The following is a 67905-nucleotide window of genomic DNA, read 5'->3' as shown; positions in this document are numbered from 1 at the left end:
ATGCCCTTAGTATGTCATTTTCTCGATTTTATTCGGTTTTCACGCGCAATTCCATAAAAGACACCTGGACAAGAGAAACACATAATTTATCAGAGTAACTGCTCGAAGTAGACTAACTAGTCCAAGTTAAGAGATCCAGATGAGACATTTTCATGTCTCATCAAATGACATTCTAACTGATCCTACTCCTTATAGAAGTCTTGTAGGAGCTTTACAATATCTAACATGGACAAGACCTGATATTAGTTTTGTTGTTAGCCAAGTGTGTCAATTCATGCACAAACCCACTAATGCTCATTACCAAGTAGCAAAGAGGATTTTAAGGTATCTCAAAGGTACAAATCAATTTGGCATTCGACTTTCTAAGTCTTCAACTTTCAACATGGATGTGTTCACTGATGCTGACTGGGCTGGGAGCTCATTTGATAGTCGCAGCACAGGTGGTTGGGTCATTTATCTAGCAGGACATCCAAAGATGAGATACTCAACTCTTTATCAGCTCTCTGTTTATATAGAAATAGGAAGAAGAATTAGAACCCTCCAAAAATAGTCGATCCTCCCTCTCTTTCCTTCTATGTATTCAGTCGAAATCTTCTTCCATCTTGATGTTGCCTCTCTTAGCCGAATCACCATAAATCTTTCTATCTCAGTTTTCATTCTCTATAATCTCTCAAAATCCATCTCTATCCAACTCGATTTCTTTCTAAATTTGCTACTATTTTCTCTACTGTTGGTTTTTAGAGAGGATAGAGATGAGATCAAGAGGAAAGAAAGAATCAGTAGAAAAAGCTCCAGCTCCCTCGAATCTCTGTGATCTTCAATCATCAAAACTTCTTTCTATCTTTAGAAAATACCCATTACTACTGTTTCCATATCCTATGTGTAGAGAGAAAAATAATAACCAGCTGGCTCTTCCTCTCTCTCTCTATAAACTTGTCCTTTGATCACTCTCTAAAATCAATCCAAAATCATCACTGATTCTTCTCGATTTATTTTCAGTAACAAGAATCATATCTTCAGCCCTTCAATAATCTTTCTCTCAATCTGATCTCTCTCCTTTATCAAAGAAAGCAAAGAAGATAACTTCCTCTCTCTCTCTCTATATACCTTTCTTTTCTCTCTCTCTATATACCTTCCTGTTTTGTAATTTCCAACCATAGAGAGAAGAGAGGAATAAAGATCATGTCCTTCTCTAATTGAAAATTAGTCTTTCCAAATTAATAAAATCCTCAACTCTCTAAAAATTGGAAATTGAGTTGGTTAGATAAAATAGGAATAAAATAGTTGGTAGGATTTCCCATAGATTTGGGAAATCAGCCAATTAGGTAACGTGTGCTGGCTAAAGGGTGGATGATAAGGTACTTCACGGACATTTAAAGGAATTTACAGCGGACGTCAATGATGAAACCACGTGTTTCTGGAACGAACTGGCTGGTGGATCACCGGGGACTATCAAATTACCGTGTTCCGCTTCACAAGGAATCACATCCAGAAGAAAGCCCGAGTAACACCCGCACGTAACCGAAATAAGCCCACTCACGTCCAGATTTGCGCCACATGTATCTGAATGTTCCATGATGCACTTTGGTCAAGTGACTTGACCAAAACTTTGACTTGCCACAACTTTCTCATCCGGACTCTGATTTGACTTCCGTTTTCGCCCACGAGTTCGTCATGAACTCTAGTTTCATCCGAATATCAAAATAGACCAAACTACCAGAGCATCATTAGCACCAAATTACCGAAATGCCACTAATGTGTCAATCTCCCGATTTTAACCTTTTTTCGCGCTCAATTCCATAGAAGACACCTGGACAAGAGAAACAAGTAATTCATGAGAGCAACTGCTCGAAATGAACTAACTAACCCGAGTTGAGAGATTCAGATGGGACATTTTCATGTCTCATCAACATCCCATTAGTTGGTCTGCCAAGAAGCAGCCAACTGTTTCTTGTTCTTCAACTGAGGCTGAGTATAGGGCATTAACTCAATCTGCTGCTGAAGCTATTTGGATTTGCTCTCTTTTAAAGGATCTTCATATTGGTCTCACAACTCCACCTCAGATTTGGTGTGATAATGTCTCAGCCCTTTCCTTAGCCTCTAATCCAGTCTTTCATTCGAAAATCAAGCACTTGGCATTAGATTTTCACTTCATTAGAAAACTTGTTTCTTCCAAACAGTTGTCTCTCAGATACATCTCCACCCACCAACAGCCAACTGATATTTTCACTAAAGCTTTGCCTGGCCTCGATTTGTTCTACTTAGAGACAAACTGCAGGTTCTATCCAAAGATACCTCCAGTTTGAAGGGAGGTAATAGAGCTTATCTAGCTGCGCGAAGTACTGTATCATGAAGACAAGCATAGAATCATAACCCTAGAGTTGTTAGGGTAGTTAGTTTCGGTTATAACAAACTCCAACTGTTTTCTAACAAACTATTTTCTTCTTTTGATTTCGTTTTTCCTTGATTAAACTTTTATATAAACTCATGTAATAAGTTTTGTTAGATTCAAGAGAAATAAAATCAATTAGTCTGAGTGTCTATTAGGATGTAGCGAGCACTTCGGGGTGTGCGGCCATATTCCCTACATCGAAATTCTGAATCTGTCCCTAACATTACGCCATCTTATTACACAGAAATTGATTGATACATAATCATGATAAATACGATAACAACCATAACTCAAACATTCTAAACTACTGGGCCTAAAGCCCAACAAACTAAATGCGTAAAGCCCATCAAGCCATTTTATTTATACCTTTATTAACCCTAGTTCAACAAATCATGGACTGCACCTCCACTGGGAATCGAATTTGAGACCTCTAGGGTTTCAGAGTATATGCCTTACCATCTGCCAATGTAGAGGGGTTGAACTCCCATTTCAGGAGCCTCTAATTTTTCAATTTTAAGACTCCTAAATGAGGGTCTCCTAACTTAAAATAAAACGTGTGTAATGTACGTAATTTAAATTTGATATAATTCTAAAGATAAATATTAAAAAGATGAATAAGAAAACTTAAAAAATAGAGTAAAACTAAAAAAAAAAAAATTAATTTTTTTTTTTTAAAAATACTCCATAGATTGTGGTGACTCCCCCATTTTAGGAGATCCGCCGCAATTATAGCCCTTGGGGCCCCAACAACTATAATATAAGGGTGGGAGCCGCAACCTCCGAGCTTCCAACCCCGAGATAGTCTTCCCAGTTGAAACCTTATACAAGGAGTTAGGCTCCCAATAATTTGAGTTGGGAGTCCAACCCCTCATACATTGAGTTTGTTTTAATCATGTTAGGGTTCGTGATGGTCGTGGGTGGCTGATGTGACATGAAAATGTCCCATCTGATTTGTTTAACTTTAGTAAGTTAGTCTATTTTGAAACGTTAGTCTAATAAATTAATTGGTTCTTGTGAGTCGTGTCCATGTGTCTTCAACGAACTTGGGTACGAAAAATGGATAAAAACAAGAGAAAGACATACATGAAGCCCATTATGGTCATTTGGTGTAAGGAGACCTGGAAATAAAAGTACAAAAGAGAGATCATAAAGCCTTAGGAAATTGGGGAGGTGCCAACCAAAGGTCCGATGGTCTAGGCTATATGTGAACGTTAAGCGAAATAACTAAAGTAAAGGAAAAAATCGACATCGTCAAAGTTAGGTTTCGTGAAGTTGTCTTGGTTCAACTCTACAAGATGGTTCGTTTTATAATTGGACATAACTCCGATCAAATGTTAATTGTGATCGAATGTTCCTCATATCTCCTTGTCAAATATGAGAATGAGTTATATTTCAGACACACTTAAAATATTGATTTGAGAAGAGAAGATAAGAGAAGAAGCGAGTGAATCCAGTGGGATGCTTCTTTCTTCGTAATTCTAGACCCATTAGAGTATTTCTGAAATCAGTATTCCAAGTGTGCCGAGAGTATAATTCTGATTTTAGAAGAAAAGAAAAGAAAAGAAGAGAATTAATTTGATTTTATTTATTTGGAATTCTAGACAAACTAGAATATTTTTGAAATCAGAATTATATTCCAAACACACTGGGGATACTGATTTCAGAAGAAAAGAGAAGAAGAGAATGAATTCACTCAGATGCTTCTTTCTTCGGAATTCGAAACACGCTAGGATATTTCTAAAATCATAATTATATTCTAGACACACTTGGAATACTGAGTTCAGAAGAGAAGAGAAATAAGAATGAATGGGCTTAAAAATGGGATGGATTTGAGTTCTTTAGATAGGAATCGAAGAGGCACATACTTTTGGGATCAAAGGACACAACCTTTGGAAAAGGACTCAACTTGATATAACCGTCTCTTTCATAGTCAACATCAATTTGGGACGTTAGATTTGGCTCAATCTCGCGAAGAGAACGTCTGACATTAGATCAAAATGTAATGGTGCCCTACAAAATAAGATATAAGTCGTTAGATGCATAATCCAGACTATCCCACTTCATGCCTGAAGCGGGTGACATGCGAGCCGCTGGATCCTCGCGGAGTCAACACTTCTTAGATTCGTCCCACCAAGATCCTGAAACCTATGACGTGCAACCGTACTAGATGTGGACCATTTCCGCGGATTGCATGCGAGTCGTCAAGATCTGGGCGTGATCTCTTCGCCCGAATGATCCCCAAACAGACTTGTCCATTTTTCCGTTTAATCCCTAGGTTAACCGGACTTCGTCTAAACTTTAAACTTGGATTCCTCATTCCTTCGGAATCGGATTTGAGTGATTCTTAGCTCTAAATTGAATAGCTTGGCGAGAGTAATGCAATGGTGTGTTTCATTTATCAATTTGATAAGTCAGGTCGGGCCAAAATTAACTTCGATACCAACAGAGGCAATGATATACTCAATTCCTTAGAACTTAGAGTGAGTAAAATTTTATCTCTAGTAAGAGTCTCAATTGAACCTTTATTGTGGTAATTATTGTAGAGGTCACAAAAAATTACTCTATTTTAAATTGACCATATAATTGTCCTTGTCATCATATTTTATTTTAACCAATATGAAATTTTTTTGTAATATCTAACTTTTTTCGTATGAAATTATCAAATGACATTAGAAAATTAAGGTATTAGATGTTTGAATTGAAGAGCTAAAGTAACTAAAAGGTCTTTATTTTGTCATGTAAAATGATGCAGTTGAAGATTATCAAATAAAACTTGACACAAGAAACTTTTTTTTTTTTGTTGAAAGGCAATACATTAACATAAAAAGTCTCTTACAATAAACCACGTAGAAAATAAAAACTACAGTAAGTAAAGCAGTAAAACAAAATAACATAACAGAAGTAGTGCTTCAAGTAACTTTGATTTGTAGATCCGTCTTCATTCTGTAGCTTGCGCATCTGGCAACTCTTCTTGATTATGATATGATATTTGAGCATGAGAGTCCGTCTATTTGATTTAAAGATGAAATTTTTATCTAACTTCCTGTAACACTTAATATGGATTAAACATACACCCAACATTTCAAGAAGAAACAAGGGTGTCTGCAAGATGGAATCAAATGAGGATTCCGGGTTATCCCGCCAGTATTCTCCATATAAAGAGATCATATCCGATCGAATTCTACAATGTAGAAACAGATCAGACACCTGGTAAATGGGATCGCCGTCATAGCCCGAGTATAAATACCCAGCTAATCCGACAAACGATCGCAATCAAATTGCGAAAAGGGGTGGAAGTGAACATGTTATGAAATTTAGATTAAGAGTTAAATCTATATGCAAATCAAAGACAAATATAATCAACAAAAAGTGAGCTGGGAGATAAGCAACTTTAACTGCACGACAGAGATGGCGTTTAATATTCAAAATAGATTGTCGACCGGGGTCGAAGGGAAAGTTGAGATGAATGCTTTTTCTTACTGGTCTGATTGATAGGCTGAAGTGGCCAGCAACTGGACAATTAGTGTTCCTATTCAGATAACGGTTCGAAACATTTGCAACTAAATTGAATAGCCGATGAAACTGATCACAATTAGGACGATAACATTTTAACACTATATAACGACAAAGAGAACTATGCTCGAAGAGGGCATAAAGTTTCAGCATGACTGGAAGACAAATAGAATCGAGGTCCGGTTGAACAATTGAGGTGTATGACATCCTATCGTAATATTTGTCGTTCCTAACTCTATCTAAGCCATTTCTATGGAAAGGAGAATTGAAACCAGATAATAGGTTTTTCTCAAGTATGATGCATACTATAAGGCACCTAAACAGAGTGAAATCAAGGTGATTTCTGATCATGATTTAGTGGACATGCAACTAAGTACGGAAAACTCAAAAATATGATGAGTATAATCCAAACCAGATATAAAGGAAATGAGATTAACTTCCCTGCTAGATGATATCTTTGGAGAATGAAGGTTTTTCCGATGTCCTCGTAGATTTAGCTTCTAATCGATGGAAGTTAGGGTTTTTGCTTGTTGCTACTTCTTCCTTGATGTACTAGCTTCTGCCGACTAGCTATAAGACCGGCTAAAATTTATGTGTATAGAGAGATTTTTCGTGAGAAGATCGGCCCTGCTGTCTCGATGGTACCTTGCTGATGTATGTAGCACACTGTGGTTGCTCAAATTAAGATTTGAGAGCGTTCATGCCTATTCGATTACCCCTCGACTCGTCTGTTGAGTCTAGACCCACATGCAGGTGATGATTAAACTGAGTACCACTCGTTTGTTGGTTTTTATGGTTTCCAAATTGCCAAAACCAGAATAGGTTGGATTGTCTCTGAGTTTTAATGGATTTAGGGTTTGTTTTGGGTGGTGATGAGACATGAAAATGTCTCATTTGAATCTCCTAACTCGGACTAGTTAGTCCATTTCGGGCAGTTACTCTGATGAATTTAGTGTTTCTCTTTCCCAGGTCTCATTTACGGAGTTCGATGCAAAAACATCGTGATAAAGACATTCTTGAGGGGCATTTTGGTCATTTTAATGACAAGGGTATTCTGGTAAATAGTAGTGTTCATGTGAAAGTAGAGTCCAATACGAATCTATCGGCGAAAGCGGAAGTGGAATCGGAGTCCGAATCAGGGAGACAGTCCAAGTCAAAGTTGAAGTCAAAATCATTTGACCAAGTCATTAAGTAAACACGTGGCAGCATTTGGGGTGGCATTGCAACTTAATTTCTCTACTGTGAAGCACCATACCTTTCTTATTTAATTGGGTCAAAACAATAACGTGTGGACAGCCAACATGCCAACCCACGATTGGTGGTAATTAAAGACTATTTCTCTTCTTAATCTTATCATTTTTTTCTTATAACCAGGCAGGGATAAGAAATTAAAATAAAGAGGGAAAGAGAGGAGATTTTATGGAGATAATATTTCAGAATCAAGAAGGAAAGAGCAGATTCCGTTGATAAAAGGAAAGAGAGAATAGAAGGCAAGATTTGAAATTCTAGAGAGAATGGAAAGAAGGATTCTACAGATATTCTTCTCTCTCTGGAAACAGAAATTTAAAGAGAAGATTGAAGAGGGAGGGCTGGAATTGGAGGTAAACCGAGATGGATAAAGAGATGTTAGAGAGACTTGACAGGAAACAAGATTTTGGATATTAATCATGGATAGCTGGAAAATTCTTATTCTTGATCTTATTGCTGAAAACAGAGAGAGAGGGAATCGGCCATAGGTGTATAAAAAGGAACAGAGCTTCATCAAGAAAAACATCTCGGATTTGGGGAGTCGGCCATTGTAGGAATATTTTCGAGAGCTAGAGAGAGAGAGAGATATATTCTCTCGGCTATAAGACACAGAGGCTTTTTCATCAATCAGGGGTGGAGCTCTCATTGGAACCGAATTGAAAAAGAGAGAACTCATCATCAGCTCTCGGTTAAGAAAGAGATAGCTCCTCACGGCCATTAAAGGATAAGACCGAGTTAGAGAGAGAGAGAGAGATTACTGTTTGTAGAGAGAGAAAGAGATTAAATTATTTAATCCATTGAAATCATCTTTTTCTTCTTCTTTCTTTCTTGTTTCTGTTAGAGATAAAAAGAGAGAGTTATAGTATTGTTAAAGAGAGAGAAAGAAAAAGGTTAGAGTGAGAAAGAAGGAGAAAACAGTAGAGAGACAGAAAAACCAGTCGAGGAAAATAATTTTCTCACCAGGAAACCGTTTCCGGGAAGACGAGAAAATTATTTTCTCTAAGGGTCTGTTTGGCTGCGCAGAGGGAAATTTAGTGAAAAAAAAGGTGTTTTCTTCTCCGAATCTTTTTCTTTCTTTAATGTTATTAATTTTTATCTCTCCCACCATGATTATGATCTCTTTAGTGATGAGTAGCTAATTTCTCTAATCTAGGGTTAGGATGAAGCCTTAATCTTGTATGATAGGATGACATTTTTCTCACGATAAATATATTCGATGTGATTTGATAGATAAATTTAATTTCTTTGCACTTATTTTATAGTATCTCCTTCATTATTTATGCTTACAATTTGATGTTACATGTTTAGACTTAGAGTCTTTAATGTATCATGCTTAGGGTTTGATATGTAATAGTTGGAGCATCTCTTGAATATTTGTCCTGAAATTAAGGTATTAGATGTTTATGTCGTTTTAAAAGATTATAATTTTCCGAGGTTTGGTACGAATGGTTGCCTTCCCTTGAGTTATAAGAAAAATATTTGATTGTGAAAAACTAGGTCATTTTACATACATAATAAGGTGGATTCTGAAACCCTAGGTTTCCTCCTCATAAGTTTCTTCATTAATTATATTTCCGTTGTTTTAATCAAGTTTGTTATTTTTATCGTCTCATCACAAAAATCAATTTCCAAAGTAAATCCAAATTAGTTATAGGAGTCAGAATAGATTGACTTAGTCTCTGAGGAACGAACCGGACTTACCGGAATTATCACTTGACGCCCGTGCACTTGCGGGTGGTGACCTATTTAGGAAACTTTCTAGGCCCATCAAGTTTTTGGCGCCGCTGCCGGGGACTAAGTTTAAATTTGTTTTATCTTATTTCTATATTTGGAAATTTTTATTTTTGGTAAGTTTTTATTTTTGGACACTTTGACTTGCTTTTCCATTTTTGGTGTGTAGAACGCTAAGGAGCGAAGGAAAAGGCGCAACAAGGAGAGGAGCTCAAGAAGGAAAATTTACATTTTATTTTTAGTATTTTTTTATTTTTGGTGAGAGAGAGACTTTTAGACTTTCTAGTTTTTATTTTTGGTATTAAAGTTTTGACCCTAAATTGGAGGGCTTTATAAATTGTAACCGAAAACCAAAACGAAGCCTCGGGTTCGAACACTCACGGGAGAGTGGCCCGGGTCGTCTGCAAGGGTCATCGCCCGTCTTGAACTGGAGGTAATTTCTCTAATCACCCACGAAGCCCCTGTCAGTGGGTAATTGTGTGTTTTGTGTGCCTAATTGCTTGATCGAATTGTTTAGTATAAGCATTCTAGTACGGGCAATAACCCAATTGAAAGATAGGAGACGGATTTCATCACCGATCTCTTGCCCAAATAGGTAACAACATTCACGATCCCAAACTTCACCTAAAAATCTAAAATCTGAATTAGACATCAGCCCCTAAGGTTTCGAGCTCATAGGATCTTTGAAACAATTCAGGGACTTAATTTTTATTTGGGCATTCCTCAAAGGAAAGTGTTAATCAATTCTTTAAAAGGTCACCTCGAGAAGAGGCAACGCTACCGAAGGTTGGACGGCTATCACAACGTTCATCGTTGGTCGTCACCAAGAATTGTTTGACCGTATTACTTTGACAGAGTAACCCTCATAACAACTATAGTTCAAGCTTTGCAACGAAGTAGGAGCTGTCTAGAATTTTAGGGTGAATCTGACCAACTTGTCTGTCTAGATTCTGTTTAGGTTGTTTGGTGGAGTCAGACTGATTGTGCTTGCTTTCCTCTAGGGTCTTCGTAGTGATTCCTCGGTTTTCGATTTAAAAAAAAAAAAAGTTTTGTTGAGAATATCCTTGGTCATTGGGCTCTAGTTTATGCTCGATAGATATCGTGATAAGAGAGGTTGTTTCATTAGTAGAGAAACTCATCTAAGTAATCTTCTAGCCAATCTCTCTTTGAGTGACACTATGGGTGAAAATCTAAACCAAGCCAGGGATGGAAATCCACCTATGACACTCAGGGATTACATGAACCCTACTAGAACATGTCAACCATCATGCATATAGTTACCCCACTCCACGGCTCACTTCGAGTTAAAGCCGAGCAATATCCAAATGCTCCCACTCTTTCGTGGAGTTGAGAACGAGAATCCCTACCACCATGTTAGGGATTTTGAAGAAATCTGTGGGACTATAAGATTCCCTAATATGTCTAATGAAATAGTGAAGCTTAGGTTGTTCCCTTTCTCTTTGAGAGAGAAAGCAAAATCTTGGTTGTATGCCTTACAACCTCATTCCATTACTAAATGGGAAGAATTAAGCAATTTGTTCCTTCTGAAATTCTTCCCTAAACACAAAACTATCACTTTAAGGCAAAGTCTTAACAGTTTTGTGCCACAAGAAGGAGAGTCTCTTTATAACTATCTTGAGAGGTTCAAAGAACTTGAACTACAGTGTCCACATCATGGTTTTGAGAAAATGAGACTAGTCCAGATTCTTTATGATGGACTAAATTATTCAACTACATCCATGGTAGAGTCATTCTGTAATGGCGGGTTTATCGGTAAGAGTGCTGATGATTGCATGGCCTTTTTAGAAGAATTAGCTGAGAAGTCCCACCAATGGGAAACTTCTAGAGGACCTCCTACTAGGGCAAATCCTACTCCAAGTAAAAGTGGCATCTTTAGAGTTGATGAGTCAGAACTTACACTCGCTGCCATGGCTAGAAGAATAGAAGCCCTAGAGCTTGGTCAGCCTAAAGCATTCAGGGAGGATCCCACTCAGGTCATGAGTGTTGGAAATGAATCCACCTCTTATCCGTGCTTCGTCTGTGGAGACCCTTCTCATATAGGGAACAAATGTACCCTATTTCTTGGTTCTGCTGAAAAAGAACAAGCTTATGTCCTTTACCAAAACTCTAGGCAAGACAATCATCAGAAGTATGACCCTTATTCTAACACGTATAATCCAGGTTGGAGAAATCATCCCAATTTCTCCTGGTCCAAGGGTCAAAATCAGGAACAGCCTAGTAGTTCCATGAACCCTCTTGGGTTTAATGCTCTTAGGAATCCTTATGCTCAGGGTCAATCTAGTACCCAATATCCTTCTCAAAACAGTGAGTCTTTAGAGGAAACCATGAAGCAACTAGCTAAAACCCATAAAGAGTCTATGCAACAGACCAACCAGGCTATACAACAGACCAACCAGGCTTTACAACAGACTAACCAGACTGTGCAAGAGACCAATGGGGCTGTAAATAGTTTAAGAACCGAGGTAGGTCAACTTAGAGAAGCCCTTAGGCAGAGAGTACAGGGTATGTTTCCTAGTCAAACTGAGCAAAACCCAAAAGGTACACTAGGTAAACAACCAATGGATCAGGCCAATGCAGTAACCACCCTTAGAAGTGGTAAGGTAATTGACAATAAGGTAAGAGTTCCCGAAGATAGTGAACTAAACTCTGAGCAACCCACCTTACCAACTAGTGTCCCTAGTAAAGAGCCTAAGAAGGCTCCTGAGTCTGAGGAACCACCTGTAGTGCTTGAGCCTTACATTCCTAGAGCCCCGTATCCTCAGCGTCTCGTAGAGCCAAAGAAAAAGTCTCAGTTCGAGGAGATAATGGAAATATTTAAACAAGTCAACATTAATATTCCATTACTAGATGCAATTAAACAGATCCCAGCTTACGCTAAGTTCCTTAAGGACCTATGCACTAGAAAGCGTAAGATGAATGTGCATAAGAAGGTCTTCTTAACTCAACAAGTGAGTTCTATCATCCAGCAAAACCTTCCACCTAAGTACAAAGATCCAGGAAGTCCTACATTACCTTGCACTATAGGGGACCATAAGATCGAGCGAGCTTTGTTAGATCTAGGTGCTAGTGTTAACCTTCTTCCTTACTCTGTGTACTTACAATTAGGTTTAGGAGAAATAAAACCTACTTCTGTAGTTCTTCAGCTGGCAGATCGGTCTGTCAGACGACCACGTGGCATAGTAGAGGATGTTCTAATAAAAGTTGGTGAGTTTATCTTTCCTATAGATTTCATCATCCTAGATACTAAACCCGTTCATGATACCCAAAGTCAAATCCCTGTCATTTTGGGTCGACCATTTTTAGCTACATCAAATGCTGTCATATACTGTAGAAGTGGTCTTTTAAGATTGTCATTTGGAAATATGACGGTGGAGATGAATATTTTTAATGCGGGACTTCACCCTGATGACATAGATGAGTTCAGTGGGTTGAACTTGGTGGAGTTATTAGTTCAAGATGCATTACCAACAACTCAATCGAGAGATCCTTTAGAAACTCTATTGGCACTTTTATGCTTAGATGAGGAAGCTAGTATTAATGAGATAGAAAACATATCAGAGTCTACTTCCTTATTAGTATCTGAGTCGATTAGTTTGCACACCTTAGAGTCACCACTTCCATCGTATGAGTCAATTGTTAGTTCTGACGAAACTTTTGAGGCACTTCTAGAGGAGCGAGAAGTCGAGGACATGTCATTTTCGGTATCAACACCGCGTTTTATCCATAATCTTATGGATAACCGTGAAACTCTTTCCAGAAACGAAGATGATGAGTCATGGGTGCTCAATCTATTAAATGAAAGTGATGACTCGTTTGACTTAGGTGAAGATCCAGAATTCTTCAAGGACCCTGATTACATCATGATAAAAGAGATCACTGAAGGTTTATCTGAACCAATTTCTAGGGAGTTTGAGTCGGGAAGTCAGGTTATTCCTTTGGAAGTACCCAACATACCTGTTTTGGAAACCGCTAGTCTAAGTATAGACGTCTTTGATAGTCCTCAAGATCCTCTTGCATTGTGTCCATCGGGAGCATGTTGGGAAGTTTGTGCAATCTCTCACTTGGTTTCTCCTCCCTACAGAGACCCTTTCTATCAGGACTATAGTTCTGCTAGTCCATTGCCAAACTTAACGACTTTATTATCGTCTAAGTTTGGGGATTCTTACCTGATCACTATAGTCTCACGGGTACTGCAACATATTTACACAAGTGTGAGACTATCATTCACTAATCACTTCGTGTCCTGGGTAGATCCTCAGATGTTTCGCCTATTGGTTTATGGAGCTGTTACTTAAGGTTTGTTGAAACATCTGTATCGTCTGGCTGAAGACGTTAAACTTAGCGCTTTCTGGGAGGCAACCCATGCATAGGACTTCTAAATCTGGTAACATCTTTTCTTACATCCTATTATTTTTGCATAGTCTTCAGAACATTGAGGACAATGTTCGGTTTAAGTTTGGGGATAGGGGATTGAATTTTTTGCTAAGTCCTTATTTCAAAAATTCAAAAGGGTTTAAAATTTTTCAAAATTTTTTATTTTTGGATTAAAAATGTGAGTCTAGTTGTTTTTGCTTGTTAATAGTTATAGAGTCTAGTTGGTTGTACTACACTTTTGCTAAAGGTTTTTTCCACGAATTTCGAGTCTTGAGGTTGTCTGTGCACTAGCCATGTGAGTGTTAGATAGGTGAAGAGTTGACTTTTCTGAGAGAACTTAATCGATCATTAGTGGAGACTTAACCTATGTGAGATTCTGAGCCTTTCTTGTTGTTTTGAGTGATCTCTTCTGAGCTAATTCCGAGTAGAGTGAAGAGCTACTCAACCTCGCAATATTCATTAGAACTCATTTGATCTCTGGAGTTCAAATTTTACAACCACTAGGGATGTCGTCAGGAAGTAAACCCTTCTCTTGTAGTCTGAGAAACTTGAAAGCAGTGTCAACTAGAGGAAAATAGATCTCATCCATCATTTAGAACCCTGAGAATTAGACATGAAGCAAAGTGGAGAAAATTATACCCAAGGAAACTGTTGAGAAAGTAAGATGTGTATTTTGATTTTGATCATCAAAAAAAAAAAAAAAAAAAAATAGAAAAAAAAATGTTTATGTAGTTTTGTTTAAGTGTTTATCCCTTGAAGTAGTTTTTGAAGATTTGAAGACGTCGAGTTCTCAGGAGTTCTCGTCATATCCTCATTAGTGTCTATCGACCTCTAGGAAGCATTGTTAGATAGTTGATCAGGTGAGAAGAGTTGGTTAGCTTTCCCATTCCGTATTAGTGGTTGTTTCCTTTCTATGAGATCAGTCGTTTACCAAAAATTTAGTCCGTCTTTTGTAATGTGTTGAGTTTTCCTTCATACTCATACTCGCACATTGAGCGAACCATTTCTGAGTGACTTAAATTTTTGAGTGTATGACCGTGAGGCAGCAGTCGAGGCGAAATGTATTGAGAAAGTAATCGAGGTCTTGTCTGTTCGGAACTGAAATGATGCTCATATTGGCTGGTCACGTGCACTTCGGGTCTTGATTGCTAGTGAAGGAATTTTTAACATTTGTATGGTTTGATCGACTTAGATTTCATTTCCATTAACTTTCGAAAACTTACCGGATGAACATTTTTAGTCCATACCATATTTAGACCCTTCTGCATTTTTGAAATTTTTGAATTTTGTGGGTATATTCACTGCAAACCCTCACGAGACAAAACTCGTCCTCTTGGGGTAACCTAGAGGTTTAACGGCTTGTTGCACGTGCTAAGTGCAATCATGATTCCCTACGAAAGTGGTGAATTGGTTGGGTTTTATTTTTCTGTTTTGCTCGAGGACTAGCAAAATCTAAGTTTGGGGATGCTTGATGAGACATGAAAATGTCTCATTTGAATCTCCTAACTCGGACTAGTTAGTCCATTTCGGGCAGTTACTCTGATGAATTTAGTGTTTCTCTTTCCCAGGTCTCATTTACGGAGTTCGATGCAAAAACATCGTGATAAAGACATTCTTGAGGGGCATTTTGGTCATTTTAATGACAAGGGTATTCTGGTAAATAGTAGTGTTCATGTGAAAGTAGAGTCCAATACGAATCTATCGGCGAAAGCGGAAGTGGAATCGGAGTCCGAATCAGGGAGACAGTCCAAGTCAAAGTTGAAGTCAAAATCATTTGACCAAGTCATTAAGTAAACACGTGGCAGCATTTGGGGTGGCATTGCAACTTAATTTCTCTACTGTGAAGCACCATACCTTTCTTATTTAATTGGGTCAAAACAATAACGTGTGGACAGCCAACATGCCAACCCACGATTGGTGGTAATTAAAGACTATTTCTCTTCTTAATCTTATCATTTTTTTCTTATAACCAGGCAGGGATAAGAAATTAAAATAAAGAGGGAAAGAGAGGAGATTTTATGGAGATAATATTTCAGAATCAAGAAGGAAAGAGCAGATTCCGTTGATAAAAGGAAAGAGAGAATAGAAGGCAAGATTTGAAATTCTAGAGAGAATGGAAAGAAGGATTCTACAGATATTCTTCTCTCTCTGGAAACAGAAATTTAAAGAGAAGATTGAAGAGGGAGGGCTGGAATTGGAGGTAAACCGAGATGGATAAAGAGATGTTAGAGAGACTTGACAGGAAACAAGATTTTGGATATTAATCATGGATAGCTGGAAAATTCTTATTCTTGATCTTATTGCTGAAAACAGAGAGAGAGGGAATCGGCCATAGGTGTATAAAAAGGAACAGAGCTTCATCAAGAAAAACATCTCGGATTTGGGGAGTCGGCCATTGTAGGAATATTTTCGAGAGCTAGAGAGAGAGAGATATATTCTCTCGGCTATAAGACACAGAGGCTTTTTCATCAATCAGGGGTGGAGCTCTCATTGGAACCGAATTGAAAAAGAGAGAACTCATCATCAGCTCTCGGTTAAGAAAGAGATAGCTCCTCACGGCCATTAAAGGATAAGACCGAGTTAGAGAGAGAGAGAGAGATTACTGTTTGTAGAGAGAGAAAGAGATTAAATTATTTAATCCATTGAAATCATCTTTTTCTTCTTCTTTCTTTCTTGTTTCTGTTAGAGATAAAAAGAGAGAGTTATAGTATTGTTAAAGAGAGAGAAAGAAAAAGGTTAGAGTGAGAAAGAAGGAGAAAACAGTAGAGAGACAGAAAAACCAGTCGAGGAAAATAATTTTCTCACCAGGAAACCGTTTCCGGGAAGACGAGAAAATTATTTTCTCTAAGGGTCTGTTTGGCTGCGCAGAGGGAAATTTAGTGAAAAAAAGGTGTTTTCTTCTCCGAATCTTTTTCTTTCTTTAATGTTATTAATTTTTATCTCTCCCACCATGATTATGATCTCTTTAGTGATGAGTAGCTAATTTCTCTAATCTAGGGTTAGGATGAAGCCTTAATCTTGTATGATAGGATGACATTTTTCTCATGATAAATATATTCGATGTGATTTGATAGATAAATTTAATTTCTTTGCACTTATTTTATAGTATCTCCTTCATTATTTATGCTTACAATTTGATGTTACATGTTTAGACTTAGAGTCTTTAATGTATCATGCTTAGGGTTTGATATGTAATAGTTGGAGCATCTCTTGAATATTTGTCCTGAAATTAAGGTATTAGATGTTTATGTCGTTTTAAAAGATTATAATTTTCCGAGGTTTGGTACGAATGGTTGCCTTCCCTTGAGTTATAAGAAAAATATTTGATTGTGAAAAACTAGGTCATTTTACATACATAATAAGGTGGATTCTGAAACCCTAGGTTTCCTCCTCATAAGTTTCTTCATTAATTATATTTCCGTTGTTTTAATCAAGTTTGTTATTTTTATCGTCTCATCACAAAAATCAATTTCCAAAGTAAATCCAAATTAGTTATAGGAGTCAGAATAGATTGACTTAGTCTCTGAGGAACGAACCGGACTTACCGGAATTATCACTTGACGCCCGTGCACTTGCGGGTGGTGACCTATTTAGGAAACTTTCTAGGCCCATCAGGTGGCTAGGGTTTGAAGATGAAAAGGAGAAGGGGAGAAATGTTAGGGGTACATGGCGATTCTCTTTATAAATCAGTGATCTCGGTCGATCCTTTAGTTATCCTTCACTGATTGTGATAAAATTGAAAGCTCCGAACTATTTTCCCCAAATCTGAGCTTATCTTCCTTCTCGATCTAGACAAATAGGGTTATTGGAGTCTTAAAACTTGGAGTCTTTGTGCTGCTTATACTATAACTGATCTAGTTGCTAAGAGAGTTAGTGAGATCTAAAGATGAAGATGGGTGAAATGGGTGAAAGTGATTTAGGGTTTGGGTTGAAAGGGGACGAAGGAATCGCCTTGGCTGACGTCAGGCGGCACCTTCTCACTCCTAAAAAAACCCTCAAGCTTGACACAAGAAACTAATCCTTTGCTTTTTGAATTTTACATTGGGAGATGTTATTACGATGAGTTCATAGAAACATGGTACATAATGAGTTGTAGAAATAGATGACTTACGCTCTGCAAGACAAGAAAAAAACACTGAGTCATATAAGTTTTATGTAATAAAAGTCTTTTTCTAAGACATTGTTTTACTATATTTCGAAGAGTTAACCATCAGAAGGGAAGAAATTTTTTTTTATCAACATAAGTCGAATAATCTAACTAGAATCTGCTCTACGGTTAGAAAGTTACTCGAGTGTAATTGAGTGTTGAGTGGCCGCTCCTATTTGTTATTATGAATTTTCACTCTTCACCTGTAAAATCAAATGGAGTCTAAGTTTCTTTGCTTTCTTCGTTGTAGTAGTTGAAAAAATAAAAGGTAAAAACATAACGGACCAGTATTCATGTTATCCCCCTTTAGAGATGTTTCTTAATAAAGTTAACACATCTTGGTACAACAAAATGAACAAACATAATTGCTCACAATGAGTCAGGTGTTAATGCATAAACGTTATAGATGAAACAGATTCCTCGACTAGACACTCAACCAATGAAGGAATGACATACCCCAAGGACGTTAGTCGTACCTTGCTCGGGTGGACCTTATACTATTTTCTTATCGATTTGCATGGCCGACCCTGAGTTGTTAGTGGCCCGAAGCAAACAAAGAAAATGTGGCCCCATACCATATATATATTTGAGGTGTATATTGCTTGTACTAAGGCACAATGATGGTTCGATTTCAAATGTGTAATTGATTGTGGCCGCTGCTTTGGAGAAAAAAAATGTGTTCTTAGAGTATAAAATTTTGACTGGAAAAACTCCTACCACCAGTTCTCATCTTCATACTCGCAAGGGTCGTTGACATACTGCCATCGTCTACAATCCTTCAAAGGAAATTTAGATCTTCTTCTTCATCTCCTCTCACCATCGACCACCGCCACCACTCACCACAATTCGTTCTCTCTTTTCTCCCTTTATCTTTTGATTGTTTAAGGGGAATCTCTTAAACTAAATCAGCGTCTCAGCGAAGAAACCTTCCTTTCGTTGGAACGGAGAGAGACATAGAGAAAAACGGAAGAGGAAAGAGAAAAATGATGGTGGTGGTCATTGATTTCTTCTCTTTTTCACACCATTTAATATACCTTTGACATCGGTTATCGTCGTCACAAGATAAGTCAGCCAGTTCTTCAAATGACCTAAATAGTTGATCATAACGAATAAGATCAGGACTTACACCCCAATCTTCACCGCCAACACGCATCTTTGTGTGTGCTCTCTTCACATCTTTTCTCCATCGACGTAGAATATACTTATCCGGAAGGAGATCACAACTATTGTTTACCATCACATACATAGCATGTCTACACAGTATACCTTTAAATTCGAACATACAACAACTACATGATATTGCCTGTTGCGGTTGACTAAATGAAACAGTGAATGTCACTGTTTTACGATATTTTTCTCCAATCAAAACCTGATCTAGTATGTCATATTCTACATACTGGTGTAACTGACGAACTCCCCCTAGAAAAAGATATAACAACGAAGTTAATTCTTGTAGGAACTGTTGGAATTTCTTATTAGTGTAGACTGCTTGAGCTAGTTTCTCCATCCGAAATCTTGTCACACACAGAATCATCTGTGAGTATGATTTAAAGTTAGCTAATGCTTCATTTTCTACTTTGTCTCTTGCTGCACGACCGTATTGCTCAACAAATTGGTGCAAAGATGTTTTATGATGCACATAACCATCAAAAAATGCATTTACACCTTCACTTCTTTGTGTACTTGACATACCGGCCCAAAAAGAATTCTTAAGGTATACTTGGACCAGACTATGTCTTAAATCATAAATTTCATAAAGCCACCTATATTGATGCAAATCATACTTTTGAATCATTTCAACCCAACCTTGCTCAAAATCAATTTCGTACTGTGAATCATATACCAATTCGTGTATTGTCTGATTAATAGCCTCATAATTTTTATTACTACCTAATTTTTCAGGCAACTTTTTTAGAATATGCCATAAGCACAACCTATGCCTAGTTTTAGGAAACACTTTTGCAATGACAACTTTCATTGTTGCGTTTTGGTCGGTGATTATTCTTATAGGATGACAGTCATGCATGCAAGTAAGCCAAGTCTCAAATAACCATTCAAATGATTTGATATCCTCATGTGAGATTAGACCACAATCAAGTAAGATTGTTTGACCATGATGATTAACTCCAACAAATAGAGCAAAAGGCATGTCATACCTGTTAGTTAGATAAGTCGTATCGAATGTGATCACATCTCCAAATTCTTTGCAACATTTCCTGCTCCTTGCATCTGCCCACAACACTCTTTTCAGATAACCATGTTCATCATGGTCCATACGATAGAAGAAATCGTTATTTTCCGTCTGCATCTTCAAAAAATAACTTTGTAGTGTAACAACATCACCTTCCCCAAGACGGGTTCGCCTAAGAGCATCTACATAGTTTTGTGCATCTCCTTTTGTGATAGGTAAATTTTCATACCCATGTGCCTCTTCAACAATTACACCGAAACTCTTATTTGTTCGAATTCCCGCTCTTTCGTGAAATTCTAATTTTCTTCTAACGGAAGGATTAATGACTCGATTGCATTTGAAGAATCTAGATTGGGTAGGACTAAGAACATGGTTATGTTCAAGCTCTGATTTAGTAATACTCCATTTCCTATCTGCGCCAAGAGTGATTCTGATCAAAACTTTACAATTTGTATGACACTTTGCTCTAGGTCTCAAGACATTTGCAGTTTTGCTAGGTCTGTTTCCTTCTCGACCACAAGTGAAAGCAATGTATGCAACAACTCCTTCAACATTTCTTTTACTACTTCGCCTCCGGATTGGGAATCCCATTATATCCCCATACTTTCTAAATTTTTCGTACACTTCGTCGGGATCATCGTATTGTGTTCCATATTGGAGGGTCGTTCTTAAACCCTCTGAACTAATCTCTGAACTATCCACGTCTTTTTCAATTCCATCAAAATCTTCTTCTACCTCTAAATCATCATCCGACTCTTGTACAACTATAGGCTTTCCACGTACATCCTCCATGTATGTTATCTAATCTACAAAGTAAAAGAAATAAGACATTTCAAATAAAATAACATGAAAATGTTGGAAATACAAGACATTGCATGAAATGTTAGAAATACAAAGATCACATAGTTTATGTAGTATCCTTTACATACCTTATGGAAGAAATTTTAACAAGTAGACTTCAAATGTTGAAGAAAGAAGAACTTGAAGTTATTTGATGAAAAACTAAGTTTTTGAAAGAAGAAGGAATGTTTAGAAGAAGGATGGGTGTTTAGAATAAGTGTGAATGTTATATAAGTCTGGAAGTTCAATCAAAGATAAAAAAGTCCAAATTCGAGATTCAATATAAGCCGTTGATTTCAATGGCACAATTGAAAATAAAAATTAAAAGGCCGGTCTTTTGGTAATTTAACTATCGATTTGACTTCTCTGAAAAGTTAAAAAGAATAAAAAAGTACCGATTTGACTTCTCTGAAAAAGTAAAAAGAATAAAATTATAGATTTTACAAGTACCCACAAAAGTAAAAAAATCTGGTTGGTTATATCGTTGATATTAAAAAAACAATTGATTTGACCCTGTCCGTTTAGAGCTAACGGTGGTACACACCTAGAATTTATCTCTCTCCTAATACTCATACCTTTAATATTAAAAATAATAAAATATTTTGTCTTTTTTACAACTCAGCAAGGGAGTACAAAATGGAGTATATGTTTGGAGTCCCCCTATCACTCCCGTTTATTCTTTTGCAAATGTGATCCTTTTGAGACCCTAAGCATTCTGCTTTCCTATTTTTGAGGCCCTTACCGTAACATGAGGTCCACTTGGTATTGGAAAATGCTAGGGGTGCTGGAATCTTTCGTGTGTAATCTGATGCATTCTTTATTGAGACATAAATCTTAATTTATTAATTGAATATTTTGTCATAAATATTACTTAATTATTAGTGATAGTTTTCTGCCTCTTCTGGTGTAATCTATAATTTATTAAATTTGAGTTAAACAAAGTAAATGTGGGGGAAAGATGGCGATGCCATGGTGGTGTATGACAGTAGTCGATATCTGTTGCTAGTTGTCTGAAACAATGGTTGCAGTGATATTAATGGCCTCCTACGTGTTTCCATCCTACCAGGATCCAAAAAAAATTGAGTTGACATTTCTTCAGAATTACCCGCTCATACCCCCAAAGCACGGGATTCCATAAATTAGGGGGGGGGGGGTTTTGGATTAGGACTTTCACAGACTTTCATAGACAAAATGTTCCGTAGACATTTCAAGACATTTCAGATGACTTTTTATAGACAACATGTCTTCATAGATATTTTCAAGACATTGAGTTTGTAGACAAAATAATATACTAACATTTCAAATATATATATTTTTTCTGACTTTCGTAGACATCTATGAATATTTGTGGACATTTGTAGACATTTGGTAGACATTTATTATTTTAATATTATTATTATTGTTTAATCACATGAAATAATATATTTATACTAACATTTCAAATATATATATTTCGACTTTCATAAACATCTGTGAATATTTGTGGACATTTGTGGACATTTGGTAGACATTTATTATTTTAATATTATTATTACTATTTAATCACATGAAATAATATATTTATATTAACATTTCAAATATATATTTTTCGACTTTCGTAAACATCTGTGAATATTTGTGGACATTGGTGGACATTTGGTAGACATTTATTATTTTAATATTATTATTGTTGTTTGATCACATGATGGACTTCAAATGTCTCTTGTTTTTTGAAAGACATTTTGGCTTCCAAATTTGTCCCAAATCCTTCACAAAATCCATCAAACTACGAAGTCCACCAAAGTCTAGGACATTTTGGAAGACAATCGAATGCCTCGGACTTTCCTAGACTCTCAAATGTCTGGATTTGAATGCCTAATACTTTCGTGGACTCTCAAATGTCTGAATTTGAATGCCTCAGACTTTCGTGGACTCTCAAATGTCTGGATTTGAATGCCTCGGACTTTCGCGGACTCTCAAATGTCCGCGAAAGTCCTAATCCAATACCCCCCCCCCCCCCCTTAGACTAGACACATAAATCACCTCATCTAATCTCTACTCTCTAGATCATTTGTGGAGCCAAAGTTTCCTTTTGGTGAGGAGAAGGTTTCCTTTTGGTAGTGGTGCTCAAAAGGCCGGCCCCGCCTGGAATAAAACGGTCCAGGCCGGGCCCAGCAACCCTGGCTGGAATAGCTTCGGGCCGGGCCGGTCCCGGGTTGGCTAAACCTATGGCCCAACCCGGGACCGTGACTTGACCCAGGCCAGGCCTATCGGGCCGGGCCAAACCCGGGTTTGACCAGGCTAATCTGTTTTTTTTTTTTTTTTTTTTTTTTTCTATTTTTTAATATGAAACTCAATTAAAACTTAACTAATCCTAAAAGTATATTAAAAAGAAATATAATATAAAACTATTTGTAATACTTAAAAGAAAATAAGACTTATCACGTAGTATTAAAGTAATGACTATTTACCTAAAAAAATCGAACTTACCTAAAGTAAATTAAAACAAAATGGAACTTACTTAAAAAATATAGTATTTACTAAAAATTTCTTCTCTTACTCGAAAAGAAAAGATTTTCTAATACTTACACAAAAATGGTTTAATGAAACTTACCTATATTCTTTTTATATTCTCTAACTTAAAAAGGAAAAGATTTTCTAAACTTACATAAGGAGATGAATCCTTAACATAAATATAAATATTTCTTTCTAACTCAACAACTTACTTAAATTTATTTTTAGATAAGATTTTTTAAAGCTTACCAAAAATTTCTTCTCCAACTTAAGTTTGTTATATTTTCTAAATAGGATATAAATGATTAGGAGGAATATAAATATTTAAAGAAAGAAAGAAAAATAAAAAAAAATAAAAATTGCCGGGCTCAACCCGGGCTTTTCCGGGCCGGGCCTAGACCGTCGGGTCCAAAATTGAGGCCCAGCCCGGGCCCGGGACAGAACCCGGCCTGGCCCGGCCTTTTGAGCACCTCTACCTTTTGGTGAGGAGAACGGTACGACACAAGAGAGACGGAGGAAAGACGCGCTCATTTTTTAGACACGGAGGGAAAAATTAATTTTATCTATTTATAATCTATTATATTAAAACAGCTCAGTCGGTTATCCAGGAGATAAGTCTGACCGTTCATTCTTTGTGTAGATTGTGTATCCGACGGGTGAAATTATTTCAAAATCTATGACATTTAAAATTTGTGTAATTAAGTTCCCCAATATAGGTTATTTTAGTCATTACCTAACAATAACAACTCCTATCCCTTTTTTCTCTCCTTTCTCCCACGATTTAGATACATCCCATGTTTTTAGATACTAATAAGAAGTTACAAACTACCCACTAAAGCTCTTCCTTTCCAAATTCCTTTCCAAGTATTTCTCTCTGTCTCTCCTCCCACCTGTAATCCCCCATTACACCCACTTCCTTTCTAAATTAGTTTTAGCAACTCCTCTTTCTCTCTCAAATATAAATGTCCAACAATCTTTCGATACCCAAAGTAAAAAAAATAGTATCCAAAAATCTCCACTCTTTGAAATTTAATGTTTTGTTGCAAATTTAATGTCTTTCTAAGTTTTTTGATATCAAATTTCATTTTTGATTTCAGGTTCTATTTTCAGGTACCGCAAATTATATAGTTTGGGACTTAAAGTAATGGACAGTAGCCTACTGAGATGAAGAAGCAAAATCTCTTAATTTGTCCCACATTTTGAATCACATTGAAACTTCTTTAAATTATCTTACTCCTCTAAATATCTTATGATTTCCTCATTTGTCTAAATTGAACTCATTTGTCTACAATGCTCTCACACTGTTAGTGTTAATTCTGCTGATAGATTTTTATTTACTTTTTACAGGTATTACATTATCAAAGAAAAAACATATCAAAGAAAGAACAACAACAAAAGAAATTTTAGCAAGTTTCCTCTCCTTAGAAATTTTACAATTACAATTTGTCAATTTTTTTTATTGTTTTTATATTCTTTATCTTTTACATGTAACTTTAAATTTAAATAATCTCCTCCTCACATAATTTCTCTCTCTATTTAATAGATTGTCGTGTTTCCTTCAGAGGTTAGATTAATTTCTCTTAATGTATGTGTTTTAGTGGAATGATATTTCTATGTCTCACCTTCTCATTTAACTATGTTTTTTGGTCTTTAAAGAGTGAAATGATCCCTCTTTTTAAAGTTTGTGTTTTTTCACGATTATTCTTTGTGGTTTTCTTTTTGTTATATTTTTTTTAATATCTCTTTGTTGTATTATTCATTTGGTTTGATTGGTTGCACTTATTTGATCATGTGCGATCATTTATCTAAACCACAATCAAATGTACTTATAAGCATTCAATCTAATTTTATCTAAACCACACTCAAATGTACTTACAAGCATCCAATCTAATAATTTTTATTTCACATCAAAGTGAATAGTAAACTTAGAATATTTTTTCTATTATAAAAGATTTACCGATATCTATACTAATTTCTGTAAATTCAACTAGGTGGCCACGACCCTATCTCTTTGTTCAATTATTCATTCAGTTTGCAACATTTGTTGTACTTATTTGATCATGTGTGATCATTTCTCTAAACCACACTCAAATATACTTATTCCAATCTAATAATTTTTATTTCAGTGAATAGTGAACTTAGAATATTTTTTCAATTAAAAAAGATTTACAGATATTGATACTATTTTTTTTAAATTAAACCGAATGAATGTATGTTTTTATTTCAATGAATAGTGAACTTAGAATAATTTTTTCAACGAATCACTATTGAGAAATTATGAAGTTGTTTCATATATAGTACTCCGTATGAGTTTTCTCTCTTCAACTAGGTTCCCACCGCGCCCTACGGGCGCGGTAGATCCCTTTTGGCTAACGCCGTCAAGATAGAATGTAGCGAGACAATTTATTTATCGCGGTCGACTACATCTAAGCGGTGCACATATATCGGGTCAATGCATATACCAAGACGTCCATACATCTTAAAATTCATTTTTAGGACATCTATGATTACAAAGAGACCTGTAATTTGCATAGAATATGCGAATTAAAGGTCTCTATAAAATAATAGATGGCGTGAAAAATAAATTTTGAGATGCATGGACGTCTTGGTATATGCATTGACCCGATATATGTGCACCGCTTAGATGTAGTCGACCGCGATAAATAACTTGTCTCGCTACATTCTATCTTGACGGCGTTAGCCAAAAGGGATCTACCGCGCCCGTAGGCGCGGTGGGAACCTAGTTATCATATAATCTTCCTCTTCTTCATAAAAAAAAAATATAATCTTCCTCTCTACTCTCTCTCTCTCTCTCTCTTCCTCGATTTCTTCTATCTTCTTTCTCTCTCTACTCTCCTCTGACTCGCGACAGATCTAATCGTGTTTTCCTAATCTCGTAAATGCTTCATCCTTCCTCGGAAGAGCTCTCATGGCAACCATTTTCCATTTCCCTAGCTTTTCTTGCGCTTATCGGGAACTTTCTACTTTCCTTCACTCCTTCAATCTAGACCAACATCATCATCATCATCTCAGTTTCGGAACTGCGAAATTCCCTAACCACACACATTTCATCTCGGCATCTGCTTCTACTTCCACCATCAACTCCAGGTTCTTCTTATTTTTTTTTTACTTTCTTGATTTTTATTTGCAATCTTCAATTATCTTCCTAAAATTCCTTAAATTTACTGTGGATTTCATTTTCCTTATGTTAATGCAGTAGTGTTATCAAGAAAGTTAGGGTTAGAAAGCGTGTTAAGAGCAATGTTGAACTTTGTGATGAACTCCGGGAGTTTGTTTCCACTGTTGGACTTCCAGAAGGTCATGTTCCTACTTGGAAAGAGCTTACCGAACACGGAAGGTTCGTTATTTACTATTATATTCAATCTTCTTCTTGGTTCGGTCACATTCCTATTCAATTTGGTTGCTTGTTGTTCCGTTCCAGTACTATATCAAGAACTGGACAGTGAAGAACGTTCTTGGTGCTAGGTTTTGGGACTGGAATTTTCCATTAGAAATTTTAGGGTTTTGGAAGCATAATAAACCAGGGGGTTAATGTCGGATCTTACTATCAAAAGACGTTAGTACCTCAAATTGTGGAAAAAAAGGATGTAAACACGAAGTTCTTTTTTTAGTATAAACTAATCTAGATTAACGAAAAGTTTAGGTCAATAAATCAGTGAGAAGAAGTTTGTAACTTGACTATAATATTTGCCGTGTACTACAACAATTGACACAAAAAGCACATTTTTATCCATCATTTATTATTTCCTTTACACTTATTTCAGAAAGGACCTTGCTAATATAGTGAGAAGAAGAGGATATAAACTGATCAAAGAGCTTCTTACAAGCCCTATTGAAGGACATACAGTTACCTCCACTGAGAATCAGGAATCAGATAATGGTTATGAAAATCTCCCAGTAGGTCTGCCATGTTTCTTGTTTGTTTTCTTTTTTCTTACAGGGGTTCTCCCCTAATTTCATTGTTATCTTGTTTTTGAAGTAATAACACTTACTTGTAGAAGTCCAGAATGAGCATGTGGACATTTTGACTGAAATCGTGTCGGCACCAAGTGAAGATTCCATTAGTGGAAACTATGATTCGGCACTAAGTGAAGATTCAATTAGTGCAAACTATCTTTTCACAGATAATGGCATTGAACCTCTCATTTCTGATACCCAAAGCACTACAGAATCTTTAACTAGTTTATCCTTGCAAGAGAAAGCAGCAAAGTTTGTACAAGACGGAGAACTGGACTCATTCGAGGGTATGTTGTATTTCTAAAAAAGATACAGATTTGAAGTATTAAAAATTTCCTTATTATTTTGATATTTTTTATAGATAAATGCATAGCGTCAGTATTAATAGGGACCCTCTTGAGTTTGTTTTATTTTAGTGCCTGCAAATTAAGAGTTGATCCAGTCATATAATGTTTTTATTTAACAATGATAGAACGTATCCTTTTGGCTCTGGACTTCTGGTGAAGATAGGCAATAAGGGATTAAATATCGGTTATGTCATTCTGTTTACAGGCCAAGTTCATGAAGTTGAATCCACTTTCGAGGAAAAGAGTTTAGACTATATGGCCGCAGAAAGCAGTCCCGTGTCAGAAATCATGGGAAATACTACAGTATCTGAAGCTGTTGCACCCACAGAGTACAGCGCAAACTGGTTAGTTTTCCAATTGGTTAATTATTATATGCTTGAGGTCCATGCTATAAACATAATTTGTATTACGTTACTCAAATAATTTTGACTAGGTGCTACTGTTTCAAGAGATGAATTTAATTTCTTATCTGTGGGTAACAGTACTGTGGTGGTGCCTGTGTCAGATTTCTGAGAAATTATATATTATGTTAGCTCTAGTTTTAGTGTTTGTCCTCTATTATTGGAAATTATTCGCATTAGTTTTACTTTTTTCTCCTTAGTATAACTTCCGTAGTTAACCGATCAAAAAGAAAGTCTGCAGTTACTTATTCAAGGAAGCGAAAAGCTAAATGTTGCATGACTACATTTGCTCAGTGATTTGAATGAGCTTTCTCTAGTTGGCTGTTCATTGAATCATCACTTTATATAGAGGAACTTCCTGAGTTGTTTGTTTTAATAATCTAGGGAGTCTAGAGATGAGTTTTTATCTCCTGAAGAATTGGATGATAGCATCTCTCATGGGACCTTGGAATTGGATGCTGAGGTAGCTACTGAAAAGTAAACAAAATGTGCTATCTATATGTCATTGATTCTAAAGCTTTCTTACATTTTCCTGTCTCTGCTGTAGACAAGTGAGACTGAGAATCAAGATGAAATTGATCGTCTCAAACTCATGCTGGTACCTTCTTTGTTTACCTTTTTCCTATTTCTGGATCCTCTTATTTGTGTAATCTGTCCTGTGAATACTATAAAAACATATAACGGTATTATCTTTTACATGGTTAGCATCAGAAGGAGTTGGAACTATCAAAACTAAAGGAACTGATCGAGAAAGAAAAGGTGCCTTAGCTCTTCTTTACTTGCTGGTCACTAGATGTACTTATGCCATCTGATATGCCTTCCAGCAGCTTATCTTTCAATTCATGTTATATCTGTATTGTCAAACATGGGCGTCGTTACAGGTATCAGTTGATTGTTGACATATGTAAGAGGTATCTGATACAGCACCAGGGAGTGGGAAAAGCCTGTACGGGGCAACATTTATACAGTATATGTTATTGTCGTAGTTATCAAGTCCTTCGCTTTTATGTATAATGTCTTTTAGAACTTTGGGGGTCAAACAATTGTTACATTAGACAAAAGAAGGTGCTCGGGTGGTACTTCTGTCGTCCCAAAACGGTTAATGGGAGTTTGGAGAAGTTATTGCACTATGGAAGCGTCCGATACGAGTATCCATTTACATAGCATACACATACTTCAATAGCATGTGGTTTGTTCTTGACCAAGTTGGATATATCTTCCTGCAGTTCCCAAAAATTATAAACACATACTTGCGTAAATTCTCAGATGTTAGTTTCTGTTGTTTTATTCTGGTTGTGTGTTGAACCAAATTGGTCAGCTAATGTAGTTTTCTCCTTTCACATTGGCTTTCAGATTGCTCTTTCCATTTTGCAAGATAAAGCAGAAAAGGAGATTGGTAAATCTCAAGAGATGATTTTGGCAAAAGACGAAGAATTACAAGCTGTAGAGGAAAGCCTTTCTGGACTAAAAGAGGTACCCATAAAACATGTTGACTGTGTTCTGTTTTCTTGTTTGTTTGTTTCTCTCTCTGCAGGATTTTCTATCCCCCTCCCTACATGTATAGATGTATAAATTGATTATAGTATACATATAAAGAACATATGGCATGGGTATGATTGTTGGTGTTTGTCACGGAATTGGTTTCCGGCACTGCCTCCGACTTAAGTCTCTGTGAGTCTGTTCAACTAATCGATGACATTCTAACATTTTACACATAAAACTTTAACCTTGACTCCTTGAGTGGTATTTAGGATGCTAACAAGATTGTGTAAATATACACAAGATGTAATGCATTGTTGTTGAAAGTTTGAAGTAGTATATTAAAAAGAATTAGTACAAAGAATCTCCCGTAGGAAGAACAAAGAAAGGCAAAGATCAAAGGTCTGATTAAATCACTAATTTAAAGCAAAAGAAAAGGCATATTTGATCTCCCATAAATTGGGTTTTTGATCTGCCCCAACAAGAGTAGACCGAAAGACAAACAAAAGAGAAAGCAAAAGAAGAGAAAGTTAAGTGAACACATCAGGCTGGCCAAGTTCAAAACCTGAACTACCAAAAAACCAGAAGTTACAATGTGTCCTACAAAGCCTTCAAAGACTTTGTGGAGCCTAGTAATCTGTATTTGCTTAGTGATTGTAATGATTTCCGTTACCTGATTGTACTAGGTTCAAATTGAGTTTTTGGGGCATTGTGAAAATGTGGAGGTAGCAGGTAGCTTCAATGGGTGGCATCATCCGATTAAGATGGAACAACTCCCTTCTGCAACCACTGTAAGCCCCACTGGATCAAGGTATTTGTTCTTTTTAAGTTAATTGATTTTTACTCCATTTTTGTGTGGTTTATCAGTAAGTAGTACATAGCATGCAGTTTTTGTCACCTGAAATAGATGTTCTTTTTTACTAGCGTACTTTCTTACTCAACAATATAAGATTTTGTTTCTTTCTGATTACACTGGTTCAGTTGTTACTCCATGCTGCCCCCCTCCTTTTTTCCCTCTTGTGACAACTGATGGTTCACTTTGAAAGCATTTTTGAACCTTCAATTGTTACGCTTTTCATTACTTTGTTTGTGGGCTCAATATTAGAGCTATGAACTGGAGCAGGGTCAGCAGTATATATATCTTTTATCTCCAAAACTTAAGAATAAAGTTGGTTGGCTCATCTATCCTTAATGCTATTTGTAATACACCGCATAATATGCATCTCATTGACCAATAGTGGCCAAATTTGACAGGATTCTTGTTCTATCATGTGCTTAGAAATGGATTCCTCTGTTGTAGGCTTATAAAAGGTCGCGGCTTTAGGGCATCCAAAATATTCACCGGGAAATAAAGACTTTGGTCAATTAGATTTGACCTAGGCACAACCTTTTTTTAAGTCCAAAAATCAGTCTGTTTGTTTTTTAGCCCTTATCTTCAACCTTACCTCCGACCACCACCACTTTTGACCACCAGCTCCACCATTTCTTTCTCCTCTCTTTCCCTCTTCTCTCACTCTCTCTTTGTTCTGGCGAAGGGTTGCCCCAAACCATATTGATTGTTCCGGCGAAAGGCAACCGTTCGCCGGAACAAAGAGAGAGGGAGGGGGGAAGTAAGATGAGAAAGAGAGTGTGGAGAGAATTGGTAGTGGCTGGTGGTCGAAGGTGGGAGATGAAGATTAGGGGGTAAAAAAAGAAGTCAACTTTTGGACTCGAGACAAGGTTGCTCCCTAGGTCAAATCTAATTGACCAAAGTCTTTATTCGCCGGAGAATATTTTGGATGCCGTGGCCTTATTAAATTCAGTTGATTGAAAATGCAATATTTATCTAGTTTTTCAGGTTTGTTTTTTTTTTGTTGGCATGTTGAAGTTGAGCATCTACGGACAACTTAGGCCTCTCTCCTATACTTTAAAAAACTTCTTTCCATATCTCAGCAATAATGTGAAGTTCCGATGAAACAGATATAAACTATAGTAATGGTTGAAAGAGGATACTTGATAGCTTTCTGTGATTATAATCGGGGCACTTAAATCAGTCTACTAGCAAATTATGTTGTTTTTCTCACTGAAAGAGAGGGATCCATACACTAAATGAACTAGTAACTTGTTCACTATTTGAAGGTTTTTAGATCCCAGAGCGAAACCGATCTTCATTTGTTATTATTTCCACTCTGATGTTCCTAAAAAATATTCAGTTTGCCTTCACAAATTTGTTGTTTTTCATGTTTGGTATTGTGCCCCAGTTAGTGAAATTTGTGACTTGCATTGGTAATTTTGCTTACCAGGAAATCGAGCCTATGGTCAACAAGTTTATGGCTTTATCCTGGAATTTATGAGGTACACTACCTTAATTCTTTTCTTCAACAATCAAGTTCTTTTGACGTTAGGATATTTTTGAGATGCACATTTGTATCCTGATACACTGTTTGTTATTCATGTTAATTGATTTTTATTAAGATCATTAAGGTTGTTAATTGTCATTTCTATCTCTAGAATCCTAGATATGGCAGTACCTACCACTTTTGTGTATTTTTTGAAGCATAATAGTTTAGGCACTTGAACGTCCACCAGTTGAACCTAAGCTGCATTTTACTATCAGAGGGAACGTTTCTCTGTTGTTGGAACTGTATCTTTTTTTTAATGCATAAATAGTTTGATTTTGCATACCAATGGATTGCTAGCGACTAATGGTTTTTGTTCGTGATCAGATAAAGTTCGTTGTTGATGGTCATTGGGTGATAGACCACCAGAGAGAATCAGTAACTAGGGGCTCAATACATAATAATATCCTCAGAGTTGAATGATGAATGACGGCAGTATACCTCTTAGATGGAATTACTATATTATAAAGATCGTCAACTAAAGGTAACTGTTTCTTTGAGAAAATTAATTTCTATAAGGTTACTGATTTGCAGCTCTTAATCCTTTCCGATCCTGGGATGATAATCTGTGTATTGCTAATGTGCTGTATCATCAACCATTTTGTTGAATAGGGAGGGGGTGGTCTCACTGTTGTACAGAAATTCATACCCCATTTATAAAGTTCGAATTTTTGACAAACCTGTAACATCTCTAACTGGCATTAAGTGATCACCAATAAGGGAATGGTTTCTCCAAGATTTATTTTTAGCACTGCCATCTTTGTATGCATGGAAAATGGCACTAAATTGCAGCTTCTAAGGTGAAACAAACCTATCAGAGCGTTTTCTCGTCTTCTATTTGTTTCTTTTGTGATTCTCGTCAGATGTTTTTGTAAATGATAACTGCTGTATGTGCATAGAGGTAACTCGTCGGTACATACAACCATCTAAAGAGAAGGCTGAATGTGGTTGGCTAAACGCCTAAACCCATGACCAACCCACTCGTGTCATAGGGCTGTACACTTTGTGCACACAAAATTTATGCTTTACGAATTAGAATTAATACAATACTGATGTAGGGGATACATTTACATAGCAAAATGCTCATTCTTTTAATGACAGAATTTGAAGACTACTCTTCAAACTTCAAACTTCGTAGCCGAGAGGAAATTGTGTTATCCCAAATTGGTAGGAAACAGAGTGTGGTCTTCTTCTTAAGAAGTTAAGAACCCTTCTCTTGTGTGTGAGACATACTAAAGGCGAGTTTCAGAAATGGCACGGCAGACAATATTAGTAGCTGTACATATGACTGGTTCTAATTATCCTGTAACAATCATTCTTAAATACAAACCCTTCTTCATTTTCGTCAACATTTTAACATTCTGCTGTTTATTTAAAGCTGGGGAGCTTCAAGCTTAGATGTGATAGTGGGTTACAAGGTTGGAAAAGAAGTCCGAAAATTTGAAACCCACCATATGCATTCGTTTGAACCCATGAACGTCCAGAAACTGTAGGGGGGGTAAATTTGACAGGTCCGATTAAATAAACAGGCGGCTGTTGGGTTTTGAAGTGCTATCTCGACGGTATTCGATTGTTTTTATTCAATTAATGAGAAATATTGTATTCTAAGTAAAAAGTGAAATGAAGGTTTCCTCAGTTTTAACATAGGATTAGGTCTATAAAAATCGAAAACTCTTGAATTAATTTTGGATTAAAAATAATGCCGTTTGACCTAAAATTAGTCAAATTGGTCTTTAAGAAAATGTCCTCACGGTCTCCGCGTGTCAGTACAACTCAATTTGCTTTGAGGGGGGTGTTTCTAATACTTAAAAGAGGTGCCTTAAAAACATCTTATTCAGCGGGCGGACAACGGTCAGGTCCTTCACGATCTGAATCTGCAGTTGGAAGAAGCCTATACCCAGCTTGAGAGTCTCTGGAAAGAGAAATCTAGAAATGAGAATATCAAGCTGGGCGATCAGAATACCAAGTTTTTCCACGCCAAAGCTATTAATCGTAATCGGAAGAATCGCATCACGGCTATTAAGGATGCCAATTGGACTTGGGTCCAGGCAGACCTGGATATTGCTAATATCTTTCTACTAATCTCCGTGAGATTTCTACCTCTTCTGATCCGGAAATCTCCGAAGAATTACTTGATCTTTTCCCCAGACAAATTACGGACTCATCCAATCTAGCTCTTATTAGGGTCCCCTCGGAACAGGAGATCTACGCCTCTGTTAAATCTCTTAAAGCGGATTCCGCTCCTGGTCCGGATGGGTTCCCTCCTCTTTTCTATCAGGCTAACTAGGATACGGTGCAGCAAGATATCATCACTCTCGTCTCGGAATTCTTTACCCAGAATACTCTTCCGGATCAGGTTAACCACACTCATATCTGCCTAATCCCCAAAACCAAAACCCCCCAGGCCACTTCGGACTTCCGCCCCATCAGTCTTATGAATACCACCTACAAAATCATTACCAAGATCATGGCTAATCGGCTCAAGGTGGTTCTTCCGGATATCATTTCTCCCTTTCAAGCGGCTTATGTCCCCGGCCGTCAGATCACGGATAACATAATCATCAGCCAAGAGATCGTCCATTCTTTTAAGGTTATTAAAGGTCAGAAGAGCTACTTTGCGCTCAAGCTGGATATGTCGAAAGCCTTTGATCGGATCGAATGGAGTTTCCTAGAAAACATTATGCACCGCTTGGGTTTTCACTCTCTATGGATAAATCTGGTTCATACATGCATATCGACATCGACTATGGCTGTTCTGATCAACGGTCGTCCTGGCCCAATCTTTAATGTTAGCAGAGGGATTAGGCAGGGTGACCCCCTGTCTCCTTTCCTCTTCGCTCTTGCTATGGAAGGCCTCAGTCGTCTCTTGGAGTCCAATAGGGCTAATGTGTCTTTTCAAGGCTTCCCCATCCCGAAAACCAACATCTGCATCAAGCATCTCCTCTTTGCTGATGACTGTATCATCTTCGGTCAAAACTCCCTCGTTAATATTAGTTCGCTGCAGCACATTCTGGATACCTTTTGCTCAGCTTCCGGGCAGATGATCAATTTCACTAAGTCTACCATTTTCTTCACGAAGAACACTCACCCCAAATTCAAAAGGATGATCATCCGTAACTTTAAAGTTCACCAGTCTTCCAATATGGACAAATATCTTGGCACCCATCTGTTTATAGGTGCTAATAAACGGAAGCTGTTTTCTGCTCTCAACACTCAGATTCAAACAAAACTCTCTAAATGGCAGGCATCCCTCCTCTCTCCCGCGGGCCGCTCTATTGTCCTCCAAACAATAGCAGCGGCTGTTCCCCGATACCAAATGCAATGCTTTGCCCTTCCTAAGGGTATCAGTGACCGCATTGAGGTTCTTCAGCGAACCTTCTGGTGGGGAAAATCCAAATCTATTCATACCATAAACTGGTCGGCCATCTGTTTACCGAAGAAATTGGGTGGTCTAGGATTCCGGTTCCCGATCCTAGACAACCAAGCTTTTCTCAGCAAGCTTCTGTGGCGCCTTTTCAGAGATCCGGGCTCTCCTTGGGCTGATATTCTTAAAGCAAAGTACTACACCAAGGACAATAAACCTAAAAAGGCGAAGAATCATCACTCGTGGCTGTGGAAATCGCTCTCCAAACATGTGGACAAGGTTACCAAATTAATGTTCTGGGATGTGAATAAAGGTAATAACATTAACATATGGTATGATTATTGGATTCCTAATCACCCTCCCCCTATATGTAACACTAATAATAGTACTCTCTCTATGGTTTCTCAATTAATTGCTGATAACCATTGGAATATTAATACTCTAAACCAATGTTTCAACCATGAGATATGTAACTCTATTTTGAGTATAAACCTGCAGGAAAATCTTGATGATACAGCACGATGGACGCTTACAAAATCAGGTAAATTTACAATTAAATCGATGTACTATTATCTTAGAACTGAAACTAATGCTTATGAAACAAAGGAGTGGAATTTTATTTGGAATCTCTCTGTCCAACCGAAAATCAAACTATTCCTCTGGAAATGTTGTACAAACAGCCTGCCAGTTCGAGGTAAAATTGGTCGATTTATTGGACAATCCTCTGAATGTGTTTTTTGCCATGCCAATGAATCTCTTGTTCACGCCCTTTTACATTGTGATTTGGCTACTGTGGTTTGGTTTCATTTTGGTATCTTTTCGAGATGCATTAATAATCTTACTGACTGGATCATAACGTGGAAAGCTCTTGATGAACAGCTTTGTAGTCTTTTTTCTAATATACTTTGGCAGATTTGGAAAGCACGATGTGATAAATGCTTCTCTAATGTGAACATCCTCCCCATGATGGTGATAGATCAAGTGGAAAGTACTCCAAACCTCCTCAAAAATCAGTCACCTCCACAACCGTCAGTTCGTAGTGCTATATGGTCTCCCCCAGTTGCTCCATTCATCAAAATCAATGTAGACGCCTCCTTTTTGGAGGGTACAGCTCTAGCAGGGATTGGAGGCATTATGTTCGATGATCAGGCTAACTTTCTAGCTGCTGCAGCAAGTAATTATAGAGGCCAAAATGCGGAAGAAAGTGAATGTTGGGCTATTATCAAAGCTCTCCAATGGGCTACATTCCAGAAAGTAGGGTACCTTCATATTGAAAGTGACAACTGCAACTTAGTGCATTTTCTCAACGGGTCACAAGTGGTTATTTGCTGGCAAGCAGGCAAGCTAATGGCCAAACTCCGTCAGCTTGAAGAAAACTTCGGCAAAGTCATATACACTCACATCGGCAGAGAAGGGAACCAGAAAGCGGACATCTTAGCTAAATGGAGTCGCTTGCATTCGGGTACCTGGCTATGGAAAGCGCTTACGGACCTTCCAGAAGTCTTACGGGAGTCTTTTAGTTAGGATCGGTTTTTAGTTTTCCTCCTCAACAAAAAAAAAAAAAAAAACAATATATTAATTGTCTTGTGAGTGCCAATTCATAACGTTGTGCCCTAGATTGATATTACTCATTAACTTTTTTTTTTTATATATATATATTATCTGTCTGAATCCTCCCGATAATCTTAATGAACATAAAGTTTTAGAGCCGTGCTAGCGTGATCAATTGAGAGTACTCTTGTTAAAGATGATGAACGGCCTCACTACTTTTATTTTTTTGAAGAAAGTTCTATGGATTCTTGCATCGAACACCCTTTAAATAGGTGTCCGTCTCCTCTTCAGTACTACTTCTCCGGTGACGATGAAAACTCGGATTCTGATCCGTTAGATGACCCTATGGATGAAACTATTATCATTTCTCCTGAACCTGTTGAACCTCTCCTGTTAGCCCCTCCACCATCACCAGTTCATCGTCCTACTCCACCCCACCTTCTGTTCAATCCTACTGGCAAAAGAACCCGAGAGCAGGCGAGTCACCACTCTATCAGTTCCACTGATTTCTCAGATGAGGATAACCATATTCAGTCCCTGTTTGCGGATAACCAGGAAACCCAGACTCTCCTTGAGGAGTCGATGATTCTGTCCAGCAGCCTTAACATCTTAGTGCAAGGGGAGGAAGGAGATGGTGTCACCCATCCAGTCCAGTCTGTCTGATCCTGTTTGTTGTTAGTTTTCTCTTAGTTTTAATCTTTCTCTTGTTTTATTTTAGTTCAGTTTGCTTTCTGTCTTTTTTGCTTCTTTCTGGTAGTTTAGGGATTATTTCCAGGTGGTAATCCTTTTGGTTTTGTTTGGTACTAGTCGCCAAAGTTCTTGGCTGGTGGTTCTGGTTGGAATCTATTAGCCTAGCTTGATTCATCTGACTTTGAGGTTTCTCCACGAGTTCATGTTGAATCCCTTTTGGGACTTTGGCAATTAGAACCTAGTTTGGTTGGCTGTGGGCAGTAGGGGTGCCTACAGTTTTTGTTTTTTGGTTGGTAGCTCGCAGTGTTCTGTCTCTTTTAGTTGTACCTTTATATATATATTCTGCCTTTAGTTGTACTTGTTAGTGGTGCCTTTATAATTTGTGCCTTTAGCTGTCGTACTTTATTTTGGTTGTTCGATCTACATTCTAGTTGTGCCTTTATATATTGTGCCTTTTTATTTCGTTGTACTTGTTAGTGGTGCCTTTATAATTTGTGCCTTTAGCTGTCGTACTTTATTTTGGTTGTTCGATCTTTATTCTAGGTGTGTCTTTATTAGTTGTGCCCTGCGGGTTGTTCTTTTTGCCGCCTTTTTGCTTGGTTAGGTTGTGGTGCCTTTAGACTGTATGGAGCATCTGAAACCTGACCTGTCTATTCTAGCCTGGAACATCAGAGGTTGTGGCCAATACTTAAACCGTAAACACCTCTTTAGACTTATTAAAACTAATAGACCTGACTTCATTTTTCTCTCGGAAACTAAAAGCACCTCAAAGCAACTCCATAACAGTCTCAGACTGGGTGATCACTACAAGCTTGTAGTGGTCGACCCAAATAAGAAAGCGGGTGGGCTTGGGCTGTTTTGTACTTTTGACTATGATATGAATACTATTTGGGAAGATGAAAATATGATTCACACTATGTGCACCCACCTTAGTTCGGACCCTACGTTTGCCTTAACGGGCTTCTATGGAAGCCCTTATAATAGCAACCGGATGCCCCCTTGGAGTACCATTAGTCTTCACAAGATTGAGCCTTCTATCCCCTGGGTCGTTATTGGGGACTTGAATACGATTCTGCATCCCTCGGAAAAGGAAGGAGGCAGAAAGGAAATCCCCACATACGTCCCCAAGATAAACCAGGTCATTAACAACATGGGCCTCCGGGATGCGGGTTATAAAGGCTCGACTTTTACCTGGACCAATAGACAGTTTAATGGTAAGCTCATTAAGGAGCGGTTGGACCGTGCCCTTACTAACCATAGTTGGCTGGTAGACTTTCCCTCCTCCCTTGTCACGCATTTACCCGGGGTGGGGTCTGACATATCCCGATTTTATTGACTACCCATGTTCCTTCTAATCTGGGCAATAGACCTTTTAAATTTATCAGGACGTGGATGTCTCACCCCGAGTGTGGGGATTTTATTCAGGACCACTGGTCTCCCAATTTCAACTCTATTCAACCCAAACTGAATCATCTCGCTATTAATCTGGCCAGATGGAATAAACAGGTGTTTGGGCACCTCGACCATCGCATTCGCAACCTTACCGAGGCCATCCAAAACACAGACAGCTCTGAGACCTACCAGGATTTAAATAACAAACTTGAGGAAGCTTATATCCAGCTAGAGAGTCTTTGGAAAGAGAAATCCAGAAATGATCAGATCCAACTAGGGGACCAAAACACTAAGTTCTTTCATGCTAAAGCCATTAATCGCAATAGGAAAAATCGTATTTTAGCCATCAAAGATAACAATGATTGTTGGATCCAGGAAGCCTCTGATATTGCCAATGTTTTCTCGGCCAATCTGCGTAACATCTCCACTTCTGTCGACCCTAGCTTCTCTAATGAGCTTCTTGACCTTTTTAGTGCTCAGATCACCAATAGCCAAAATCTTGTCCTCGCTAGCATCCCTACGGAGATGGAGATTTATAATTCAGTCAAATCTCTTAAACCGGATGCAGCCCCAGGTCCGGATGGTTTCCCTCCATTTTTTTACCAGTCAAACTGGAATACGGTGAAACCAGATATCATGAGGCTAGTCTCTGAGTTTTTTCTTCACAATCATCTGCCTGAACAAGTCAACCACACTCACATCTGCCTTATCCCTAAAACCAAAACTCCCCTGTCGACTGCCGATTATCGTCCCATTAGTCTTCTTAACACCACTTACAAAATCATTACTAAGATTCTGGCGAACCGCCTCAAACTAGTTCTTCCTAATATCATTTCCCCGTTTCAAGCGGCTTATGTTCCTGGTAGGCAGATCACGGACAACATTATCATTAGCCAAGAAGTGGTTCATTCGTTCAAACTCTGTAAGGGCTCAAAAAGCTTCTTTGCTCTCAAACTTGATATGTCTAAAGCTTTCGACCGAGTTGAATGGTCTTTCCTTACTACCATCATGAGGAGTATGGGCTTCGACTCAAAGTGGATTAGTCTTGTCCACACTTGTCTCTCCACTTCGACCATGGCTGTCCTGATTAATGGTCGTCCGGGTCCTACCTTTAATGTCAGCAGAGGAATTCGGCAAGGTGATCCCCTCTCCCCATTCTTATTCACCCTTGCCATGGAAGGATTGAGTCGTCTTCTGGAAACGAATAGACTGAACAAGCCTTTTCAAGGTTTTCCTATCCCTGGCACAAACATCAATCTCAAACATCTTCTCTTCGCGGACGATTGTATTATCTTTGGTCAGAACTCTTTGGTCAACATCTCCTCGTTGCAGAGCATTCTTGATATCTTTTGTCGGGCGTCGGGGCAGATGATTAATTACAATAAGTCTACGATCTTTTTTTCCAAAAACACCCACCCGAAATTCAAACGAATGATCATTCGTAACTTTAAAGTGCATCAATCCTCCAATCTCGACAGGTATCTTGGCACTCATCTTTTCATTAGTGCCAACAAAAGAAAAGCTTTTTCTGTCCTTACTACTCAAATTCAAAATAAACTTTCTAAATGGCAGTCTTCTCTCCTTTCTCCTGCTGGCCGCTCTGTTGTTATCAACACAATAGCAGCGGCCGTTCCCCGATACCAAATGCAATGCTTTGCCATCCCAAAAGGTATAAGCAATCGCATAGAAGTTCTTCAAAGAGCTTTCTGGTGGGGAAAACTTCGTTCCATCCATACGATAAACTGGTCCACCATCTGTCTCCCTAAGAAATTGGGTGGTCTGGGTTTTCGTTTCCCGTACCTGGACAACCAAGCCTTTCTCAGTAAGCTGGTCTGGCGCCTTCTTAGAGATCCCGGCTCCCCATGGGCTGATATTCTCAAAGCTAAGTACTTCACCAAGGATCATAAACCTAAAAGTGCTAAGAATCACCACTCGTGGCTCTGGAAATCCCTCTCCAAACAGGTAGATAAAGTGACCAAATTAACCTTTTGGGATATTAATAAAGGCACGAAGATTAGTATCTGGCATGATTACTGGATCCCCAATCACCCACCCCCCATTAGTAACCCCACTAATAGTACTCTCACTGTAGTTTCTCAATTAATTAGTAATAATACGTGGAACTTGACGATCTTAACCCAATGCTTTAATCGTGATATCTGCAATTCTATTTTAAGCATTAATTTACAGGAACAGACGGAGGATATACCCAGATGGTCACTCACAAAATCAGGTAAATACTCTATCAAATCTATGTATTATTATCTTCGTACAGAACACTATCCTTTTGAATAAAAGGAATGGGCCTTCATATGGGATATGCATATACAGCCTAAAATCAAACTATTCCTCTGGAAATGTTGTACTAACAGCCTACCGGTTAGAGAGAAAATTGGTAAATATGTGGGAAATAAATTTAATTGTGAATTTTGTCAGAATACCGAAACAATGATTCATATCCTCTTACACTGTGATTTGGCTCAGGTGATTTGGTTCCATTTTAATCTCTTTTCTATCAAGATTACTAACCTCTTGGACTGGATTATATCGTCGAAAACTCTTGACGAACAAATTAGCAGTCTTTTTGCTCACATTCTTTGGCAGATTTGGAAAGCAAGATGTGATAAATGCTTCTCCAACAATCAGATAGTACCCATGAAAATCATAGATCAGATCAAATGTATGGCTCATGTTCCACAAATCCACACCATTAACAGAAAGATTGATAGAACTATACCATGGTTGCCACCAGTACCACCGTATAGGAAAATCAATGTCGATGCCTGTTTTCTAAATGCACAGGAATTAGCAGGGATTGGCTGTATTATGCATGATGACCCAGCAAATTTCCTAGCGGCAATGGCTTGTAATGTTCGAGGACAAAATGCGGAAGAAAGTGAAGGTTGGGCGATCTTTAAAGCTCTCCAATGGTCCATGAAAAAGAACATTCAGTATATACATATCGAAAGTGACAATAGCAACTTGGTGCAATGGCTCAACAACGAGTCTTCAGAGATATCCTGGCAAACGAGCAAAATCATAGACAAAGTTCATCAGCTAGAAGCACATTTCTCAAAAGTGATCTACTCTCACATTCACAGAGAAGGAAACTACAAAGCAGATCAATTAGCCATGTGGAGTCGGATACATGTGGGTTCCTGGGTGTGGCTGTCTCTATCTGACCTTCCAGTCTCTTTGTACCAGTGTTGTGCTTAAGTTTCGTCTGTTGCGTCTATTACTTTCTTTTCTTCTCAAAAAAAAAAAAAAAAACTATCAATTAAGTAGTTTCATTGCCTCGTACCTCTCTCCATATATTATTTGCAAGTTGCATCTGGATCTACCCAAAAAAAAAAAATGTTACCAATGTCAAAATTTAATAGTTACCGACACTTTTAGGATCGGTTTTGAGGTGGACCCTTTATGGTTGTTCCGGAATGAAACTTTTATATTCCAAATAACGTAAGAGCATCTCCAATGCAAAACTTAAAATAAACTCTATTTGGCTTATGTGTTAAGTCTCAATTGAGTTTCTCTTTCCTATGTGGTTAATTTGAGTATCTCTAATTCAAGTCCTTCTCCAATGCAACACTCTAAAAAACTCTAATAGATACACATGTCACACATACATTTAATAGGAAAAAGTGGTTGAGAAAGAAAAGTTTCCTATTGGTCCAAAAATTAAATTTGATGACTAGGACACTTAAGACTCTCAAAAGAGATCTCAAAAATAGAGTTTCTAGTTGAGACATCTTAAAACTTAATGCTTCCACATCATCTTAAGATCTCAATTGAGTTTTGCATTGGAGATGTTTTTTCTCAAAAAAAACTCTAAAGTCCTAAGTGGCACTTAAGATTTTAAGATTGAGTCTTGCATTGGAGATCCTCAGAACCGACAATTTTAACAGCTAAGATCCACGTGACAATTTTAACAGCTAATAGAATCTGTCCGCCCGCCCGCTTATAACACTTTCTCCAGGTGCTTTTAGCAGCAGCGTCCATATAGAAATGCTACTTCAAGTAGTGGAATTCTATTCGTGCACACCAAACGTGGCCTAACACTAGGCTATAGATTAACATAAATCGAAGTTCAAGCTAAGACTTATCTCGTTCTCCTCTCATAGTGACACACTCTACTGAAAACCTAATCGAGATGACGGGATGATCGAAACTCAGACTTCTTGATTTCTATAGTTCGCATTCGAACTTTCGATTTTGATTTCATTTTCTTCTGAAAAGGTAACCAATTCTCTTTTCTTCATTTGCGATCATCTATTAAGTATAATTGAAACCCCTCACTCTATAGTATCAGAAATCTCATCAATCTGATCAGTTATTAAATTATGTATTAAGATATCTCATTCTTTGTCTCAACAAAAAAAATATCTCAATCTATTTGGATTTTGTTGGAAGAACTGAGTTTCCTTCTATGTTGGAGGATCTGAATTATTTTTTTTCTCCTTTATTTGATTGGTTCATTGTTTAACTTTGTATTTTTAGGGATTCTGTGTTTGGATATTTAGCTGTCCCAATTCTAGAAGAAATGGGTAGTTTTATCAAGGAAGAGAAACTGAGATTCTGTATTGATAGAGGAGGAACATTTACAGATGTTTATGCTGAAATTCCTGGTCAATCTGATGGAAAGGTGATGAAACTGTTATCTGTAGATCCATCAAACTATGATGATGCACCAATAGAAGGTATAAGGAGAATTCTTGAAGAGTATACAGGGGTGAAAATTCCTAGGTCGTCGAAAATTCCAACTGATAAGATTGAGTGGATTAGAATGGGAACAACCGTGGCAACTAATGCTTTGTTAGAGAGGAAAGGGGAAAGAATTGCACTTTGTGTAACTAAGGGATTTAAGGATTTGCTTCAAATTGGAAACCAGGCTCGTCCGAATATATTTGATCTCACTGTAACTAAGCCTTCTAATCTGTATGAAGAGGTTATAGAGATAGACGAAAGAGTTGAACTTGCCCTAAATAATGAAGAAGAGAATCATGGTAGTTCTGCTTCTTCTTTGTCCTCAGTGAAAGGGATTTCTGGTGAGCTTATCCAAATTGTGAAACCACTTAATGAAGAAACTCTAAAACCATTGTTGAAAGGCTTGCTTGAGAAGGGGATAAGTTGTTTAGCTGTTGTATTAATGCATTCTTACACTTACCCTCAACACGAAATAATGGTAGAAAAGTTAGCTCTTAGTATGGGTTTCAGACATGTCTCTTTATCTTCAGCCTTGTCTCCAATGGTTAGAGCAGTTCCTAGGGGTCTAACAGCTAGTGTTGATGCATATCTTACCCCCGTTATCAAGGAATACTTATCTGGCTTCATATCTAAATTTGATGGTGGTGTGGGTAAAGTGAACGTTTTGTTTATGCAATCAGATGGAGGGCTTGCACCTGAAAGTAGATTTTCAGGTCATAAAGCAGTATTATCAGGTCCTGCTGGTGGGGTTGTTGGTTATTCACAGACTCTCTTTGGCCTCGAGACGAAAAAGCCACTCATTGGGTTTGATATGGGGGGTACCTCTACTGATGTGAGTCGTTACGCCGGAAACTATGAACAAGTGTTAGAAACCCAAATTGCTGGATCTATAATTCAAGCTCCACAGCTCGATATAAACACTGTGGCTGCTGGTGGTGGTTCAAAGCTAAAGTTCCAATTTGGAGCTTTTCGTGTCGGACCTGAATCTGTTGGTGCACACCCCGGACCTGTTTGTTACCGTAAAGGAGGTGAATTGTCTGTCACTGATGCGAATCTGATACTAGGAACTGTGATTCCTGATTATTTCCCATCCATTTTTGGACCTAATGAGGATCAGCCGCTGGATGTGAAGGCTACGATTCAAGAATTTGAGAAGCTCTCGCATACGATCAATTCTTACAGAAAGAGTCAAGATCCTTCAGTAAAAGACATGACTGTGGAAGAAATTGCGCTTGGATTTGTGAATGTTGCCAATGAAACAATGTGCCGTCCAATACGTCAGTTGACAGAGATGAAAGGTCATGAAACTAGGAATCATGCTCTTGCTTGCTTTGGAGGTGCTGGACCACAACATGCTTGTGCTATTGCTAGATCTTTGGGCATGTCTGAAGTGTTGATACATCGGTTTTGTGGAATCTTAAGTGCTTATGGGATGGGGTTAGCCGATGTCATTGAAGAGGCACAGGAGCCTTATTCTTCTGTTTATGATCCCACTTCCATTCTTGAAGCCTCCCGAAGGGAAGCTATGCTGTTGGAGCAAGTTAAGCAGAAGCTGCAAGAACAGGGCTTCAATGATGAAAGTATCACAACAGAGTCATATCTAAACTTGAGATATGAAGGTACTGATACTGCCATTATGGTAAAGAGACAAGAGAACCTGGGTTCAGAAAACGATTTTGCTTTAGAGTTTGTGAAGCTGTTTCAACAAGAGTACGGATTCAAACTACAAAATCGGAAGATTCTGATATGTGATGTTCGTGTTCGTGGAATAGGAGTCACGAATATCTTGAATCTTAGACCACTAGAACCTATTTCCAGTGCCCCTGTTGTTGAAGGCCATTACAAGATTTTTTTTAGGAATGGGTGGAGTGAGACACCATTATACAAACTCGGGAAGCTTGGCTATGGGCATGTCTTGTTAGGCCCTGCCATTGTCATGAACGGTAATAGCACAGTTATTGTTGAGCCCGACTGTAAAGCAATTATTACTAAATATGGTAATATCAAAATTGAAATTGAATCTGCTCCAAGCAACGTAAACATAGCAGGAAATGTTGCAGATGTGGTGCAGCTTTCAATCTTCAATCACAGGTTCATGGGTATAGCTGAACAGATGGGGCGAACCCTACAGAGAACTTCCATATCTACCAACATCAAAGAGCGACTTGATTTCTCTTGTGCTCTTTTTGGCCCTGATGGGGGACTAGTGGCGAACGCTCCTCATGTTCCTGTTCATTTAGGAGCCATGTCTAGCACTGTTCAGTGGCAAATTGAGTACTGGGGTGAAAATCTGACTGAGGGAGATGTTTTGGTAACTAACCATCCTTGTGCCGGAGGCAGCCATCTTCCTGACATAACTGTCGTCACCCCTGTTTTCGATAATGGAAAGCTGGTATTTTTCGTGGCTAGTAGAGGACACCATGCAGAAATTGGAGGTATAACTCCAGGAAGCATGCCCCCTTTCTCAAAGTCCATATGGGAAGAAGGAGCTGCAATTAAAGCATTCAAACTTGTTGAGAAAGGGATTTTCCAAGAAGAAGGAATCAGTAAACTTCTTCAAGTCCTTAATTCAGATGAACAATTAGCTCATAAGATTCCAGGAACTCGAAGGCTTCAAGACAACTTATCTGATCTTCATGCTCAAGTGGCTGCAAACCAGAGAGGAATATCACTCATCAAAGAACTCATTGAACAATACAGCTTGAATGTTGTTCAAGCCTACATGACCCATGTGCAGACTAATGCAGAGGAAGCTGTTAGAGAAATGCTAAAGTCCGTGTGTGCTAGAGTTACGCGTCAATCATCTAACACCAATAAGGGTTTAGTGATTATCAAGGACAAAGATTTTATGGATGATGGATCTATCATACACTTAAAACTTACTATAAATTCTGAGAAGGGTGAAGCTGAATTTGACTTTGATGGGACTAGTCCTGAAGTATACGGAAATTGGAATGCACCAGAAGCTATAACTGCTGCAGCAGTAATCTACTGCCTCCGTTGTTTGGTAGATGTCGATATTCCTCTCAATCAAGGTTGCCTGGCTCCAGTGAAAATACGCATACCCGTGGGTTCTTTTCTCTCTCCTAGTGATAAAGCTGCCGTAGTGGGAGGTAATGTTCTTACATCTCAGAGAGTTACAGATGTCGTTCTTAGTGCATTTGAGGCATGTGCTTGTTCCCAGGGTTGTATGAACAATGTTACTTTCGGGGACGATAGTTTTGGGTATTATGAAACAATTGGAGGTGGGAGTGGAGCTGGTCCAAGCTGGGATGGGACAAGTGGTGTTCAGTGCCACATGACCAATACTCGTATGACTGATCCAGAAATTTTCGAGCACCGATACCCAGTTCTTTTACATAAATTTGGACTTCGTGAGGGTAGTGGTGGAGCAGGTATCCATAGAGGAGGTGATGGACTTGTAAGGGAGATTGAGTTCCGAAAACCAGTTGTTGTGAGTGTGCTTACTGAGAGACGTGTTCATGCACCTAGAGGCTTGAATGGGGGAAAAGATGGAGCTCGTGGAGCTAATTATCTGATAACAAAGGATAAACGCCAAGTTTATCTTGGAGGTAAGAACACAGTCATGGTCCAGGCAGGTGAAGTTCTTCAGATTTTTACACCTGGTGGTGGTGGTTGGGGTTCTCCTTGCTGATTCTCCTCCATTGAAGACTCCCTAAATCGGTAAGCTAGTATCAATTTCGATTTTTCGCAAAATGATATAGTTTTGACAAGGAGACCATAATTTTCTAAATGTTCTGAACAAGATTGTGATCCTTTTCCAAATGAAAATCAATAAACCTTTTTCTCCGAATTTTTTCATATCTTGTGCTAGATATTTATGATCAAATGCAATTGGATGACTAACATAAAGGGGAACTGAATCTGAGTGCTGTAGTTTTTCAGGTTTGTTTTTTTTTGTTGGCATGTTGAAGTTGAGCATCTACGGACAACTTAGGCCTCTCTCCTATACTTTAAAAAACTTCTTTCCATATCTCAGCAATAATGTGAAGTTCCGATGAAACAGATATAAACTATAGTAATGGTTGAAAGAGGATACTTGATAGCTTTCTGTGATTATAATCGGGGCACTTAAATCAGTCTACTAGCAAATTATGTTGTTTTTCTCACTGAAAGAGAGGGATCCATACACTAAATGAACTAGTAACTTGTTCACTATTTGCAGGTTTTTAGATCCCACTCCCAGAGCGAAACCGATCTTCATTTGTTATTATTTCCACTCTGATGTTCCTAAAAAATATTCAGTTTGCCTTCACAAATTTGTTGTTTTTCATGTTTGGTATTGTACCCCAGTTAGTGAAATTTGTGACTTGCATTGATAATTTTGCTTACCGGGAAATCGAGCCTATGGTCAACAATTTTATGGCTTTATCCTGGAATTTATGAGGTACACTACCTTAATTCTTTTCTTCAACAATCAAGTTCTTTTGACGTTAGGATATTTTTGAGATGCACATTTGTATCCTGATACACTGTTTGTTATTCATGTTAATTGATTTTTATTAAGATCATTACGGTTGTTAATTGTCATTTCTATCTCTAGAATCCTAGATATGGCAGTACCTACCACTTTTGTGAATTTTTTGAAGCATAATAGTTTAGGCACTTGAACGTCCACCAGTTGAACCTAAGCTGCATTTTACTATCAGAGGGAACGTTTCTCTGTTGTTGGAACTGTATCTTTTTTTTAATGCATAAATAGTTTGATTTTGCATACCAATGGATTGCTAGCGACTAATGGTTTTTGTTCGTGATCAGATAAAGTTCGTTGTTGATGGTCATTGAGTGATAGACCACCAGAGAGAATCAGTAACTAGGGGCTCAATACATAATAATATCCTCAGAGTTGAATGATGAATGACGGCAGTCAACTAAAGGTAACTTTTTCTTTGAGAAAATTAATTTCTATAAGCTTACTGATTTGCAGCTCTTAATCCTTTCTGATCCTGGGATGATAATCTGTGTATTGCTAATGTGCTGTATCATCAACCATTTTGTTGAATAGGGAGGGGGTGGTCTCACTGTTGTATACATCTCTAACTGGCATTAAGTGATCACCAATAAGGGAATGGTTTCTCCAAGATTTATTTTTAGCACTGCCATCTTTGTATACATGGAAAATGACACCAAATTGCAGCTTCTAAGATGAAATAAACCTATCAGAGCGTTTTTTCGTCTTCTATTTGTTTCTTTTGTGATTCTCGTCAGATGTTTTTATAAATGAGAACTGCTATATGTGCATACAGGTAACTCATCGGTACATACAACCCTCTAAAGAGAAGGCTGAATGTGGTTGGCTAAACGCCTAAACCCATGACCAACCCACTCGTGTCATAGGGTTGTACACTTTGTGCACACAAAATTTATGCTTTACGAATTAGAATTAATACAATACTGATATAGTGGATACATTTACATAGCAAAATGTTCATTCTTTTAATGACAGAATTTGAAGACTACTCTTCAAACTTTAAACTTCGTAGCCGAGTGGAAATTGTGTAATCCCCAATTGGTAGGAAATAGAGTGTGGTCTTCTTCTTAAGAAGTTAAGAACCCTTCTCTTGTGTGTGAGACATACTAAAGGCGAGTTTCAGGAATGGCACGGCAGACAATATTAGTAGCTGTACATATGACTGGTTCTAATTATCCTGTAACAATCATTCTTAAATACAAACCCTTCTTCATTTTCGTCAACATTTTAACATTCTGCTGTTTATTTAAAGCTGGGGAGCTTCAAGTGTCGATGTGATAGTGGGTTACAAGGTTGGAAAAGAAGTCCGAAAATTTGAAACCCACCATATGCATTCGTCTGAACCCATGAACGTCCAGAAACTGTAGGGGGGCTAAATTTAACAGGTCCGATTCAATAAACAGGCGGCTGTTGGGTTTTGAAGTGCTATCTCGACGGTATTCGATTGTTCCTATTCAATTAACGAGAAATATTGTATTCTAAGTAAAAAGTGAAATGAAGGTTTCCTCAGTTTTAACATAGGATTAGGTCTATAAAAATCGAAAACTCTTGAATTAATTTTGGATTAAAAATAAGCCGTTTGACCCAAAATTAGTCAAATTGGTCTATAAGAAAATGTCATCACGGTCTCCGCGTGTCAGTACAACTCAATTTGCTTTGAGGGGGGTGTTTCTAATACTTAAAAGAGGTGCCTTAAAAACATCTTATTCAGTATTGCATTCTTGGCCCCAACAATATATTAATTGTCTTGTGAGTGCCAATTCATAACGTTGTGCCGTAGATTGATATTATTCATTAACTTTTTTTTTTATATATATATTATCTGTCCGAATCCTCCCGATAATCTTAATGAACATAAAGTTTTAGAGCCGTGCTAGCGTGATCAATTGAGAGTACTCTTGTTAAAGATGATGAACTGCCTCACTACTTTTATTTTATTGAAGAAAGTTCTATGGATTCTTCATCCAAGTCCGGATATGGAATTTCAACGACATCAAAAAAAGAATCTTGATCTGGAAAACAATAAGACGTATTTTTGTTCAGACAAATAATGAATGTTGAAAGTCTTGAGTCTTGTGACATGAACATTTCACGTGGGCACTAGGCATGCCACTCCTAATCTAACACTCCACCCTTCCCACTTAGACACGCACATCTCGTGTTTCCACTCTCTCAACAAGCTACTAAAACTCTCTTCACAACTTAAACACTTTAATTAAGAAGCCATCTTAAAAAATCTAACAGTTAATAAGGTTAAAGAATGAAACCATCTAAAGAATCTAACAGTTAATAAGGTTAGAGAATCAAAAACAAGAACCGAAAAGAACAAAATTAAACAACTAAGAAGCCAGCTACCCTCATGCCTGTTGCTCTACAAATACTGATACTATTATAGTCTTTCTTCAGATTTCAGGGCGTAATCTTTTGTCCGTAAAAATGTTGGAATCTCGACCAACTTTGACTGAAAAAATATGAATTAGAATCTAAAAGTTAACACGAAACCGACCTTTCACATGAATTAAGGTCAATCAAACGTCGACATTATCAAGTGTAACTATCAATTAAGTAGCTTCGATTCGCATCTTTGAATACCCTTGGATTCCAGATTTACACAAATTTCTCTTGGACAAACCAGAAGGTTGGCCGAGTCAACTTATATTTGTGAGGGATTTATTTTCACTTGGCAGTAAATCGTGGGACATTGATTTAATTCGCTGTTTTTTCGATCCAAGTAGTGCTTCCAAAATATTTAGTATTTTTATACCTCATGAAGATATGGAAGACTGTCTAATTTGGACACCAACAAAGAATGGCACATTCAGTACCAAGTCTTTTTATAAAAGCTTACTGACCCTACATCAACCTTCGTATCAAGCGCCAACTTTCGACTGGAAATCATTTTGGGCGAACGATACATTATATCCTAAGGTGAGAAATTTTATATGGAAGATTGTTCACGGTGGTTTGGCAGTAAAAACTAATATAGGTCGATTTGTACAAAATATTCATCTCCTTTGTCCGTTTTGTAACACATTTGAAGAATTGACATCCCATCTCTTACTCCATTGCAACCGGGTACAACACTTATACCAACAAATTGGAGTTACTATAGAAACGGATGGACCATCAGATATCATCTCGAATCTGTCCATATGGATCGCAAAACCCGATTCCTACTTAATGTTCAATAAAGCTTCCCTGCTTATGTGGAATATATGGAAAGAGAGAAACGATATGATTTTTAACTCGGCTATCTTCAATACAAATACTATTATCAGTCGTTACTTAGCAGACCTTTTCTTCCTACCAATTGCAACACCCATATCCTTGCCATCAAACAATCGACTATTACATCATGAATGGATTCCACCCGAGCCGGAACAATATAAAATCAATGTAGACGGGTCGGTTTTACCACGAGGATCAACATGTGCCGCAGTAGCCAGAAATTGGAATGGTGATTTAATGGGAGGTTGTTCGAAACACCTTGGAAATGTTTCTGTGATAGTAGCTGAGGCTTGGGCGTTTTACATGGGAGTCGAATTGGCACATCGGTTGGATATACAAAACTGTATTGTCGAAGGAGACTGCAAACTAATTGTTGACACAATTAATGGAAAGGGAGACACAATACCTTGGGAAGCTAGATCAATCATACTCGACATTCGTCATTGTATTGAAGAATTTGATTCGATCCACTTTGTTTTTTGTTATCGACAATGTAACACCTTGGCTCATAGCTTGGCAAACAATGCCTTCTTGAACCATGCTACTGATTTTTGGGATCGTTTTAACATCCCAACTTGTATTATTACTTCAAAAAAAAAAAAAAAAGTGGTTTCATTGCCTCGTACCTCTCTCTATATATTATTTGCAAGTTGCATCTGGATCTACCCCAAAAAAAAAATGTTACCAATGTCAAAATTTAATAGTAACCGACACTTTTAGGATCGGTTTTGAGGTGTACCCTTTATGGTTGTTCCGGAATGAAACGTTTATTTTCCAAATAAAGTAAGAACCGACAATTTTAAGAGCTAAGATCCACCAGTCAAAAGAAGCCACGTGGCAAAGACGTTTCCTTAGCTTTCGCTTATCCAGCAAATATTTGGTTGGCAATGAGTGAATGGTTTGGTGAGGTTAGTAGTTGGAGCCCGGAGGGAAGAAAAGAAACGCGGGTCATACGAGATTTGCTTTCCAAAGAATTCCTTGTGTTTTCTCCCTATATAAATCACTATCCTATTCCCATTCCATTTATTCAATTCAAGATCTCTCTCTCTCTCTCTCACATTTCTCCTCCAACCTCTCTCCTTGCGCATTTCCTCTTTTCTAGAGAGAGAAAGGTAAATTCCGTCTTCTCTCTCTCTCTCTATCTCTGTTTCTTCAATTTTCTAACTAGAATCTCATTTGTTCTTGCTTCTTTTGTTCTGTATCTGTTTAGATCTCCTTTTGCTTGGTAATGGCTTGTTTTGATTTTCCTTCAACCTTTATGGATCTTTTACTATTACAATTTCTAGTATTTGTTAATACCTTAAATTGTGAAATTGAGGTTGATGATCTAATCATGCTGACTTATATCTGAATTCTGAAATTTGAGTTTGAATTTTTCGGTTTAACAATTAGATCTAGTAATTTTAAGTTATTATTTCACTGTATGTAATTAACGTTTGTGATTATGGATACTAGAAATGTAGTTGCCACGGATTTTAGATCTACATTTTGAAGATTGTTTATCTATTACGTGTTGTTTTGTTTTGATCTGAAACTAAATTTCTGTTTGTTTGATGATTAATGACGTAGGTCAGATCAGATCTAGGTAGTAGAAGCCTAGAAGGTGGTTTTTGTTTTTTTAATTGTTTAGCTCTGACTCTGTTTGAATCTGAATGGTCTGACTCAAATGGGATTAAATGGACCAAAAATCAGTTCAATTCAACCATTTCACATCATGAGTCAAGACAAAAAAAAAAAACATTTTGAAATTTAACTTCTGAGTCGGTTCCTCGGCCCCATTCAGACCTCGAGTCTGATTGTAGATTTGACTTGCGAAAAAACAAACACTACTTAGAAGGCTATGTTTAAGTTTATATTTCTGTAATTGTTAATGAGTAAGTAAACCAATTTCTTTCTTAAGAATCATCATATAGACCTTAGATACCTCAACAAAAAAAAAATATAGACCTTAGATTCTTAGGGCATTTCAAGTGGATCTCTAATTTTCGAATCAACTTTGTGTTTTAGCAACTCATAGCAATTTGAAATTAGTTATTAATAAGTTATCTGACCCCTTGTGTTATAGAATAATAGATTAATCAATCTTGTTTCTTATAGAAGAATTAAACTGAATATGCTCAAATGTTCATGTATTTCAGATATGGAAACCTTTCTTTTCACCTCCGAATCTGTCAACGAGGGTCACCCAGACAAGCTCTGTGACCAAGTTTCTGATGCCATCCTTGACGCTTGCCTAGAGCAAGATCCCGAGAGCAAAGTTGCTTGCGAGACCTGCACCAAAACAAACATGGTCATGGTCTTCGGTGAGATCACCACCAAGGCCCAAGTCGACTACGAGAAGATCGTTAGAGACACCTGCAGAAACATCGGATTCGTTTCAGCTGATGTTGGTCTAGATGCTGACAAGTGCAAGGTTCTTGTTAACATTGAGCAACAGAGCCCTGACATTGCCCAAGGTGTCCACGGTCATCTCACAAAGAAGCCCGAAGAGATTGGTGCTGGTGATCAAGGTCACATGTTCGGTTATGCCACAGACGAAACCCCTGAGTTGATGCCTTTAACTCATGTCCTTGCTACCAAGCTCGGAGCTAAGCTCACCGAGGTGAGGAAGAACGGGACATGTGCATGGTTGAGGCCCGATGGAAAGACCCAAGTGACAGTAGAGTACCAGAATGACAACGGAGCCATGGTTCCTATCAGGGTCCACACTGTTCTTATCTCAACTCAACATGACGAAACTGTTACAAACGATCAGATTGCTGCTGATTTGAAGGAACACGTAATCAAACCCGTAATCCCATCCAAGTACCTTGATGACAAAACCATCTTTCACTTGAACCCATCAGGTCGTTTTGTTATCGGTGGACCTCATGGAGATGCAGGACTAACTGGTAGAAAGATCATTATCGACACTTATGGTGGTTGGGGTGCACACGGTGGAGGTGCTTTCTCAGGAAAGGACCCAACAAAGGTGGACAGATCTGGTGCTTACATCGTTAGACAAGCTGCAAAGAGTATAGTTGCATCAGGACTTGCTCGTCGTTGCATTGTCCAAGTTTCATACGCAATTGGTGTACCAGAACCACTTTCTGTGTTTGTTGACTCTTACAAAACAGGAACAATCCCTGACAAGGATATCTTAGCTCTGATAAAGGCAAACTTCGACTTCAGGCCAGGAATGATGTCGATTAACCTCGACCTTAAGAGAGGAGGGAACTTCAGGTTCCAAAAGACTGCTGCTTACGGACACTTTGGTCGTGACGATCCCGATTTCACATGGGAGACTGTCAAGGTCCTTAAAGCTTGAGTTCATTCTCTCGAAAGCCTACTACTTTGCAGAGAGTCGTTTGGCTTAAGTTCTAGTTTACCTTTATCTAATAGTTAAATGGAGAAAGATAAAGCAGTATCTGTCATTATAATATGTGTACTCTATTGGGGTTGAAATTAGGAATATTGTGTTAGTAGACGAAAAGGCAGGGCTCGAAGCTAGAGAGCTCTTGAAGTGGATTCAACGTTCCGACTTTTTGGGTGGCTAGCTTTGAGATTGTGGCTGTGTTTTGGTCTGTGTTTTTTTTTATGGGATTTAGTGATTATTTTTTCTCCTAAGGCACTAAGGCAGCAGCTAGGAGTCTAATTTGTTCCTACCAACTTTGTTTGATTAGGTTGGTTTTCTTGGGTTCCAGAACTAGCTTAATGCATGAACTGCTATTTGCAATATGTTTTTTTTGTTCTTGTCTCTTTAGTTGAGTAAACTTTTTAATCCCTTCAGTATTCCAAATGATCCTGCAATTTTTTTCATCCCTTACAAGGGGAAATAGATAGAGGAGTATTATGTTAAGTCGGACGCTGAAATGGATGTAAGATTGAGATTTGAACTTTTTGGATGATTTGTTATCCCCGAGAAGAGCTTCTGTTAGGGCTGACGTCCATACTTATATCGCGCGCCTGGTGCGAGTGTAGGCAGCTAATTTGTGCGCTCTGCAAGCTAAAATCCGCGACTAAATTCCTCAACGTACTAACATGTGCACTAAATCAGCAGCCAAACTAACATGTGCGGATAAAATGGCCCACCTCAACTAATTTTCATCTTTATATAGCCACAATCACCTCTCATCACCACCCCCTATTTTCTTTTTCTTTTTTGTATCTCTGTCCTTTACTCCTCTCTAATACTTGAAGAGGAAGAGTGGGGCATGAGAGGGATACTGCGAGATGGTCCTTCATTCGCCATTCGGCCTAGTTCATTTGACACCTATTGCGCATGGAGAGTAAGTCACGCTACTTTTTCTAAAATAGGAGGGAGGAGGATGAAAGTGTTAAGAATAAATAACTGAACACTGGAGAACTCTGATAAAACTCTCCACCATTATTATTGCGCAATTAGCTTATTTATAGCCATATAATCTTAAGCTAGAGTAAAGGAATAACATCTAGTATGAAATAAAGGAAAACTAACCCACTCTTCTAAAGACCAGGACTGACTATGACTTTTTCAAAACAGAAAATAAGACTTCTCTTTCAATCCCTCCCTTAAACTAGTTTCCCTTAAACTAGTTTCCAGCTCCAACTAGTTTAATGGAACTTGACAGACTCCAATTTGACTTCGGAACTTTTGAAATCCATCCACAGTAAGTGGTTTGGTCATCACATCTGTCAGCTGATCATGTGTTCCACAATATACCAACTCCACTACTCCTCGCGTGAGGTCTCGAAGGAAATGGAACCAAACATCAATGTGCTTGCTTCGGCCATGTAGTATAGGATTTTTTGATAGTTTAATAGTTGAACTATTATCACAGAAAATAGTAGTACACTTAGCTTTCTGCAGACTTAGTTTTTCAAGTATCATTTTCATCCAAATTGCTTGACTAGCACAGAAGGCTGCTGCTACGAACTCTGCTTCAGTAGTTGAGAGTGAGACTATAGGTTGTTTTCTTGAGGACCAGGCAACATCTCACGAACCCAACTTGAAGACATAACCTGATGTGCTTTTTCTATCGTCAATATCTCCTGCGTAATTGTTGTCTGCATACCCGACCAGTCCTTCACACTCTCCCTTCTTGTACAACACTCCAAGTTCAATGGTTCCTTGCAAGTATCTCAATATCCTTTTGGCTGTCATAAAGTGCAATTCAGTTGGCTTACCATGTACCTGCTGATCGAACTTACAACATACATTAAATCTGGTCTTGTAGTTGTTAGGTACATGAGGCAACCCACCATCTGTTTGAATAAAGACTCATCAACTTGAGTCCTAGTTTCATCGTTATGAAGCTTACAACCTGGAACAGTTGGGTTACTAACTGAGTTGCTATTCTCCATCCCAAACCTCTTCAATATTTCGAGAGCATACTTTCATTAGCAAAGATCGATTCCTTCCAACCGTTGCAATACTTCTATACCAAGAAAGAAACTCATCTTTCCCAAATCAGTCATGTCAAACTCTCTCAACATTGAATTTTTTAATTCAGCAAACATCAATTCATCATTGCCAGTAAATATTAAATCATCAACATATAAACTAACAATAAGATTCTTACCTTCCTTGTTTGTTTTTATGAACAGAGTATGTTCACTGCAACACTTTTCAAACCCTTCCGTTATAAAATGAGCTTCTGTACGACTAAACCATGCTCATGGAGCTTGTTTTAGTCCATAGAGAGCCTTTTTTGACCTTTAAACTTTACAAGGGTTGTTCTTTTCCTCGTAACCCTTAGGCTGCTCCACATACACTTCTTCACTGATTTCTTCATGTAGAAAGGCAGACTTGACGTCGAATTGAAAAAGAGCCCAACCTTTATGGGCTACTAAAGCCATAATCATTCTCACGGTATCCATTCTTGCAACTGGTGCAAAGACTTTTATATAGTCAATCCGTTGTTGTTGCACATACCCCTTTGCTACCAAACGAGCCTTAAATTTGTTCACTTCTCCATTTTCTTTAAATTTAGTCTTATAGACCCACTTCACTCCAATTTTTTTTGCACCTTTAGGTAGGTCAGTGAGTTCCCATGTGTGGTTTTTCTCTATAAATTGTATCTCCATGTCCATAGCCATTATCCTTTTTTTATGCTTTATTGTCTCTTCAAAGTGTGTTGGATCAGCTGAAGCAAATAAGACAAAATTTGCATTTTCTTCTTCTGAATACTCTTCTCCACTTACGTAATCGCTCATCCACACAGGAGGGAATCTATTTCTTCTTTCAGAATTAGAAGGTTCGTCGGCTGGTTCTCCAATATCTCCTTGTACCCCACTTTCTACTTCTTCATCTTCGCTAGTTGGAACTCTATTATTTTTCTTTCTGCTACTTCATTCTGTTGTGGGGTGTATGTTGCAGTTAATTGTCTCTTAATGCTGTATTCTGAGCAAAACTCATGAAATTCAGCTGATGTAAACTCCCCTTCTCGACCTATTCTCAAACAATTAATGTATTTTCCTGCTTCTTCTTCAACAAAATTCTTGAAACACTTGAATGTACTTAACGATTCAGATTTTTCTACCAAGAAATAAGTCCATGATTCCTCGTAAAGTCATCAATAAAACATAGAATATACCTCTTCTTGCTACTGGAGATGGGGGAGATTGGTCCACAAAGATCGGCATGAATAAGCTGAGGCTTTTCTGTTGCCCTCCAACTGCTCGTCTTAGGGATTGGATCTCTATGTTGCTTCCCAACCATACATTTAGTACACACAGACGATGGAGCCTTGAATTGTGGTATACCATGCACCATCTTCTTAAATTGATGGGTTCTTAGTCCTTTGCAGCTCAAATGTCAATAACGACAATGCCATAAGTATGCCAAATCTTGTGCAGATGTGTAAAGACACTCTAATTTTCTTGAACAAGGAATTTTCCAACAACACAAACATTCGATTTGTTGTCATCTCAGTTTGTATAATAATCTCTTTCTCTTGATGATAAATCTTTAGCTGCCCATTTTGAATAAGAATCGCCAATCCTTTCTCTTGTAGTTGACCAATGCTAAGGAGATTGTTCTTCAAATCAGGAACCAAATAGACTTCACTGATAATATGTGTAAATCCACTTACTTTTAATCTCATATTGCCTTTCCCAAGCACATTCATCCTTGTATTATTTCCCAGCTTTACCATATGTCTGAATTTTTCATCGAGATCGCAGAATAAACTCATGTCACCACACATGTGGTTGCTACATCCAGAATCTAAGAACCAAACATCCTCCTTTTGAGCGTCGTTCATCTCCATATATGCCATGAGTAGCATCTCTTCTTCCTCTCCTATCTCAGCGTAATTAGCTTCTTTATCCCAACTTGGACATTCTGATTGTAAGTCTCCAAGTTTGTGGCACTTGTAACACTCTATGATTGCTCTATAATAGGAATAACTGTTAAAAATAATACATATAATAGTTAGGGGTTGTTTAGTAATTTGCCCTTTAAAGGTCTTTTAGTCTTTTATCATTAGTATATATTTGTTAAGTTGTAAACCTAATACAATGAATGAGATTCATAGCCTCCACAATGTTTCTCCTCTCTCCCCCTAAACCCTCGTTTCCAGTTTTTCAAACCTTCACCAATATCCTTCATCAACATCTACAACTGCATCAACATCTCCAACTGTTTCCCTCTCTTATTTTATCTTTATCTAACTAAAATTTGAGTTCTGCAGGGTATAATTCTGGTTTGATTTCTCTCAAATTTCACTTATTAATCTCTCCCAATTTCTCTTACTACTAGTTCCAGTCCTAGCTTTAACTTTTTTTGCAATGAGTCCTAGCTTTCACTTACTTGCAGTTTTCCTTTTATTTCACTTCTTCACTTTTGTTTTCTGTCTCTTCTTCACTTGGTAAGTCTTCAGGTGAGTGCTGACCGGCGGTAGATTGGGGAACGAAGAATTACAGTCCCAGGTGGCAACACCAAAGCTCTCTTAGTCTCCATGGCACAAGTGGCAGCTATGGACCCCATGTATCCACACTACACATGGCAACCTCCAAATCCTATGATGTCATCGATTTGTGTTTTGTGGGGCTTTGGAATTCATCATAACTTGATTTGGGGAATGGGAATACTACCCGACCAACTTCTCTTGTACCTTCGAAAACCAACAGTAATGGAAAGTGGTATTATTGAAATTAACAAAGGCCAAAACACATCCTCTGTCAGCATATTCACTAGACTCGAGATTCACAGAGACACTAGTGATATTTGGCTTACAGGTAGGAATGATTTAATCATACTATTAATCTCAACTACCATATACACTAACCAATTGATGGCTCCAAACAAATCATCTTTCCCTCAGCCTACTCAGTTAATACCACAATTTACATCTAAACCAAGTTCTTATCATCATATCACCCTTATTGCTACTACTCAATTGGCACCACAAATGAAGAACCGGTTAACTATACCTTCAACAAATGAACCAGTTGTTCCATGTCAAAGAGACTAACTCAGCCAGTGAATACCTTATATCATCAGAGCTCTTCTAGGCAACAGAACAGAGAGTCAGGGATTCAAACTGTAATTCATCAAGTACCAACTACCAATGGCCAAGTCAACATTTCATCAACTTTTAACATCAAGGTAACCCTCATTCTTAACCTTCAATTTCCTTGCAACATTTCTTGTTTGTTATTCAACCAATTCCCTACTTATAACATGATTCTCAATTATCCCTTGTCTGTTTTAAGTTGGAATTGTCAAGGGCTAGGGTCCAAAGTTACTAAGCACCACCTCAGACAAATACTCAGGAAACACAAACCTGATATGTGCTTCTTAACTGAAACCAAGCAGCAAGATGGATTTGTTTCGAATATCATGGGCCAACATAACTTTGATTCTTGTATTATCCAGAACCCAATTGGTAGGTGATGGGCCTAAAATAGGTCTATTCCCGCAAGTATACGGGGTCAAGTTATAGTATAATTTGTAAATCGGGAAATCGTCCCAAGGAATAGGTAGGTAACTTCGGATATTGACGGCGAGTTTAACCCAATAATCAAGATGTCAATATCTAACTTAGACTAAAACACACACACACACACCCCTCATAAAATTAATGATTGATATATAAGCAATAAGAAAACAAATGAAACTATCTAAACTATCTAAGAGAGGGGAGAAGATATCTAAGGTTTTAATGGTGGAGAAAGGGATTTATTTATAGGTGGGTTGATGGCTAGGGTTTTAGGAGCTAATTGGGAGATAATAGGAGAAAGAGGGTTAAAATAGGAACTTAGGGTTGCTTTCTACTCAAGAATTGGATTCCAATTGGTTGAAAATTAAGGAATGACAAAAAGGAGGGGCTTATAGGTAATTTCGGGGGGTTAAATAGTGAAAAGAAGGAGCCACGCGTCTTCTGTCCGGTTGGGCTTTAATTCGGAAGCTAATGTGATTCTCGGTTCACCATATTAACTTGCGCTAGACACATCAGCCGTCGGATGGAGGGTGTACGCGGATCTGGATGATTTCGGAAGGGGCCACGCGTCCGGGTGCATGGAGGCTATGTTGCTACGGGTGACACGGGAACAGATTAATGACGGGACCATCCGAGGCCGTCGGATCTTGAAAACGCGGGAGGAAGCGGTCAGGATTAAAACCTGGGAGCGGGACTATGGAGTTAAGTTGCGACGGGAACATTGGATCGTCCACTTAGGGTGCACTTGGATGCTCAGCGGGAACACGTGATATGGATGTAACAGCCTCCATCCTCCGACACGTGTCTGTTGGTGTACCGCGCGCCAAATCTGTGCCCGACACTGTCCCGAGTATTGACCAAATGTGCACCAAATGTTGACCTGACTTTGACTTTGCATTTTTCACTCATCCGGACTCCGAATTGACTTCCGTTTTCTCCTACAGACTCGTCTCGACCTATACTTTTCAACCACGCACTGATCTTGGCCAAATTACCAGAATGTCCTTCACTCCAACTGATCAAAATACCCTTCATGCATCTTTTCCTCGTTTTTAACCGTTTTTCACACCTAACTCTGCAAAAGACACCTAATCAAGAAAACCGACCATTTTATTATAATAAAGACTCGAAACGAACTAACTCGACTAAATTAAACGACTCTGATGGGACATTTTCATGACCCATCAAACATCCCCAAACTTAGATTTTGCTAGTCCTCGAGCAAAACAAAATAAAAGAAAAAACCTAACTCACTTTCGGAGGCATCCCGGTTGCATTTAGCGTATGCAACAAGCCGTTAAACCCCTAGGTTGCCCTAGTGGACGAGTTTTGTCTCGTGAGGGTTTCTAGAGAATGTACCCACAAAATTCAAAACATTTCTAAAATACAATAGGGTCCAAAAGCACTCAAAGTCAACTAAGACGGACCAAAAATGTTTATCTCCTAGAAAACTTTAGCAAGCTAATAGGGATCAGTCAAAGTTAACAATACTACACAGACGTTAAAGGTCTCTTCACTAATAATCTAGACTCGAAGTATACGTGACTAGCCACAATGAGAATCACTTCATTTCCAAACAAACAGAACCTTGATCCCTATCTTAATACATTTCGCCTCGACTTTGGCCTCACAGACATACGCTCTAAAAGATGAATCACTCAGAAATGGTTCGCTCGTATGTGTGAGTGTGATCACGACTATAGACTCAACACATAAAAATGGGTGAGGACAATATTTTAGAACGAATGATCTACGAAAAGGAATATAACCACTAAATGGAATGGGGAAGCTCACTTACCCTTCTCACCCACTATACCCTATAATAATGCTTCCTAAAGGTCAACGGATACAAGTGATGAGATGAATGGTGATGAGATCCCGAGAATGTCGACGCCTTCAATGTTAGAGAACTTCAAGCAACTTCCATACTTAGTTTTTTTGCTTCGAACACTTATTTTACATAACAAACTAAAGTTCAAGTGAACTTTTACATACTTTTTCTGTTTTTTTTTTTTTTTTTCATTTTTCACTTCAATTTCAATTTTTTTTTTTTTTTTTTCAAACACACTATAAAACACAACTATAAACCATGCAATCAATGCAATACCAACACTAATATTCTCAACAATCAACTTTTTCATTTTTCGCACTTTGCTTTCACATTCTTCTTTCTTTACTTTTTATGCCTTCATTCTCGGGAGTCATATGATGAATGGATGGTGGAGTATCCGTCTTCCTAAAGTTGACACTATTACCGGGCTTCATGGACTACAAGACTAAGGTTTATTCGCTATCCTGATGTCACTCCTAGTGGCTATGGAAGTTGAGCACACGAGATCAAATGAGCTCTTTTAACAAAGTTGCGAGGTTGAGTAGCTCTTCACTTTACTTAGAATTAGCGCAGAAGAGTACACTCAAATGTAATAGAAAGGCTCAGAAATCTCACAAGGGTTAAGTCTCCACTAAAGATTAATCTAGTTCTCTCAGAACCGTCTACCCTTCACTTCCATAATACTCACATGGCTAGCACACAGACGACCCTCAAGACTCGAAATTCATGAAGAAACCTTTAACAACCGGATAGTACGATCAACTCGACTCTATAACTATTAACAAGCCAAAAACAACCATTAGACTCACATTTTCGGTCAAAATTGAAAAATTTTGAACCCTCTCGAATTTTCGAAATGAAGGACTTAGCAAAAAGTTCTTCCTTATCCCCAAACTTAAACCGAACATTATCCTTAATGTTCTGAAGACTATGCCAAAAATAAAAAGATGAGAGGAAAGATATTACCAGACTCCACTGTCCTATATCAGAAGCATGGGTTGCCTCCCAAGAAGCGTTAAGTTTAAAGTCTTCAGCCAGACTAAGCTGAAAGAAAAAGGAAAGAAAAGTTACTGTAAACCTACTGGATTAAGGGTTGATGACTCCCCATACAATAGTAATCGGAAGATTTGAGGGTCAACCCAAAAGATGAAGTATCCAGGAAGGTTCAGTCTCACGTCCATTGAATGATATGACAGTTTAAGTGAGACTTCCAATGTGAATGAGTTATCCCCAAACTTAGATGAAGCAACAATCATTAAGTTTGGCGATAAACTAAAGTTGAAAGACATTGGATAAAATGGATCCTCATAAACATGACAAATTGATTGAGAGACTGTGGAAGAATACACAAGTGATTGACACGAGGTTACTTGGACTTCCGAGGGACATGGTGCATGACTATTTAAGAGGTTTGACTCACCTAGATCAACACTCAAACTCGGAGGTTCTAAAATAGCCTCATTGGCTTGTTGTATTGAAATTACCTCCAAGTTGGGTCTAATCTCCTTCGGTAAAGACTCAGACAAACTATCTTTCATTATGATCTCATTAGTGTTTAGAACTTCACCTAAGTCGAGTGAGTCATCACTCTCTTTGGACATTTCAACTAGCCAAAGTTCATCAGCTTCATCTTTAGTAAGACATCTAGTTTGATCCAAAAGATTATCATTAAGATGAGTAGAAGGTTTAGACTCGGGAGACAAAACAGACTCAACTTTTGGTTTCTCTAAAGGTGGTTCAAGAGTTTCCTCAGCAATGGACCCATATGATGATAGCGGCGACTCTATGGTTGGCAAAATACTATGGTCAGAAACTAAACATGGAGTAGGATCAAACAAAGTATTCGCCTCATTTATACTACCATCCTCATCATCATAAGACTCATGATATTGTGTATTGCACTCCATATTATCAAAGGACTCATCATCTATGATGTTGGGTTTTTTATTGAGGGACAATTCTAGATTTTCACTAATTCTTTCACTCAGAGCTAATCTTTTAGCTCGTAGCTCCCGACCTTTCTGCTCAAGCTCTATATTAGTCCTGACAAGAAGACTATAAAGTTTGTCTAATGAAGATGATGAAGAGTCATTAATTTGAATGTTATCCCATTGAGATGGTTGGGACATGTTTGGATCATAAAACTCTTCATTATATTGACTGTAGGATGAACTATTGACATGTGCATAGTGTGACTCATAACCTCCTTGAGGTTGACAATACTCCCCATAATTATCACCATAGACATTATCCCTCGGATTTTCAAAATAATTTTGATAGTTAAAACGTTGATAATTATTGGTATTTTGTAACTGAGGGACACAACCTTGTTGAGGTTGATGATGATTCCAATAATTATCGACGTTATGACCATCATTACGGGACTGGTCAAAATTATCTAGAGTAGCGTTAGTCGCCTCAAGTCTAGACATGCTCCGTAAAAGTATTTCTTATGTTCTTAACAATGATTGTTCCTTCCGTCTCTCTTCCAATTCGTCCTCATAGAAGAATCCTTCCATTTATTTTTTTTGGTTTTTTTTTTTGTTATTAAAAGAGTAACGAAACTACGAAGATCCTAAGGAAAACACACACACAAGCAAGCTGACTCAACCAAGCAACCTAGACACAATCTAGACGACTGGGTAGTCTTTTTCACCTAAAAATTGATCTAGACAGCTTCTATTTCTTTCCAAAGCTTGAACTATGATTCTTATAAGGAGTTACTCCGTCACAGTACAACGATTAAGAATTGTGCGCTTAGATCGTTCCCTCTTCCTGGGAAAACTCCAAATACTAATCAAGTTCGAGATTTGTCAAGAAGGTCCTATAAGCTCGTTACCCTTGGCCAATGTCTAAATCGATTTTTAATTTTAAGTGAGGCTTGGGATTGCGCAATGTTGTTACCTAAATGGGCAAGAGACCGGTGATGAAATCCGACTCCTATATTGTAATGGGTTAATGCCCTTACTAATATGATAATTAAACTAACAGTTCGACAATCAATTAGGCAAGCAAAAACATCACAAGTACCCACTTACAGGAGATTCGTGGGTGATCTAGAAGTTACCTCCCGTTCAAGACGGGCGACGACCTTTGTAGACGACCCGGGCCACTCTCCCGTGAGTGTTCGAACCCGAGGCTTCGTTTTGGTTTTCGGTTACAATTAACAAGCCCTCTAATTTAGGGTCAAAACATTTAAACCAAAAATAAAAACTAGAAAGTCTAAAAGTCTCTATCTCACCAAAAATAAAAAAAAATACTAAAAATAAAATGTAAATTTTCCTTCTTGAGCTCCTCTCCTTGTTGCGCCTCTTCCTTTGCTCCTTAGCGTTCTACACACCAAAAATGGAAAAGCAAGTCAAAGTGTCCAAAAATAAAAACTTACCAAAAATAAAACTTTCCAAATATAGAAATAAGATAAGACAAATTCAAGCTTAGTCCCCGGCAGCGGCGCCAAAAACTTGATGGGCCTAAAATAGGTCTATTCCCGCAAGTATACGGGGTCAAGTTATAGTATAATTTGTAAATCGGGAAATCGTCCCAAGGAATAGGTAGGTAACTTCGGATATTGACGGCGAGTTTAACCCAATAATCAAGATGTCAATATCTAACTTAGACTAAAACACACACACACACCCCTCATAAAATTGATGATTGATATATAAGCAATAAGAAAACAAATGAAACTATCTAAACTATCTAAGAGAGGGGAGAAGATATCTAAGGTTTTAATGGTGGAGAAAGGGATTTATTTATAGGTGGGTTGATGGCTAGGGTTTTAGGAGCTAATTGGGAGATAATAGGAGAAAGAGGGTTAAAATAGGAACTTAGGGTTGCTTTCTACTCAAGAATTGGATTCCTATTGGTTGAAAATTAAGGAATGACAAAAAGGAGGGGCTTATAGGTAATTTCGGGGGGTTAAATAGTGAAAAGAAGGAGCCACGCGTCTTCTGTCCGGTTGGGCTTTAATTCGGAAGCTAATGTGATTCTCGGTTCACCATAACTTGCGCTAGACACATCAGCCGTCGGATGGAGGGTGTACGCGGATCTGGATGATTTCGGAAGGGGCCACGCGTCCGGGTGCATGGAGGCTATGTTGCTACGGGTGATACGGGAACAGATTAATGACGGGACCATCCAAGGCCGTCGGATCTTGAAAACGCGGGAGGAAGCGGTCAAGATTAAAACCTGGGAGCGGGACTACGGAGTTAAGTTGCGACGGGAACATTGGATCGTCCACTTAGGGTGCACTTGGATGCTCAGCGGGAACACGCGATATGGATGTAACAGCCTCCATCCTCCGACACGTGTCTGTTGGTGTACCGCGCGCCAAATCTGTGCCCGACACTGTCCCGAGTATTGACCAAATGTGCACCAAATGTTGACCTGACTTTGACTTTGCATTTTTCACTCATCCGGACTCCGAATTGACTTCCGTTTTCTCCTACGGACTCGTCTCGACCTATACTTTTCAACCACACACTGATCATGGCCAAATTACCAGAATGTCCTTCACTCCAACTGATCAAAATACCCTTCATGCATCTTTTCCTCGTTTTTAACCATTTTTCACACCTAACTCTGCAAAAGACACCTAATTAAGAAAACCAACCATTTTATTATAATAAAGACACGAAACGAACTAACTCGACTAAATTAAACGACTCTGATGGGACATTTTCATGACCCATCAGTAGGAGTGGGGGGCTGGTGGTTACCTATAACACCAATTTCAAAGTTAATATCATATATCAGTCCCAATCATGGATACACCTAACAGTAGCTACTTTCAGAGATGAAATCCAGTTCACAATCATATTTATGTATGGAGAACCAGACAACAACAAAAGACATGATTTTTGGAACTCTTTCAACTACTATTGTGATAGTCACCTTGACAAAAATACTCCCTATCTGCTAATTGGAGATTTAAACCTCATCTTTCATACTTCTGAAAAATTAGGAGGCAAACATCCAAATTTATCTCAACTTCACCACTGGACCAGCATCATGCAACTTATGGGTTTTATGGATGTCCCTACCAAGGCTCTCCTTTCACTTGGTCTAATAAGAAATCGGGTAATGATTTGGTTCAACAACTTTTGGACAGAGCCTTAGCCTCTCAATCCTGGCTTGATGTCTTTCCTCAGTCCTTAGTTACTCACCTTCCTAGGTTAGGTTCTGACCATAACCCTATTCTCATGACCACTTCTTGCTCCTCAGTCCATGCTAGGAAGCCCATCAAATTCAATCCAGCTTGGAGCAAGGATCAGGAATGTTCTGATATTATTGGTAGACATTGGAGTAGGAGCAGAACTGACCATCCTTCCATCCTTGTCCATAATAAACTCATGGATCTTCAACCTCTTTTATCTGATTGGAACACCAACCACTATAACAAATTTCTAACCAACATCAGCAAGACCTCCCTACTTCTAGAGAACTGCCCTAATGATTCACAGTATTCTTCTCTATTGGGAACACTAAATAATTTGCTGGATGAACAAGAAATGTATTGGAAGTTAAAATCTAGGGATAATGTTATCTCTCTAGGAGACAAAAATACAAAATTTTTCATGCTATGGCCTCCTCCAGACAGAAATAATAGAATCAAGGGTTTAAAAAGTCCAGAAGGAGAGTGGATTGTGGACCATTCTGCATTAGGAGATATGTTGAAGTCTCACTTCTCACAGATTCTATCCACAACTTCTCCCCCTCCAGCTGACTTCATTGAGGATATATTTCACCCTATAATCACTATGGAGATAAACACCAACCTCACAGCAATACCATCTCTTGATGAGATAGCTAAGGTGGTTCACCATCTCAAGGCTGATAAAGCTCCTGGTCCCGATGGATATTCTCCATCCTTCTTCCATCAGAACTGGGAAGTAGTGGCAGAGGAGATCACCAACATGGTTCAAGATTTTTTTCAAAACCATCACTTACCTAGCCCATTGAACCAAACACATATTGCTCTCATTCCTAAAACTAAGTCCCCTGTCACCCCGTCAGATTTTAGACCTATTAGCCTCTGTAACACCACTTACAAAATCATATCCAAGATCATTGCTAATAGACTAAAGCCTCACCTAGACAGCTTCATCAGCCCATATCAGAATGCCTTTATTCCTGGTCGGTATGGAACCGATAACATCATTATAGCCTCTGAAGTCATACACTCTATGAAAAACTTGAAAGGCAACCAAAAATACAT

At 38.1% G+C, this 67905-nt stretch overlaps 4 protein-coding genes across 18 annotated transcripts; 3 read left to right on the top strand and 1 right to left on the bottom strand.

The window, feature by feature from the left end:
• Positions 1–17386: 17386 nt before the first annotated feature.
• On the bottom strand, positions 17387–20409 carry LOC147568117 (protein FAR1-RELATED SEQUENCE 5-like). The gene is made up of 2 exons (XM_086659022.1): positions 18461–20409; positions 17387–17393 (listed from the first exon to the last, which is right to left on the bottom strand). The coding sequence occupies exons 1-2, from the start codon at positions 20407–20409 to the stop codon at positions 17387–17389; spliced, it is 1956 nt and encodes a 651-aa protein (XP_086515148.1).
• Positions 20410–25694: 5285 nt separating this feature from the next.
• On the top strand, positions 25695–48435 carry LOC147568116 (5'-AMP-activated protein kinase-like protein). Of its 7 annotated transcripts, none has more exons than XM_086654559.1 (14): positions 25695–26058; positions 26168–26308; positions 26736–26872; positions 26970–27215; positions 27481–27619; positions 28061–28139; positions 28224–28274; positions 28388–28435; positions 29030–29149; positions 29842–29966; positions 31438–31489; positions 31861–32017; positions 32146–32333; positions 48401–48435. In XM_086654559.1, the coding sequence occupies exons 1-12, from the start codon at positions 25880–25882 to the stop codon at positions 31954–31956; spliced, it is 1413 nt and encodes a 470-aa protein (XP_086510685.1). In that variant the 5' UTR covers positions 25695–25879; the 3' UTR covers positions 31957–32017; positions 32146–32333; positions 48401–48435. The 7 variants fall into 7 exon arrangements, with proteins under 7 accessions (XP_086510685.1, XP_086510681.1, XP_086510683.1 ...); XM_086654555.1 differs by having other exon boundaries at positions 28382–28435; XM_086654557.1 differs by having other exon boundaries at positions 26973–27215; positions 28382–28435; positions 31861–32333.
• OXP1 (oxoprolinase 1) lies at positions 42493–48435 on the top strand. Of its 9 annotated transcripts, none has more exons than XR_015230971.1 (6): positions 42565–42766; positions 43028–46918; positions 47070–47140; positions 47549–47642; positions 48014–48132; positions 48261–48435. XR_015230971.1 is itself a non-coding variant. In XM_086654552.1 (3 exons), the coding sequence occupies exon 2, from the start codon at positions 43071–43073 to the stop codon at positions 46887–46889; it is 3819 nt and encodes a 1272-aa protein (XP_086510678.1). In that variant the 5' UTR covers positions 42493–42766; positions 43028–43070; the 3' UTR covers positions 46890–46918; positions 48014–48435. The 9 variants fall into 9 exon arrangements, 2 of the variants coding, with proteins under 2 accessions (XP_086510678.1, XP_086510679.1); XR_015230969.1 differs by having other exon boundaries at positions 47421–47642; XR_015230967.1 differs by lacking the exon at positions 47070–47140 and having other exon boundaries at positions 42561–42766; positions 47421–47642.
• Positions 48436–51838: 3403 nt separating this feature from the next.
• Positions 51839–54671, top strand: LOC147568114 (S-adenosylmethionine synthase 3). The gene is made up of 2 exons (XM_086654549.1): positions 51839–52066; positions 53093–54671. The coding sequence occupies exon 2, from the start codon at positions 53095–53097 to the stop codon at positions 54259–54261; it is 1167 nt and encodes a 388-aa protein (XP_086510675.1). The 5' UTR covers positions 51839–52066; positions 53093–53094; the 3' UTR covers positions 54262–54671.
• Positions 54672–67905: the final 13234 nt, after the last annotated feature.

The sequence above is a fragment of the Eschscholzia californica genome, unplaced genomic scaffold, assembly GCF_041429995.1.
Source record: "Eschscholzia californica isolate CP2 unplaced genomic scaffold, dmEscCali1.0.p SCAF_1, whole genome shotgun sequence".
Classification (NCBI taxonomy): domain Eukaryota; kingdom Viridiplantae; phylum Streptophyta; class Magnoliopsida; order Ranunculales; family Papaveraceae; genus Eschscholzia; species Eschscholzia californica.
Note: the sequence above shows the minus strand (reverse complement) of the source record. Positions and strands in the feature narration are given on the sequence as shown.

Excerpts from the sequence above, each read along its gene's own strand:
- LOC147568117 (XM_086659022.1), bottom strand. The coding sequence starts at position 20,409 with ATGGAGGATGTACGTGGAAAGCCTATAGTTGTACAAGAGTCGGATGAT.
- LOC147568116 (XM_086654555.1), top strand. The coding sequence starts at position 25,880 with ATGGCAACCATTTTCCATTTCCCTAGCTTTTCTTGCGCTTATCGGGAA. Across the intron at positions 26,309-26,735 it reads GAGCTTACCGAACACGGAAG|AAAGGACCTTGCTAATATAG; the intron begins GTTCGTTATTTA and ends CACTTATTTCAG. Across the intron at positions 31,490-31,860 it reads TTTATCCTGGAATTTATGAG|ATAAAGTTCGTTGTTGATGG; the intron begins GTACACTACCTT and ends GTTCGTGATCAG.
- OXP1 (XM_086654552.1), top strand. The coding sequence starts at position 43,071 with ATGGGTAGTTTTATCAAGGAAGAGAAACTGAGATTCTGTATTGATAGA.
- LOC147568114 (XM_086654549.1), top strand. The coding sequence starts at position 53,095 with ATGGAAACCTTTCTTTTCACCTCCGAATCTGTCAACGAGGGTCACCCA.